This window comes from Ipomoea nil, unplaced genomic scaffold (genome assembly GCF_001879475.1).
Source record: "Ipomoea nil cultivar Tokyo-kokei standard unplaced genomic scaffold, Asagao_1.1 scaffold0782, whole genome shotgun sequence".
Lineage (NCBI taxonomy): Eukaryota > Viridiplantae > Streptophyta > Magnoliopsida > Solanales > Convolvulaceae > Ipomoea > Ipomoea nil.
Window position 1 is genome coordinate 89,866 of NW_017617210.1, and position 72,089 is coordinate 161,954.

The 72,089-nt window shown below is 38.7% G+C and overlaps 5 protein-coding genes across 6 annotated transcripts; all 5 read left to right on the top strand.

Moving 5' to 3' along the window:
• Positions 1 to 16,413: 16,413 nt before the first annotated feature.
• LOC109177003 lies at positions 16,414 to 18,227 on the top strand. Of its 2 annotated transcripts, XM_019326348.1 has the most exons (3): positions 16,414 to 16,755; positions 16,874 to 17,079; positions 17,823 to 18,227. In XM_019326348.1, the coding sequence occupies exons 1-3, from the start codon at positions 16,578 to 16,580 to the stop codon at positions 18,048 to 18,050; spliced, it is 612 nt and encodes a 203-aa protein (XP_019181893.1). In that variant the 5' UTR covers positions 16,414 to 16,577; the 3' UTR covers positions 18,051 to 18,227. The 2 variants fall into 2 exon arrangements, with proteins under 2 accessions (XP_019181893.1, XP_019181892.1); XM_019326347.1 differs by lacking the exon at positions 17,823 to 18,227 and having other exon boundaries at positions 16,427 to 16,755; positions 16,874 to 17,498.
• A 6,339-nt stretch (positions 18,228 to 24,566) lies between these two features.
• On the top strand, positions 24,567 to 26,892 carry LOC109177011. Its single transcript, XM_019326354.1, has 7 exons — positions 24,567 to 24,664; positions 24,737 to 24,869; positions 25,269 to 25,288; positions 26,034 to 26,244; positions 26,392 to 26,457; positions 26,528 to 26,629; positions 26,722 to 26,892. Exons 1-7 carry the CDS (start codon positions 24,567 to 24,569, stop codon positions 26,890 to 26,892), a joined length of 801 nt encoding a protein of 266 aa, XP_019181899.1.
• Positions 26,893 to 29,165: 2,273 nt separating this feature from the next.
• On the top strand, positions 29,166 to 34,080 carry LOC109177012. Its single transcript, XM_019326356.1, has 6 exons — positions 29,166 to 29,229; positions 31,727 to 31,810; positions 31,921 to 32,073; positions 32,180 to 32,621; positions 32,708 to 33,623; positions 33,751 to 34,080. The coding sequence occupies exons 1-6, from the start codon at positions 29,166 to 29,168 to the stop codon at positions 34,078 to 34,080; spliced, it is 1,989 nt and encodes a 662-aa protein (XP_019181901.1).
• Positions 34,081 to 34,231: 151 nt separating this feature from the next.
• LOC109177013 (ATP-dependent DNA helicase pif1-like) lies at positions 34,232 to 36,683 on the top strand. Its single transcript, XM_019326357.1, has 2 exons — positions 34,232 to 34,580; positions 35,332 to 36,683. The coding sequence occupies exons 1-2, from the start codon at positions 34,232 to 34,234 to the stop codon at positions 36,681 to 36,683; spliced, it is 1,701 nt and encodes a 566-aa protein (XP_019181902.1).
• Positions 36,684 to 62,553: 25,870 nt separating this feature from the next.
• On the top strand, positions 62,554 to 63,222 carry LOC109177014. Its single transcript, XM_019326358.1, has one exon. The coding sequence runs from the start codon at positions 62,554 to 62,556 to the stop codon at positions 63,220 to 63,222; it is 669 nt and encodes a 222-aa protein (XP_019181903.1).
• Positions 63,223 to 72,089: the final 8,867 nt, after the last annotated feature.

The window sequence follows — 72,089 nt, forward strand, 5'->3', positions numbered from 1 at the left end:
ACGGTTATGGATGTCAAAGGCACAGCTAAAAATAAAGACACGCCTAGTGCACGTCTCGATATGAAGGACATATGTAATAGGCCCGAACTTGAGTTGGTGGAAAAGAATGGATGTTATCTTATGCCCAAAGCGAGCTACAGTTTGAATCGTACTAATCAATTAGATGTCTATGAGTGGTTACGAACTTTGAAGTTACCTGATGAGTTTTCTTCTAATTTGGCTACATGTGTTGATTCCACATCTTCTAAATTAATAGGGATGAAAAGTCATGATTGTCATATTTTTATACAGTTTCTTGTGCCTATAGCCTTCATGTTTTTACCAAGCTGTCACTAGAAGCCTTTGATTGAGTTAAGTGCATTTTTCAGAAATCTTTGCTCTACATCCCTACGTGTAGACAAAATACATGAAATGGAAAACTCGATTGTTTTAACATTGTGTAAGTTAGAACGGTTTTTCCCTCCAGCACTGTTTGACTGTATGGAACACTTGCCTGTCCATCTTCCCTATGAAGCACGTTTAGGTGGCCCAATACAATATCGTTGGATGTATCCATTTGAGCGCTTCCTCAATCACTTGAAGTCCAAAATGAAAAACAAGAGATATGTTGAAGGTTCAATTGCTGATGCATATATGCTTGAAGAGTCAACACACTTTGCATCATTTTATTTTGACGATGATGTGCAGAGTAGAAGAACAATGATAGGTCGGAACCTAAATGATGGCGGCATTGATCATAACTTGCCAATTACTTTGTCAATATTTAATCAACCAGGTCGGTCGATGGGCAAGAGAAAGACAAGATATTTGAGTGCAGAAAAACATTTCACCGCTCATCAATATGTGTTACTAAATTGTGAGGAGGTTCAATCGATTTTAAGGTATGTTTGCTCCACTTTTTCCTATTTTGGTTTCAAAGGTATATATATAATATTGTTATTGTAGGATGTATGAAAATGGTTTACGACGTTACAATCCTGGTTGTACTGATGAAGATGTAGACGATGAAATTGAAAGCAATTTTGCACAATGGTTTAAAGAATATGTAAGAAGTTAATGTTCTTTGTCATTCTTGATTCCTTATTATCTATATTTTTTGTTATATGACATGTCCTTTATATTTATTACTAGGTATATTTCCCAACGAACAATGTGTGTAACCAATCACTCATTAATTTGGCATCTGGACCGATAATGGAGGTTAGCACATACACTGGGTATGTCGTAATGGTTTCAAGTTCCAAACTGAAGAACTTTGTCGTAGAAAGTCGACTTCTAACTACGGAGTGTCAATCAAAGGAGGAGGGTTAGCACAATCTGAATCAAATTTTTTTTGGCACATTACAAGAAGTTGTTGAGGTTGAGTACCCCAATGTTCCAATTAAAAAGGTTGTTCTCTTCAAGTGTGAGTGGTTTGACCCAACACCCAATATTGGGTCAATATTCAATTCTAAATATGGCATCGCTGAGGTGCACTGCAATAAACGATATAGGAAGTATGATCCTTTTATCATTGCACAAAGTGCATGTCAAGTGTGTTATATCCCATACCCACGAGGTATACGGGAGAAAATGAATTGGTGGGTAGTTTTGAATGTACGACCTAGAGGAGCTATTGACAGTGCCTATAGCTCTAGTTACACATATCAACAAGATAACATATCGTTGCATACATATGGAGTTGATCAAAGTATTCAAGATGACGTTCAAGAGTTAGTGCATGAACCATTACAAATGAATGAAGTGGAATTACCTCAAAGTGAAAATCAATGGGCTGACCAAGGTGTCGTCCAAACTGAAGATTCAGAAGAAGAGGATAGTGAAAAAATTGAAGAAGAGGACAATGATGATTCTGAACAAGATGATAGTGGAGATGTTGATGATAATGACAAATCTGACAATGATGAAGGTGATTTTTAATTTATATTTAAATTTAGATGATTTTTATGTTTATTTTAATTACTGTATTTTAAATCATAATGCTAAAAAAAATAAAAAAATAAAAGGTTTTGTGCGAAAATTTCACTAGGCGCCATTCTCAATTTGGCCCTAAATATTTCGCTGAGTTCTCCCTCCACTCCACTCCTCCCTCCTTCAGTTCTCCCTCCACTCTCCAATCTCCCATTCTAAGATTTTGCCCTAAATTTTTGCTAATCATTCACTCCTTCACTTCTCCCTCATTCACTCCTTCACTCCCATTCTTAGACTTTGCCCCAGATTTTACCCCAATTTCACCTTGCCTTCCTCATTCACTCCTTCACTCCCTCACTCCCATCCCCACATTTCACTTGGCCTTCCTCCTTCACGACACCGACAGCAATGCATGACCCACCAACGGCAACAACTCACCGGCACCATCGTCTTCATTAGCAAACCACTAGCAACATCGTCAATCACGTAAGCCAAGTTTTTGTTTTTTTTTTTTGAGTTATTTTAATTTGTTGACCTAGTTTAGAATTTTAATCAGTTAGGTATATTTATATGTATGTAGAAGATGCTTTAGATGATGCTAACAATTGATTTCTTATTTGTGCCAGCTTGATAAGATTTTTTTTTTTAACCAGATGATGCTTTAGATTGTGTTTAGACTTTTTTTTTTTTTTGAGTTTATTCTCTACTGAGTTCATGGTGAAAAGGAATTGGAAAGAACTTCAGGGCTTAGATGTTTACAGGCACTTCAACATTGCCATGGTCTGTGTGTATTTCTCTATCATTTTAAGCACTCTAACATTATGTTTTAGATAATGTTAATAATTCATTTCTTATTTGTGCCAGGAGTGGAGCACCAAGAGTCCCCGGTGTCATTGGTGTTGAAGGTGCTTTCACAACCATTGCACTTGGAATTTGGTGAAAATCATTGAACTTGAAACCTCGGTCATTTTTTTCTTTTTTAAATTTTCCATGTCCCTTACACTTGATTTTATATTTTTACTCAATCATGGAGTAGACAATTGCCTATAGCCCACTAGAAGTAGGTGAACAGTGAACTGCCAAGAAGTAGGTAATAAATATTTTTTAATCCTCAAATTATATTTCTTTATCAAGAATTTCTTCTGTGCAGAGAAATTTGTGATAATATAAAATCTCAGTTCTGACTTCTCACCATGTGTTATGTGTATTCTTTTAACTTATATAGTTTTCATGAATTTTTATATTGTCCTTAAGTATTGTGCTTTATGTTTAGTGGTGTTATCCCTTTTGCTTTGCTAGTGATATTAGGGAAATGGAATGTCTTACAACATGTTGAGATTAAACACTTCTATTGTTCTGAATTTCTAATATTGTATGACATGGTAGAATACACAGGCACAACAATAAAAACAAATCTCTTTAGTTGTTTTGGAGTCATCTGAGGATGGGAAATCTAAGACCAGAAAAAGGCCAAGAACCAGAAGCCTAAGTGATGTTCTTGAGACTCCATTCTTGACCCCTATTACTTCTCCTCCATACTTCACCCCACCCCTCACTCCCCTCATCAATCCTTTCTAAGCCAGTGGGGATAGTAATCTAATACTTTGTTCTTATTCCATTCCCATGTCTCCATGGCTATGCTGTACACCTGTAATAATCCCTGTACACACATAAATTCATTTCTGTCTGATTCAGTTCTGATTTAGTTCATTTGTTTTTAATTTAGTGGCATTTTTATACTTCTAAATTTACTTCATTTGTTTCAGCTGATTATTGATTATTGGTGGAACTAGTGGTGGTGCTTTTATTGACGTGGTGGGGCAGTTGCAACAGTTATATATTGAATCCTTTATCTTTGAGCAGCTAGCCAGGTACACATGCTCCACCACCTGAAAATTCCCATAACTGAACATTGACCAGTTATATTAAATGTACCTGGTTACATTTATGCTGGGGACACAACCTTTCCCATATATTATAAAACTAGAAATGAATTATAGGTTACATTTATGCTGATTCGATTGAAATGAATTGTATATTACATTTATTTATGCAGAAAATGTCTCAACGTAATCCACGGCAAAAGAATAAAAGGTTGATGTCCCGACCACCAATATCTAATTCTAAACGAAATCAACTACCAAGTTCATCAAATAATGTTGCAAACTCCAGCCCACCATCAAATAATGTTGCAAACTCCAGTCCACCATCAAGTACTTTACCACAATCCAGTCGAAATAGCGATTCAGAGCGTACTATATCAGCATCACCAGATAATGTTCCATCACCTCCAACTTCACCAAGCAATAGGCTCACAATACACCCCATTGGGAACAATTCTTAAGTCATATATCGATAATTGTAATGTGTTTACCTTTATCTCTAACATTTATAATTTGTTACATGTTTGAGCCATGCAAGGCAAATAGGGAAGTTATCGATTGCATTACTAAAATATTCACTGATGCAATAAAGTCATACAGTGCTGCAACTAGACATATGAAAGACATCTGGTTTAATGAGTTCAAGGTAAATGAGTTTGAAACTGCTATTAGTAAATTAGTTTATAATTGCTAAAGGAAACTGCTAATATGTATTAACAGAATACATGCATGCATGTAATTATTATTCCTTTACTAATTACAATTTTTTTTAATTTTATCAAAAAAGAAATTATACAAGTGGAATCCTAAAGATGAGGCAGTTATTCAGAGAATATTTCACCAAAAGGCTGCTAGGAGACTGTCTGACACATTGTATGAGGTTCGTAGCAAGTTGGCAGACGGTGATCCACCACTACAATGGATGCTTGATCCGGTTTTAGCTCAATACCGCATCATGTGGGATAAAGAGGACTTTAAGAAAACTTCCGAGAAGAATAAAAGAAACAGAAATTCGAACTGTGGGGGATTGGGACCATCGCTGCACACTGCGGGTTCAATTTCCATAAATGAGCATAGAAGAAGATTGGTAAGTCATTTGCTATTTAAATACATTTTATAGTTAAACAACAATATTAATATTTGGTTTATTGTTCTTGGATAAAAAGAAAAACTTGGTGAAGACCCCACGCATGCAGTGTTGTTCCAAGAAACACACAAGCGCAAAAAGACTAATGAGTTTGCTTGCAAAAAAGCTAAACTAGTAATGGTAAGATACTATATTTTCTTATTTTTACTTCATGACGTGACAATCATTGAATTACTCTCTACTTTGATGCTTCATTTGTTTGCTTTCACAAAGTTTCATTGCTGGACCTTTCCACTTATTACTACACATTTTTAAACAAATCTGCTTTTTTTTTTTTCTGATCATTTTCTGTTAACTGCCTTGTATGTTGTTTGCATTTCATTTTTAGCCTTCCTTCTATACTGAACTTGACATATCTGCTTATAGGAAAATCTGAGGATGTTCACAAGGCTTAGACTTTGAGGTTTGTTGGTATGGAATTTTTTTTTTTTCTGAAGAATTGACTATTACTGAGTCTGTTTGACTGTTTCTGTAAACAATGCATCTAAGATTTTTTAGCTAAGTATAAGTAGCTACATCTCCCCTAGTTGTACATTGAACACTTATTGATAGTTAAGGCATCCTACTGATATAATAATTTGCAAGTGTTTGTTCGTAGTTTATTAAATACACACTTAGTTTTAAGTTATATAAACTGTGTTCATGTGTTGTACTATGTTATATAAATTGTATTGTAGATACTGCTATATGCTTATATGTGTGGAAGTATGTTTTAGAAAAAAGTTAGGCAAATTCACATGCATTTGAATTTATCTACTGTATCGAAAGACGAAATGTTATAAGCTGTATTGTACATACTATTTATAGTATTCTGGATTGATCTTGGTTATTATTAGGTTTTCTTGGTTTAAGTATACAGTAGTATGTACAATACAATTCAGTTTAATACTGTATTATCAAGCAGTGTTTTCCTTGGTTTAATTAGCTTAATTGAGTGATGGTAGGCAACTTCCTTGTTTGAAAAAATATGGTCCCTTTTATTTGAGTGATTGTAGGCACTAGACAGTGCTGTTAAATGCAAAAATAGATGTCAAATCTGCCAAAGTTCATTTAGTTAAGATGATAGTGGTTTAATCTTATTATCTTTTGATAATACATGTTAGAAATGAGGATGGTTTGCATGGTTGATTAGTAATCTTATTATTCTTTGATTATATCCTTCGAATATGTGAATATAGGAGGTTGCAGCTGAATAAAAAAAAAAAACTCAACCTGAACTTGGAGATTCAAAGTATGGTTAGAGGCAACCGGCGGTCTCCAGAAAGGAGGGAACGTTTTTGGATTCGGATCGCACACCCCACACTACTTTCCTGAGGTTGTGAGGCAAAAGAATTCCAAATCTGGGCAATCATCCTCTCATGTAGCTTGTGAGGAAAAAAATTAAGCAACTACAAGAAGAGAACAAGCAGTTGAAGGACAGATTTGCATTGATGGAAGCTCAAATTGTTGCACTTTGTGGTTCAAATCAGTTGTGTTTCCAATCTACAGATCCAGTCGGTAGCCATGAAAGTAGTGGTGTTGGGCTAGATGATCTTGGAATGAATGATGGCACGCAATCTCCTATGCAAGAACAATAGGTCAAGATTCTAACTTGATTTTTATGCTACTTGTGATGTAGGAAATATTTTGATTTGTATAGTAGCATTTTAGAATTGGAAGCTAGTGTTTTGAAAGAGAATGTTAGAATTGAAACATTATGTGTAACTAAATTTGTTATTTAAATGTATAATATTTGTAATGTTATGAATTTATTACTTGTTTTAAAATTGGCAAAGCAGTGGAAAATTTGTAGAAAAAACAAAAAAAAAATGTATTTTTTTTAAAAAAATATTTACTGGTTGCTCGAAAAACAAATTCTTGGTTCCAGATTTCCGACCTAGGGTGGTTGGAAATTTGGAACACAATCTTGGATCTGGATTTTCCGACCACCACGGTTGTCGGAAATCACGGATCTGTCCAATTCCAAGCTCGTCGTTGTGTTCCGAAGACTCTATATAAGATGGTCGCTACTCCCGACCACTCAACAAGGTAGTCGGAAGTACCGACAAGGCGTTTTCCGAATCCCCCAAATGGTCGGAAGAGACGTTTCCGGCCAGATTTAGTCCATTTCTGACCACTTTCGAGTGGTCGGAATTTTGTTGTTTTCCAGCAGTGTTTGTTATTCACGAATCTATTAGGAGTAGCTACTATAAATATGAGTTGTCCTTTACTTTAGAATTCAAGCATTCAACATTAATCTTGTGAGGTATGAGAGTATTTTGAGAATAGAATACTAAATTCCCCTAGAAAGTAGTACATGTTTAGGTTTCAATAGTTTGGTAGGAAAGATCATTCTATTGTGTAATCTCAGGTTCCAAACAGTGTACTTTAAATATTGAGCTTTTAGGGATTTAGGTAAATTCTCAAATTGAGAAGTGTCTCGCAGATTAGGGTTGTTTGCCCGAACTGTGTTACAGATCGTTTGTGTTACAACGTCAGTTTCAACATCACTGTGTGCTACGCTTTACAAATTTTCAATTGGTATCAAAGCCAAACTGCTTAAGTTACTAGCAGGATCCTAATGGAGTTTCCAAGAGAAGGACTATCAAATACAGAAGGGATACAATGCTATGAGTGCAAAGTGTTTGGACACATCCAGTCAGAATGTCCAACATACTTTAAAAGGAAGAACAAAACATATGTGACAACACTAAGCGATGACTTAGACAGTGAAGAAGATACCAACACTAATTTCGTAGCATTCACCACAAACATGAGAATGACAATGGAAACGAAAATGATATACAAGAACTGCTAGAGTCATATACACAGCTGCATGCTAAATGGGAACAAATCATCAAATTAAATCTTGAACTCATACATGAAAATCAGTTTCTAAAAGATGAAAAAGAGAGTAATGAAAAACGCCTTAAAGATACTCAGAATGAATTAATGGAGTCGAAAGGCAGAGAGGCCAAACTGTTACAAGAGATCAAGGCACTAACTGAGAGGCCTAGATCTCCAAATCCAGCATCCAATGAAAGTCATTCTTCTAAAATTCCTGAAGTGTCGCAACATCACTTCCAACACCGAAGGAGGATCAGATGCTATTACTGTCATAGACTGGGGCATATAAAAGCATACTGCTTCAAAACACAAAATGATCTATATTACAGACTAATCTCACAGTACAAAGCAAGAAAATCTGGGTAAGAAAAGATCAGAATGTTGCCTACACCTCCAAAACTAGCAAAGAACAAAACGTATGGTATTTTGACAGCGGGTGTTCAAGGCATATGACTGGAAATCCATAAAATCTAGAAAACATTTAGTATAAGAATGAAGAACATATTACCTTTGGAGATGGAGGAAAAGGCCAGATCATTGCAAGCGGCATCTTGAATGTCCGTGGGCTGCCTAAGTTGCCAAAAGTCCTCCTAGTACAAAGTCTGAAAATAAATCTAATCAACATAAGTCAGCTTTGTGAAGATGAACTCAAAGTAGAATTCTCTAAAGACAATTGCACTGTGTTTAATCAGAATCACAAGTGTGTCATGATGGGAAAAAGGTCCGCAAACAAATGGTATACATGGGATGGTGACCTATCTGGTTTACAAACAACCAACAAGCAAAAACAATCACGGCACCAACATATGGGACACATAAATTCGCATGACATCAAAGGGGACCAAGAAATATTCCTAGACTATTCAGGTTATTCATCAAACAGTAAGACTTTCAATGAAGACAGTACAATGAAATCCATGAATGTGGTTATTAATGACACAATTTCAAGAATAACCACTAATGATGACAAAAGTCCCAGAGTTTTTGAAACAACTCTTCCAACACCTCTGACTACTGTTATGAAGAATCACAAAACAGAAACAGAACCAGATGAAGAAAAGGATGATGGCTCTGCAACGACCATTATGAGCCCTGTTCTGATTTCATAGGAACCCTACCAAACTATTCAAGACGAACACAAACCACCTCCAACCTGTTTGTGCGAGACAGCCCTGGAGGGCGAAGGTGGTCTGGCGGTGGCAACGGGGCATTTTCCGGCGATGACTATGTCACCAGAAATTGGAGAAATTCCAGTTTAATCAAGGTTATCCCATGAAGATCAGATCGGATATTTTAGAGATCATTTGGAAGAGCTTTCACCGGATTTTGTGCTATTTCCATAAATTAATGATGGCGAAGAGTTAGTATGTTCAAAATTCCGGTCAGGAAATCTAGATGCGATCGTAAGGCAGAAGAGACCGATTGATGGAATCTCAGTGGATTCATGTTTGCATGGCCAGAATACATCTCCGATTAAAAGAATTCTCGACAGATTGTCTCAGCTTTGGCGTCACGCTCCTCCGATGTGCAATTTCCCTTCGGGATGTCGCGATTGAGGAGAAGTGATGAAATCAAAGGTGTTTGTGGTAATAACAGAGGAAGAATAAATCAGAGGAGAAATTGGCTATGATAAGCCGATTTAATTGGGAGGAATTGACCAGCAATGGATGTAATTAAGGCAGAATTTCGATCAAGCCTTCTTCTTGGGAGAAATACAGATTTGATCTTTGAATGCAAATACAATTGAAATACAGAGGGATCATTTTGGTAAAAAAAAAAATAATTAACAAATCATACTCAAAATAGCACTCACCAATAACAGAGATACATGGAATCAGGGGGGAGATGAGTCAAAATCCAAGCTCTTTTATGGAATCAAGGATTTTGCTAAAAATTTGACAAAGGGGAAGAGTGTTGACTCCAATTGTTTTGTCAAAGTTATGTGCAACAAGAATTCCAACTCTATAAAGGAATACCAAGCCTAAGAGGAGTAGTTATTGAAGAATACTAGTTCTAAAGGGAATTGTTATTGAAGTTTCCTAGTTCTAGTTTGATTAGGAATAACTTTGTTATTCACGAATCTATTAGGGGTAGCTACTATAAATATGGGTTGTCCTTTACTGTAGAATTCAAGCATTCAACATTAATCTTGTGAGGTATGAGAGCCTTTGAGAATAGGATACTAAATTCCCCTAGAAAGTAGTACATGTTTAGGTTTCAATAGTTTGGTAGGAAAGATCATTCTATTTTGTAATCTCAGGTTCCAAACAGTGTACTTTAAATATTGAGCTTTTAGTGGATTTATGTAAATTCTCAAATTGAGAAGTGCCTCGCAGATTAGGGTTGTTTGCCCGAACTGCGTTACAGATCGTTTGTGTTACAACGTCAGTTTCAACATCACTGTGTGCTACGCTTTACAAATTTTCATAACATATATATATATATATATATATATATATATATATATATATATATATATATATATATATATATATATATATATATATATATATATATAAAAGATAACCCTAAACCAAACATGATTATATTACATACCTTAATTTTAACCAAATATAGGAATCTAACATTCCTAGCAATCTAACATTACTTAGGGGGCGTTTGGTTCAGGTCATCTTAGATTACCTAGGTAATCTGAGTCTGGTAATGTTATATTACCTTGTTTGGTTCAAGTTATAAGATTACCTGGTAATGTTATATTACCTGAAAGCTGATGTGGCGGTAATATTTCAAGGTAATGTGATTACCCCCATTTTTTTAGGTAATCTTAGTTTACCTTGAATTATTCCAACTTTGTCCTTGTTAACTAATCCTTATATTATAATAATAATAATAATAATAATAATAATAATAATAATAATAATAATAATAATAATGAAATTAATATATGTTTATATAATCAAATATACATGTGTATATTTATATATTTAGTTTTTTTTAATATTTAAGCATTGATATACATTCATACATATAAATAAATACACACACATTATATATATATATATATATATATATATATATATATATATATATATATATATATATATATATATATATATATATATATATATATATATATATAAAAGAGTAAATACCTACAATGGTCCCTCGACTATAGCTAAATTTACAAATTGGATCTCGACTTTCAATTTTAACCAATTAAGTCCTTAACTTTGTAATTTTGACACGATTTGGTCCTCCATTTATTTGACTAGTTGTTGACCGTGATCGACGATCTCCAGAAGAACCTTCAACTCTCGTTGGAGCACGTGGAGGCCTCCAGGATGACGTTGCACCGGTTCGGAAACATGTCGTCTTCTTCGCTCTGGTCCGAACTCAACTACATTGAATCCAAAGGGAGGATGAAGAAAGGCGACCGAATTTGGTAAATTGCTTTCGACAGTGGATTCAAATGTAACATTGCGGTCTGGAAATGTAACCGGAACCTTAAAAACCAAACGATGGACCATGAAATTACATATATATCCTCAAAAATCACAGTCAACAAACGGTCAAATAGACAGAGGACCAAATTGTGTTAAAATTGCAAAGTTAAGGACTTAATTGGTTTAAATTGAAAGTCGATGACCAATTTGTGAATTTAACTATAGTCGAGGGACTATTTTGGTTATTTACTCTATATATAATTGAGGATATTATTGTAAATTGATACATATAACCTAAAATATAACCTTGAATCAAACAAAGTAATATTATAGGAATAAGGTTCAAATTGGCCACTGAACGTAACCTGAAAATGCAATTAGGCCACTGAACGAAAAAAAAAAAGTGCAACTAGGCCATTGAAGACTCAAAAAATGTGCAACTAGACCACTGAACTCTCCAAACGTATGATATTTTACCGGATAGCAGGTTACCATCAATTTTAGCAGGTTACCTGCTTATGTGGCAGCTTAGTTGGCATTTTTAATAATTTTTAAATAATTTTTAATAATTAATTTTAATAATAAATTTTTATAAAAATTAGAAAAAATTAAATAAAAAATAAAATAAAGTCGTTTTTATTTAATTTTTTTTTAATAAAAAGTTATTATTAAAATTTATTAAAAATTAATTAAAATTTATTAAAAATGCCAACTCAGCTGCCACGTAAGCAGATAACCTGTTAAAATTGAGGGTAACCTGCTATCAGGTGAAATTGCACATTTTTGGAGTGTTCAGTGGCCTAATTGTACTTTTTTTCGTTCAGTGGCCTAATTGCATTTTCAGGTTACGTTCAGTGGCCAATTTGAACCTTATTCCAATATTATATTACACCATCCAAACCAAACACACAAGGTAATCTTACATTCCCAACATCTTACATTACCTTCCTGGAGGTAATCCTATTACCTGGGGTAATTCAAGATTCCGTGAACCAAACGCCCCCTTAAGGTAATCTAACATTCCATGAACCAAACGACCCCTTACAAAATAACACTGGAAGATCAAATTTGAAAAAAAAAAATCATTAAATCATTAGGATCAAACTAAAGTAAATTAGTACCACGTACAAATTGAGAGCTGGTGTCCCTAATCAAGAAAAATATTACAAAGTCTTTTATTCATTAAATAATACTGAATTGACTGTTTGCCACGTAAATTAATTAAATAAAACTCCGTACTACATAATAGGAAAATTTTGATGTAAATAAAATATTTAGAACAAACAAATCAATAATATTATTTAATTAAGTTAAGGATAGATTAAAAAAGATAATAATAATAGTATATTACTCCCAATAGAAATTTTAAAAAGATAGGAAGACAAACCGGGCCCACATAGCGAGCAGAAAGGGCAGGTTTGATTAGACTCTACGCCGACCCTTCCCCACACGGCAAAGACGCCCCAAACCCACATTTCACACCCGCCTCTTTCAAGATGCTCCACGATTCCTTCCCGGCCCAGCTATACTGCTATCGCAAATTATGCTATGGAATCGTGTTCACCGAGAATGATGAACACAAGGCAAAACGACGTCGTTTTTAGGTAAAAAAAAAAAAAATCGCGGATGTGGAGTTAACGGCGCGCGTTTGATCAAATTATGAATTTTCTGTTATGAGATTATGAATTTTATGAAAATTCATAATCTCATAACAGAAAATTCATAATCGCATAACAGAAAATTCATAATCTCACAACTGAAAATTCATAATCTCATAACAGAAAATTCATAATCTTATAACAGAAAATTCATAATCTCATGGTTCCAAAGTGAAAGTGTAGGCATGGTTCCAAAGTGAATGTGCAGGCATGGTTCCAAAGTGAATGTGCAGGCATGGATTCATAATTTATGAATGTCCGTGATTTCGGACGGGAATATGTAGGCATGGTTCCAAAGTGAATGTGCAGGCATGAATTCATAATTTATGAATGTCTGAAATTATGAATGTAATGAAAATTCATAATCTCATAACAGAAAATTCATAATCGCATAACAGAAAATTCATAATCTCATAACAGAAAATTCATAATCTCATAACAGAAAATTCATAATCTCATGATTCCAAAGTGAATGTGTATGCATGGTTCCAAAGTGAATGTGCACGCATGAATTCATAATTTATGAATGTCCGTGATTTCGGACGGGAATGTGTAGGCATGGTTCCAAAGTGAATGTGCAGGCATGAATTCATAATTTATGAATGTTCGAAATCTTTGTTCACCTCAAATTAAAGTGAAACCGCAAAATGTGAAAATAAAGAAGAAAAGTCACGCAATTAATTAAGAAAAAAGAAAAAAAAAAAAAGATAACGGTGTACTAACACCGTTGGAACCGTGTTCACCATGAATGGTGAACACGGTTCCATGGCATAACGTCTGTACTGCTATTTACACTTTCAACCCACAGGCGCGTTATTCACAAATTATTCTGCAAACCAACATTCAAAAATATACAATTTATATACTGAATTTTACAATTTACATATTAAATGTTCACAATTTACATTTATTAATATCTTAATAGTCTGGGGCCAAAAATGAAAATTTCTCCAATTAAAATTTTACCTCATATCTCTCATCGTCCACCAAAATCACAGATCATTTTTTCAACTAAGTGACTAAAAATGCTAAAATATAAATCATTAACCTCTATTAAAAATTTAAAAATTACTGTACTGAAAGTGATTTATGTTTTTTTGGCACTAAAATGCTGTGTTGGAAAGTTATTTATGGAAAAAATAGAAATATAACTATAAAAGTTAAAATTTTATTAATAACCTAGTTCAATCAATATCCTTGAAGAGTAACAAAAATATTTTAAAAATTTTATAAATAAAAAGACAAGAATAACTAATTTATTGACAACTTGAAGAATAAAAATGATGAGACACATAATCATATTGACAAGATATTCGATAAACCCAACACTTTTATTACTCTCTAATTTATTTTGCTGCATTGACAGCTAGGGAGTAGGGGCTAGTGACATGATAATTGGGCATGATACTTGACTCAATCCGACATTTTTAGGATAGATTAAGTCTGTGCGAATGCGGATTAAATGTGTGCAAACGCAATTAAGTGTGTGTAAATGTGATTGATCTAGATTGGTCTAGGTGACATTGTGAGATCAAATCTTGTCCATCAATTTAATAAATTTAATGGTCTAGATTGATCTAGATTAAGTATGTACGAATGCGATTAAATGTGTGCGAACCCGATTGATCTAGACCATTAAATAAAATTAGATGGATGCACAAGATTTTTTTTTTTTTTTTTTTTATATTCCTCTTCAAATGCATATGGACATATGGTTGTCTCTTCGAGTGCATAGTTTTTCTTAGAATGCATATTTACTTTATTAGCTTCTCAAAAGAATATAAAATATATATGGCCAAGTTTCAATGTGGCCAGTCCTTAACGTGCAGGCGGTGTGGCCGCACCATTAAGTATGCAAACATGCACTAATAGTGTTATGCAACACACAACGAAAAGATGCACCAAAAAACATACCACTAGGTACGCATCACCACAAAATGCACCATTAAGTATTCATAGACGCACCACAAAGTGTTCAGAAATGCAAAATTAGGTGTGAGGAGGTATGGTGCATTTTGTTTTGTGTGTGATGCGTTTTGTGGTCTATTGGTACATTTCATTGTTGTGCATTTTCTAACATTATTTGTGCGTTTTTACATACCTAATGATGCGTTTGTACCTTCTACACATTAAGATATTGTCGCATTTGAGCTGATATGTATATATATATATATATATATATATATATATATATATATATATATATATATATATATATATATATATATATATATAGGGACGCACTCAGGTGCGAATAAGTGCCCAGGAAGGAAATGCGAACGAATCAGCACGCGACACGTGTCCTGATCTAATAAATTAAAAAAAAAACGCGGTGACATTTTCGTAAATAATTGAACATCTAGGTGCAAGTAAAATCATTTACAAGTGCATCTACTTTCACCTATAAGTGCATGTAATTTTTCCTTGTTAACATTCACTTCCCTCAACCATTCATTCACCTGGGTGTGCTTATAACTATTTGTGCAACTATTTATAACTATGTGTGCAACTACTTATAACTATAGGTGCACCGTGCACCTACTTTCACCTATAAATGCATGTAATTTTGCCTTGTTAACATTCATTGATCTGAGTTCAGCGGGTAGTAATACCCCTGAAAACCACTCGCAAACATTCATACACCTAGGTGCAACTACTTATAACTATGTGTGCAACTACTTAGAACTATAGGTGCAACTAAGTATTGATGCTCAGTGTAAATTTTTACTTGCACCTATAATACATTTTACATGCACTTGTAATACATTTTACTTGCACTTCGATGTTCAATTATTTACGAAAATGCCACCACATTTTTTAAAAAAATCAGTGTTTTTCATCCATTAGATCTGGACACGTGGACGGACAGCATCCATTCCTATTTCGCCTGGACACGTGGACGGACAGCATCCATTCCTATTTCGCGCCTGGGCGAGCCGTTCGCACCCGAGTGCAACTCTATATATATATATATATATATATATATATATATATATATATATATATATATATATATATATATATATATATATATATATATTAATTTACTAATTTATATTTATATTTACATAGGAAAAAGTTTAAATGCGGTGACGCCCTCCCGTATAAGGGAAACAGTGTTAACGAAAAACACCAACAGTATAAGGGAAACACACCACAACGAAATGTAAAAATACACAACACACCAAAAAAAAAATACATTATATACCTTCCTACCACTGAGTACCACTAACGATGTATTTCCGAACATTGTGTGGTGCTTTTAGTCATATTTAATGATGTGTTGTTGGTGATGCGTACCTAATTTGTGTGTGTTTTTTGTAGTGCATTTTCTGACGTTGATGGTGTATATCTTGTTTAACTATTGGTGTATTCTGAAAACCTTCGCACGACTGCACAAGAAGGGATCACCGCACCTGAACTCACGCATATATATATATATATATATATATATATATATATATATATATATATATATATATATATATATATATATTAAAAATAAAAAAGAAAATCGTGAATCAACAGTCCCAAGAAAAAAAAAAAAACGAATATCCGAATAAACCATAAATCCCAATATCCCACCCTAGTTGAATTTTACATTTCCGCAACCGCCTTATTTCCATAATTCTTCTGTTCACATAATCACTCTATAAATAGGCGCCGATCCTCTCTCTGTTTCTCTCGAAGGTGCCTACGAGTCTTCAGCATCTTCGTATACTTTCCATACCTTTCAGGCGTTCAAATCATGACTCAAACATTGAATTCTATCAACAATCGCGACAAACTCAACGACCTCAAGCAGTCAATCAAGTTTCTCTACAGTTATGGAGGCAGAATCATTCCTCGTCGTTCCGACGGCAAGCTTCGCTATATTGGCGGCTTCACTCGCGTGCTTTCGGTTCATCGCTCCATCAATTATGCAGGTTCGTTGAGGATTTTGTGTTTTTTTTTTTTTTTTTTTTTTTTTTTTTTTTTGTGATTTATTATTTTATTATTTTTGTTTTGTGGAATTGGAGTTGAAATTGCGTGCGGTTTGTGTAGAGCTGATGGTGAAGTTTGGGGAATCGTGCGGAGAATCTATGAGCTTGAGGTGTAAGCTTCCGTCTGAGGATTTGGATGTTCTGGTCTCGGTCAGGAGCGATGAGGATCTCGCGAATGTGATTGAAGAGTACGATCGCGTCTCGGCTGCCACGAATCAGGAGATGAAGATCCGAGCCGTGCTTTCCCCGATCAATCCGCTGAAAAAGGTCTCTCCTCCGTCCTCGCCAATGTCCTGTTTCGATTTTCCGGCGACGTCGAGATTGTTTCCGGTTAAAATCTCCGGACACCACTCGCCTCCGCAGTACAAGGCGTCATCGTCGAGTAGATGCTCCTCACCGGTTTTTGGATATCCAGTTGCCGGCGAGGGGCTTCGCCACTGTCATCACTGCAAAGGAGCAAGCCACAGGCCGCAGCACGTCTATACTGTTCCTCACGGAAACCGCAGCCAATAGGATCTCCATTAAACCACACAAAAGGGAAAAACATAAAAATTCAAAAACTTTACCAAAAACAATTTAACTAAGAAATATATACCAGATATTTTGATTGTGAATTGTTCATAATTTGTCCAATTTTTTTTTGCGGTGGATTTTTGAGATCCAGTTCTGATCTCTCAATTCTATTATCCATAATCTTCTGGATTCCTGCTTTCGTCGTTTTCGCATCTCGGGACGTCGACGTTAGGGCTCTGTTTCTCGCCGTCGAATTTTCCGTTATTTCTCGTGTTTGCCGTAACGTACTTCCCAAACGGGATTCCGTTACGATTGATGCCACGTATGACCCGTGTGGCACTCGCGTTTAGGCCCCACCATATTTATGGACCACATTTATTATACATTATTATTATTTTTTGCTTTATTTTTTATTTTTTTATTTTTCTATTTTGTTTATAATATATTATGCATGTATAAAATATTAACTAACTTCAATCTTTTTCGGTTTTGGTTAGGTATTTGCAGGTCATTATTGGTGGGAGGTGATTGGGACCGTAAACAAGTTGGGACATTCTTGTAGAGCGCAATTCTGGGAACAATTAGTGGGACACGTACACCTAATGCCATTATCAATCAAATCAATTAATTTCTTAATTGGATTTTATTCAAAGAGAACGATTAGAAACCAAAAAAAAAAAAAAAAAAAAGGAATTATGAATAAACAATCTCAACTATGGATTTGAAAAAAAAATTGGTAAACCTTTAGAATTTTAAAAGGAGTTATGCTAGTATCTCCTATGAAAATTACTTCATAATACAGTGTTATTTTTAGTATATTTAATTAGTATAATTTTATTTAAAAAAAAAACATACTATATAAGGTTTAGTTTAACATACTTCATTGAAAACATAATTAGAAGTTGGAGAGAAAGTTCTTATTAGAAGTTTTTTCTAAATTTAATTTTTAGATTAGTTAGTATTAGTATATGTAAAATATATATAACGTAACAATAATGTTTTTGTATTATTGTATATTAGTATTTGCGTCTGTGCGATGCACGGAATGGATTTGTTGTAATATATTAAGAATATTTAGATTGATATATAATTATTTAAAATATGATTTGGATCGTTTATATGTTAAAGCAAATAATTGTTCAAATTAATAGCTAATGTGTAGATGTACGCATGCGGTGCTGTAACTTTGAAGATTTTATTTATTATTGTTTAGTATTTTTATAAATTAGGCAAACGTGCTCATTCTTTAACAACTTAGTTATTCATTGTATGGAAAATATATTTTTTGTCTATATATATATATATATATATATATATATATATATATATATATATATATATATATATATATATATATATATATATATATATATATAGTAATTTTATCATTTAAAAGAACATAATACCACCGATTGTATTTAAACATTATTGAAATCTCATTGTTCTCATTGTATACGGCATTGATAGTAGCAAAAAATTTGTTAATCCTCGTCTATAGTTAACATCTTCAGTCCATTACGACGAGTGACTCAGGTGAAAATATATATATTCATAGAATATTAGTCAATTAGTAATCCTTTTATATTTTCAGTCAATTAGTAATATCATATTCATTTTCAGCCAATTATTCTTTTTTATTTTTATTTTCTGTCAATTAGTCAATTAGAATATCATATGTAGTGATATTTTTACCTAATTTTCGTTCTATTTTTAATTGATGATGTATAATATTATTATTAAAATATTTTCATTCTATTTTTAATTTATCTTTACTATAGTTTAAAATATACATTTACTACTGATGATATAGAATATTATTATTAAAATAATTTCGTCCAATTTTTAATTAAAATGCAATGATCTGACCATCTTTTTTTTTTTTTTTTTTTTTTTTCACTTTAGTCAATTATGAATAATTTTTATTTGTAGTCAATCTTTTTATATTTTCAGTCAATTAGTAATATCATATTCATTTTCAGCCAATTATAAGGGAAAATTGTAATTTATGCCCCTCACAAATAGGTCAATTATCAATGTTACCCCTGAATTATTAGTGATGTAAATGTTGCCCCTCAATTTTCAAAACGTGACATATTGCCCCTCCCCTGAATTATTAGTGATGTAAATGTGGTTACCCGTCGTCTTTCTTGTTCGTAGACCACATTTTTTTTCTCAATTTTTCTTTCTTCGATTGTTCTCCTTCCGTAGGCAACAATTTTTCTCCTTCTTCATATTAGGGGAGGGACAATATATGTCACGTTTTGAAAATTGAGGGACAACATTTACACTACTGATAATTCAGGGGTGACATTGATAATTGACATATTTGTAAGGGATAAATTACAATTTCCCCATTATTTTTTCTTTTTTAGTCAATGAGTCAATTAGAAATCAGATGCAGTGATATTTTTACATAATTTTCATTCCATTTTTAATTGATGATGTAGAATATTATTACTGAAATATTTTTGTTCTATTTTTAATTTTCGTTCTATTTTTAATTTACCTTTACTATTGTTTAAAATATGCCTTTACTATTGATGATGTAGAATATTCTTATTGAAATATTTTGTTTTCATTTTAAATTTATCTTTACTTGATGATGTAGAATATTATTATTGAAATATTTTCGTTCTATTTTTAATTTCTGTTCCATTGTTTAAATTTGTGAAATATTTATGATATAATTGTGATTTGATTTATTCTACTGTGTAATATTATAGTGAAAAATTAAAAAGTAATGATCTGACCATTTCCTTTTCCATTTTAGTCAATTATGGATCTCTTTTTTTTTCCAGCCGATTATTAATATATATTTTATCAATTAACCTAATTTCCGTTCTTTTTTCAATTTTTAATTTTCAGTCAATTATTAATATTCATTTCCTTTTTCAATTTACCTAATTTTCGTTCCATTTTTATTTGATAATGTAGAATATTATTGTGAAATATTTCTGTTCCTTTTTAATTTTTGTTTTTTTTTTAATTTACCTTTACTATTTAATATTGTTTGGGCTGGAAATCAGGTAAATATGATATTGTTTTTAATTATAGTATAGATTATAAATTAAGAGGGCTGGTCACCATTATTATTTTTATTATATTACGAATTAAAATTAGGATTTTTATTATACTTGAAAAATAATATTACCAATTATATTATAGAATATAATACCATACATAATATTACCAATTAATAGATTTTAGTTAATTTTCATTTTACATTTTCTTACCAAATAAGCCTTATTAATTATTTGACCAATAAAATATTTAAATAATTGACTACAAAAGTTTGGACAGGAAAAATTAAATATGAGAATTTTGATTATATATATATATATATATATATATATATATATATATATATATATATATATATATATATATATTAACTAAGTTATAATAATATAATAATTAAAGAATTAATTCCATGTACGGTCAAATTTAATGTACAAAAATATTAAGTATTTATTAAAATAATTGCCTAATATACTTATTTTATACTTAAGGTATAATATTATTAGTACAAAATAAATTATAGTTCTCTTTTTCCATGGAAATATTAAGTATTTACTAAAATAACTACCTATATATATATATATATATATATATATATATATAGTGAAAGGTTCCCGTGCGGTGAATGCTTCCCGTGCGGATGTGCGGTGGATTAATGTGCGTGAGATTTGTACTCAATGTACGTGAGTGTTGTGCCTAATGTGCCTGAGATTTGTACTTAATGTGCGTGAATGTGTAAAATGCAGCAGAAAATATTGATGTCAGCTTCTTCCCCATCCCCAGTAGAAATTTGCCCCCTCCCTGATGATGATGATGCGGAGGCGAGCTATGGTGGTTAAAAATTATGGGAATAATACAACAGAAATCCACACTTAGCTGTTGTGCAAATTTTACTGTGCGTGCGTCATTTATATAAACATTCAACTGCACTGAAGGTAGCTGGTAATCCAGAATCCATGGCCAAATTGAAGGAAGAAGTAACAAGAAGCTTCGGCGTTAATGTGCGTGAGTTTCTGTTATGCTTCCTTCTGAGATCGTAATTCTGAAATACGCACGCACATTAAGCACAAATCTCACGCACATTAAACACAATATTCAGGCACATTAAGTACAAAACTCACGCATATTAACATGACGCACATTAAGTACAAATCTCAGGCACATTGAGTACAAATCTCACGCACATTAAGTATAAACCTCACGCACATTAATCCACCGCACATCCGCACGGGAAGCAACAAATGCACCTGATCCCCCCCCCCCCCACTTCTAATTCTATATTTGATAAGCATAAAATTTGTGTATATATAGTTTAGGAAAATATTCATTATTGAAAAGCGAATATAATTTAAAAAGTCAATTATTAATTAGATTGCCTAATATAATTGCCCCACTAATTGATTCCATGCTACTAAAAATCATATATTTAAATATTTTTTTAAGTTAAATACATATTAACTGCCTTAATAAATAAATTAATTATTAGTCACATCTATAGTACTAAAAGTATTACTTTTAGTTTTTATAAATAAGACATAATATTATTCAATCAAAATAACAAAAAATAATTTGTTCACAGTACAAAAGATTTTATAATTGACTTAATAATTAACTATTAATTTTTACTGCCTAATACAAATTGTCAATTATTAAATATTATTTGTGGTAATTATTGTATGTCATGTAATACTAAATTTGTTAGGTAGAATTTTTATAATTAAGATATAATATTATTAAGTCAAAATTATTAAAAATATATAGATCCACATTAAGAAAAATCTTATTAATTTTGGATATTAAAACTATATATTAGGATTAAAATTGAAGTTATAAATAATTAAGTTTTAATAAATTTATTTATTTCCTAAGTTATATATGGTTAATAATGAATATTTTTCTATATTAGATTACGCTTATATATGGTTTACCCGTATTAACCATTACTATATTAGATTAATATATAATTCATTTAATATAATATGTTATTAAATCTAAACATATGATTAATATTTATTCAATATTATTATGAAAGTATTAGGATTATAAATTTTATTATATTTTAAATGACTTAGCATATCAAAGCAAACATGGTAAGTCAATATCATTATTTCACATTAGAAAAGTGATTTGAATCAAGGGAAGTCAGCTAAAGAATAAAATCAAAATAATACTCTATTCAAACTAAGCTACAGTACTTCATAATTTTTTTATCCCCAAAAAAAGTTTAAATGGCAAGAAAAATGTCTTGAAGGGAAAGACAAAGTGCTCTCTTATTACAAAAAATGCACACTTTAAACACGAAGAGATTGAATTGAAACAAAACTCAACACTTAGATATATTGACAACTAAAAAATGCTTTGAATTTCATTTTGGTTTTACTGTATTCTTATCAGGCTTCCCTCTATATCTCTTTACATATACACAGAATCCGTCCCCCCTCCTCAAACTTTATCCACTTGATGAGCAACGAACTCTATTGCTTCCCGATCAATCTTTCTAGATCTATATCTTCTCCACTTGATGAGCAACGAACTCTGTCTTAATTATGGTATTTCATAATTATGGTATTGCATAGGATTCACATATGCAATACCATAAATATGCAATATTATTACTAATTAATATATTAATATATATTAATTAATTTTCATTAAATATTTGGTTACAAATAAGGTTTATTAATTATTTGACCAATAATTAAAACTAAAATATTTAAGTAATTGAGTAAAAAAGTTTGGGCGGGAAAATGATGTAGGAGGATTTTACTTCTCTATATATATTAAAGCAAAATAATAGGAGCAAAAAACTCTCGCCCAACAACAACGGCGTCGTTTTGACAAAGCCGAAATATTTATTGTATTTGCTTCAGAAAACGAAAGGTTTATGCAGTATAATACCTAAAGTTTATAGAAAACCTACATTTTTAAAAATATCTACGTTAGATCACTCTCCAATCCAATGGGATTAGCGAATGTATTTAATTCCATCAATTCCCCATATGTAACATTGAGCCCACGAACCCATACATATTCTCTAGGTATTAATTTCAAAGGAAAAAGAACGAAAGGTCATCAGACCTTATATATACAGCACATATACAGCACAAAGTTATTGCACAGAAAAAAGCTACACCGGCCTCTCTCATTCTTCTTCCCTACAACAAGATGTTTATCCTTGCTAGCCAAATATCTCCAATGAACACCAGGCAGGCTCTTAGGCTACGGGTGGTGAGAGCATATCAGATTCCTGAGAGAAGTGATCCATCGAAGATTAGATCAAAAGAAATCGTTTTTCATGATGAAGAGGTAAGTGTTATTTACAAATATATATTCAAATACATCAAGATTATGCGGTGCAGTTTAGGCTTTAGTCCACAGGTTTTAGTTTTTACAGTTCCTATTTTTGTTATCTATACATATTTATGAGATATATTTAGACAGTTCCTATTTATGTTATTTACACATACACAGGGTTCCTTCCTGCATGCTCATGTACCCAAAGAATATGTGGAAAAGTACCTAAGCTGTTTTACTGAAGGTTCAGTTTACGCTATAAAGAATTTTTGTGTGATCACCAATTTTTACTCATACAAGACCAGCCCACAGAAGTACATGATAAAATTTAACTATCAGACTATGGTAAAGGATTTAAAGAATGCGAAATTTCCTATGAAAATGTATCATCTGAAGTCGTTTAGAGAAATCAAGTCTAATGAAGGCCTTGATGAGAAACACTTCTTTGGTAATCAATTGCTCTCTTTCAATCTAATTTTCTAATTAATTGATATTGTTACTGCTATTTTATACTCTAATGCACTATTTTGTAGATGTGCTTGGTCGAGTTATTGAAATTCACTGCCCACAGGAGAAATTAATTAATGGGAAGAACTCCAGGCTGATTGACTTCACCATTGAACACTGAGTATTTTTTTTATTCGGTTCCTTCTATTTCTATTCTATTTTTAGGTTTTCTGTTCTTCTAATCTCTTATCTAACATTTTGTAGTGGAATACAATTGATGTGTACTTTGTGGGATGAACACGTAAGCAAGATCGAGGCATTCTACAATTCTACTTCACAAGAGCCATTATTGGTGTTGATCCAATTTTGTAGGGCTAGGGTGTGTTTAAAAAGTAAGTAGATTAAAAATGTTAGTTTGTGCCTAACTTATATTACCAATTCCATATTTACCAATAATGGTTTGTTTAATGTGTACTACCATAATGTCTAAAGGTGAGGATGTTAAGATTTGTAGCTCCTATGATGTAACACAACTGCTGTTCAATCAGGAATCTCCACCATTTGAGGAGTTCAGAAAAAGGTTAGTCAATGCTTATTCTTGCACTACCTATTCAATTGTTCCCTAATTCTTACTGTATTTTTAATTTCACAGTATCAGCCATGAACAGACTCCAATGCGCAGTATTATTTCGCAGTCAAGTTTTAAGGAATGTAGCTCCTATTCAGTTTCCCTATCTGGTGATATGGAAATCCGTACTATCAGTGAAATCTGCAGAGACAAGGAGGTAATATATAGTTAAAACCTATTAGTTATTACCTTAGTAGATATACTGTGATCTCTACAACAATAATCTTGTGAGATATCAATGCCAACTGCTTGATTTGTAATCTGCATTTAATAATATGCATGAGATTTAAAACAAATATAATATTTTACACATTTAAAGTTAATAGACTAATACTGTGAAGTCTACCATTGGATGCTTACCTGATTGAGTAGATAAATAGTCTTTAAATATATAGACTAATACTGTGCAGGCCATGCTCTGTAGGCATCTCAAATTTGTACAATGAGATTCAATATAGAACTTAGCAGGCCTATATAACTCATTAAAAGTTAATACAGTAACAAATTAGAGAGACTGTTAGTGGGTGCTTATCTCATTGAGTAAATAACATTGTAGTTACTAGCTGTGAAATTGGTGTGAGTATGATTATGCAACCCATAATCTGTTTATGACCCAAACCTGCACAAACAACTCAGTCTTTGATAGTTATATAAACATAGGATAGAATGTGCCACCTATTACAATCCAAGAGAATAATAATTTGAATGATTACCATTGGATCATTACCTATTTGATTAAATATATATGTACTCACTCTATATAGTTGACCATTGTTATATGTTTGTGCCACCCATGCTCTGTATTCATCTCAAATATGCATAGTGAGTGCCAACTTCACCACTCTTTTAATCTGCATTTAATATTTGGCTTTAGATATAAATATAATAGCACAGAACATAGGAGTCTCTATATAAATCATTCAAAGTTATTAGTCTAACAAATTAGAGAGTCTATTAGGGTGTGCTTATCTCAGTGAGTAAATAGCATGAACACATCCTAGGGACAGTTTTGTGGTTATTATTATGCAACCCATACTCTGTGTTTGACCCAAACCTGCACACACAACTTAATCTTTGTTAGTTATATAATCATAGTATGTGTTCTTTTCTGTTAGCAAAAATAGATCAACTGATACATAGTATGCATCTCAAACCTTCACAATGAACATAATATTTTGTAAATTTATACTCACATAGGTTTGGATTGGGGCTCATAATGTACCTTGCTAATTGTCTATGTGTGTGTGCAATTTGGAGATTTTTGGGTGGCAGCAAGGATTGTGTTTATTGATGACCCTGAGTGGTTCTATGCTTCGTGTAGAACAAAGGGTTGCAACAAAAAGCTGAAACTGAAAGGAAAGTGGCTGTGGTGTAGTACATGTGACAGGAATTGGGGCGATGGAACCTTGAGGTACAGGGTTAAAGTTAGGGTGGTGGACTTGGATGGGAATGCTCCTTTCCTTCTATGGGACAGGGAGTGCCTTGATCTACTTGGTGTTAGCGCAGATGATTTGAAGAATACCCATACTAAGGTACTAAATGGCATTTAATTCTTAACTATTATATTAACTTAGGAATAGTACCTAAGGTAATAAAGTATATATAATTGTTAACTAATATACCAATTGTATAAATTTCCTATGTACACAAAGTTTAAAAAATAAATGAATTACGTGCAGGGCCGAAAGGGGCTACCTAAGGAGCTTGAGACTCTGATTGGATTGAATATGCTATTTCGAATTGCTGTTCGCAAAGAACAGTTCCAAAACTATCTTAATGCTTTCCCTATTATGAGGATCATCACTGATGAAAAAGATTGTAGAAAAGCATGTACTAGAGCTAATTCAAGTTAGGGACAGGGATCTCAGTTCAAAGTTGGAGTTGGAGCTTACAGATGAGGATCTATGGGATCTAGAGGTATAATTGGGGCTACCGAGTATCATATTATACCAATTACTTTATAAATGCAGATTATTTTGTACTTATAGTTTCAACTCTTGATTTTGTAGGAAGATGACCAAGCAAATGAAGCTGAAAGTCCTCTACAAGTTGTTGCACAGAGGCTGAATGCAGAGAACAACATTGAGAATGGAACAGTCAAGAGATCCCCGATTGATGAATTTTCCAGCACACAAAGTTCTAAAAAAAGCAAGGAAGCTGTGGTCAAAATTGAGAAATAAGCAGATGTGTAATGAGTTAAATGACTGGGATGTGCTCTATTGGACTTTTTTTTTTATTTTATTTTTATGAATGCTTTTATGAGGACAAACTTGCGGTGTTCCTAAAACAGTTTGACATAACATTTTGGATACTCATGGTGGATTTAATTAGTTTTAGTTGGTTTTTAAATCATATTATTAGTAAGGAAAATGTGATATCCCTTCTGCAAAATGGATTTTGTTTTTTATTTTTTATTTTTTAAGTACTAAAGAAGACAGTGATTTCACATAAAGGCGAAGAAGATGAACATCACATGATGGAAAAAGACAATGCAGATAGTATATTTTAGCATACAGATATAGTTTCAATTGTAATTTGTTAATGTAAAACATTAGTTGGAAGATTAATGTAAGTTTTTTTTTTTTTTTTTTTTTTTAGCATACAGATTAATTTTTTAGTATACAGTGTTAAGTTAAGTTAAGTTATACAGTACCTCAAGATTAATATAAGCTAAATCTTAGTGATTACATATAATTTTACATGTTCTATTCCTAAAAATGTAAACATTGTAAATATTTTTGATATTTTTTTAATCTAATCCTGAAAGCACTTATCCATCACTTCTATTAAGATTACATCCTATCAATAACTCTACACTGATTACTAAACTATAGATGCAAAGATTACAAAACTTAATTATTTAGTAAAAGAGATATCTCTTCCTGTCTATTGGTTACTGTCAATCACTTCTCCAGTTTGGTAATTACTAAAAGCAAAGCATGTTGGCATCCAATTTTGAGCACCCTAAATAATGTAAACAGGATATTAACATTGTACTTAATACAAGGTAGCAAAAGTATTATGAAACTAACTTATACATTATAAGTGCTTGCAGAATAGAAATTGTTGTTATACATCAAGTTTCAAATGTAAATAATCAGGTATCTTCAGAGTTTACAATGTATTAGGATTCAAACAGAACGACTTAACATATTTGTTACTACTAAAAACTGTTTTAAGTTTGATCAAGTAAGACACACTTCATTCTACTTTAGAATGGAGTCAAAAACACAATTGTGAGTAAAACTGTAATATAACTTAATGATAGAGGTATTTCAATAAGTGTAACATAACAAAAAAAAAATAAAATCAAATCACATGTTGAGCTGCTTAATATTTTCAGTAAACTTGAACTTCTAAATATGAGAAGACTAATACTCTATTAAGTAAAAAGACAATGCGAATTCAGGTGAGTTCAGCAAGCATAGTATAATGCAGATCAAAATATACATCAGAAATATTATATATAGTACATGAGTAGCGAACACACGTGTAATGAAGTATAGTGATGGCTAATTATGGAATTAAAACTTATCTTTGATAATGCAAGTACAACTGAAATTCACAACGTGCATAATTAGATGTCATTAGGACCACAGACATGTTGACAACAATTTGCAATATAAGCTCTCTTCAAAATCCTTTGAACCATCATAGATTCTGTAGCAGCTTGCCTGCAGTTTAGTCAACAATTATTAAATTAAGATACGATTGGCAGGCAAATGATGCTTATAATAATCAAGGGATTAGAAAGTACATGATCAGGGACTTAGTGCTGATTAGGCACTTACCATGTGTTTACACCAACTTTGTATGGGTGAAGCCTCCTCAAATGCCTTAAGAACTATACAGATTGTCATACAGATTCCACAAGATAATTATCTGGATCAAGGGAGTATAAAAACAATATATTTTAGAAACAATGAAATAGCAAGAAATCAATATAACAATATTAGGTTTGATGACCGTGGGACTAACAATGTATATCAAAGTATATTCAACACTATTGTGCGACTTAAAACTTATCTTTGAGTCTTGCTAAGCAACTGTAAGTACCAAACTGGATAACATTGGTACTTACTTAGTTAAAACATGTCACAACATGTTCACAACCACAGCTCTTTTCATATTCAGGCTACCTGTAAAACAACATAGTAGCTTAATCAGGAACCTTATTATATTTCAGACTAATTTGATTAATCAATGTAATTATGAGAAGGAAATAGTAATAATATGCAACTAGCACGTATATTGATATCACTATGCATTAAGTAGCACAACTAAAACTTTTAGTATTCCAACTTGAATTATATTCACCATTTTCCAATGTTGTCTCCCAATCTTGGATGGGAATGCTCTACTACTATATAATCAACATAGAGATATTCTTATTCTCTCTGAAGCACCACCTAAACAAAATTGGAATTTAGCCAATTCATCTCCCGACGAACACATGAAGAAAATTACATCTTCAACCACAATTGGAGCAAAGCGGAAGCAGAACAGCAACAACCAAGGTAATACTATATACTGTTAAAGTAATTATACTATTTTGTGTTAGAGTATATCCCTAAAGACTATCTCAAAGCATATAAACTATGTGTATGTGTTCTTGGCCCAAAAAATTAATGGCACAAATTAAATTCCAGTATATAGATGTTGTGATAAACAAATTTCAGTATACAGTAAGATGATTTCTAAAAATTAGTTCTATAAGCTGCCATTTTAGATAGATATATATACACCATACTTAGATATGAAAACGTAGAAGAGATAGGGTTAGAAATCCTTACCCAACTTGGTATAAATCCTAGAAATCGTGTAGGAGAACACCCATTTCTGCCTTGGTCCACCGTTGAGCATCACACACAGTTATTACCACCAAGCTTCGATCTCTGTCTACCCATGACTTCCGACGAAGTATAGTGTTCATCTTTAGAGGACGATAGACCCGTTGATAACTCCGAATCGGGGTTTTGACTATGGAGTTAACACTCAGATTGAGAGTATTGTGGAGACGTATGCGTCAGTTGATGCTTCACAGAAACATCATCTTCATCGCGAATCCATAGTATAGAGGGGTCGAGACTGACAAATCGAACCCTAACCAGAGTAATCAACTCCATTTGTAGTCAGAGAACCCACAGTGGGATGAGTGAATTGAGCTCAGAATCGAGCCTTCTAAGTGTGTAGGAAAGGGAAGGGCAGCTGTGAACATCACCGTCTCAGGCCAGCTGTGAACATCACCGCAATTCTAATTATTATTATTATTATTATTATTATTATTATTATTATTATTATTATTATTATTATTATTATTATTATTATTATTATTATTATTATTATTATTATTATTATTATTATTATTATTATTATTATTATTATTATTATTATTATTATTACTATTATTACTATTATTATTATTATTACTATGATTATTATTATTATTATTATTATTATTATTATTATTATTATTATTATTATTATTATTATTATTACTATTATTATTATTATTATTATTATTATTATTATTATTATTATTATTATTATTATTATTATTATTATTGATATTAAACTACATGTATTATTATTTAGGGAGTGATATTATGTTGTCATAAAATTGTTTAATTGTGCATCGCATAAATATTATTATTATTTAGTCATAATAACATCACCGCATCGCAGTGCGCATAAATATTATTATTATTATTATTATTATTATTATTATTATTATTATTATTATTATTATTCATTTTATAGTTTAATTGTTTATTGTTTATGTATTACAACTTCATGTACTCAATTGTTTATTATAATTGTTGGTAATTAATATTAATTTTAATTATTATTATATCTTTATTATTTTTTTTTAATCTTATAGTAATATTACTATTGTTATTATTTGATAATAATAATAATCATTATTATTTCTATCATTACACTTTTAAATGTTATTATTAATATTTAGGCAATTATGAAAGTAATATTATTAATGTTCTACTAAAAAATGAGATTAAGCTATGACTAAATTTTAAAGTATTAGTAATACTTTAACATTATATTTGTGATTATACAAAATAATAAACGTCATTATTGACATCCTATTATTGAATAATAAAGTAGATCTCGGTATGAGTAACAAAAATGGGTACACCAAATAATACATGTGTAGTGATAACTTTTTTTTTTTTTTTTTTTTTTTTTTTTTTTTTGTACAGAGAATGAAGATATCACTGTCAATGGTGAAGCGTACATGCCGTCCTTTGAATCTACCAAGAATACAAAAATGGGTACACCGCTAATTGGTGTTTTCCAAAGTTCGCTAAGTACGCCTTTAAGTATTCTTACAAATGGTAAGTGTTTTCATTTGGAACAATTCACTCCCTTAATGAAATTGTTGTTAATATTAGTTGTCACTGCACTTGACAGGTGACACTGCGGTTCGAACGACAATACAGACTACCCCAATGCAAGATTTTAGTAGCAGAATGCCATTAAGCAACATATCAAATAGTAATTAGCTCAACCAATATTGTAAAAATATTTTGAATAAATTCTCTAACAATCAAATGGGATAATTAATATTCTAACGTGTGTTTTGTACGCCTGTTCTATATTAAAGCAAATTTAACTCGAGCTACCAGGGACCGTGATAAATCACCGAGAACCAAGCGCCATAATCATTCGTTTGACTTAAATAGATCACCAGTCTCGCAAGGTAATAAATTTGAAATTGAGTAAATAATCTATACTCATCTGGGTTAACTGCTACTTGATTATAATCTTTGCTACCTTAATTCACAGCTTCTTCTCCGGGACGAACGACAATACAGACTACCTCAACGCAAGATTTTAGTAGCAGAATGCCATTTAGCAACATATCAAATAGTAATAATCTCAACAAGTATATTGTAATAAGATTACTATAAATTTATTGTGTAGTCAAATGGAATACTTAATAGTCTAACAAGTCGTTCTACAATATCTTTTTAATTAAAGCAAATTGCGGTACAGTTAATGGGGACCGCGACAGACCAACTACATCCAACTGTCAGAATCGTTGCTTCGACTTAAATCGAACCCCAGATTTGCAACTAGGTATAAATATATTACGAGGACGAGTTGCTTATTACATAGTCAATATTAAATTATAATGTTTAAGTAAATATTTAATAATCATGTAATATATTTTATAATCGTTTGTGTAGGATTTGAAAGTAATTGTTGTATTACAAATGACAACAACATGCAAATAGACGTGGTAGTGCCGGAGACTGAACCCATCGAGCATTGTCGAAATTTGATATCAGATTTTCAGGAAGTTGTTGAACAATTACATGACAATGTGCCCTCAAAAAATGGTGAGTTCATATTAAATGTTGTCGGACGAATACATACTATCTTTGTACGACAATGGATTATATTATTTTGTTAAATATGAACTAATATAAATGTATTTTTTTTTAGACTATTATTTTGATTGTGGTGATCCAGAGTATGTTTGCGAGCATTGTAATGCATTTTTTTGGTACAATGAACGGTTAAGCAATTCAAGGTCATGTGACAGGCCTAAATACTCCGCATGTTGTGTGAATGGTAAGATAAAGTTGCCATTCATGACAAAGCCTCCTCAAAAGTTGTTTGATCTATTCTTTATATCAAGTGATAAAAACAAATGTTTTTTGAAGAATATAAGGTCCTATAACAACATGTTTTGCTTCACGTCAATGGGTGGAAAAATTGATAGAACTATTAACAACGGAACATTGCCGCCTATATTCCGTATAAATGGTCAAAATTTCCATCGCATTGGAAGTTTATTGCCTTCACTTGGCACTCAACCTAAATTTGCACAATTATACATTCACGATACAGAGAATGAGATAGAAAATCGCTTCAACTCTTTCAGGTATAATATTCTGTGTTAGTAAACTCTTTTGGGCCTCTCATTGGTTAATACTTAAAATCTTATATTATATATTCTTATTTTTTTAGGGCGGAAACCAATGGTTCTACATTGCATCTTGATGTAGTTCATGACATTAAGCAAGACCTAGATGAGCACAATGTTTTGGTTAAGTCATTCCAAATGGCCAAGTCGTTTATGGAATCTAATCCTAAAAGTGAAATTAGAATGAGATTAATAGGGAAGAGGTCTAAAGATGCCAGAACGTATGCGCTACCAACTACTTCCGAGGTTGCTGCTCTCATTGTTGGAGAGTTAGACCCTTGCATGGGTGAACGTGATATTGTGGTCGAGTCTAAATTTGGAATGCTTAAACGAATAAGTGAATTAAACCCAGCGTATCTACCATTGCAATACCCAATTTTATTTCCATATGGAGAGGATGGTTTTAGGGAAGATATACATTTTGCAACACATGGTACTAAACAAAATTTTGCAAGAAAGAGTGTTTCACAAAGAGAGTACTTCGCGTTCCGTATTCACGAAAGATCAAATGAGATCTCAACTATAATGTACGCTAAAAGGTTATTCCAACGATTCTTGGTTGATGCGTATACTATGGTTGAATCTTCGAGGTTGCTATATATTAGGTCAAATCAAAAAGCTTTGAGGTGTGAGGCGTACAAAGGTCTCTCTGATGCGTTGACCCGAGGTGAAGTTCAACCTAGCTCTCAAGGTAAAAGAATAATGTTACCTTCAAGTTTCACGAGAGGAGCAAGATACATGATACAAAACTACCAAGACGCCATGGCAATTTGCAGATTTATAGGTTATCCAAATCTGTTTATTACTTTTACATGTAATCCTAAATGGCCGGAGATTCAACGCTTTTTGGAGAAAAGAAATTTGAAAGCTGAAGATCGTCCGGACATTGTTTGCCGAGTTTTCAAGATGAAGCTAGACTGCTTAATAAAAGAAATAAAAAATGGGAAACTGTTTGGTCCGGTAAGGGCAGGTGCGCTCTGCATTTTCTTATAACTGCCTTTTTTCATAAAATACTTATTAATACGAATCTTAGAACTCACATCATTTAATTGTTTTTGCAACAGTAATATACACAATTGAGTTTCAGAAACGGGGTCTTCCACATGCTCACATATTACTGTTCCTACAAGGGACGAGCTGCTTTGCCAATCTTGCTTTTATGGACACGATCATTTCGGCCGAGATCCCAGACAAGCTGATGGACATTGAGTATTACAAAGCTGTCGAAGAATTCATGTTGCACGGCCCGTGTGGTGTTGCTAGGAATAATTCACCGTGCATGGTAAATGACAAGTGCTCGAAGCATTTTCCAAAAAGATATATTGATGCATCCCATTTTGACCAGGATGGTTACCCGTTGTACCGAAGAATGGATGATAAGAGGACAATAAAAATATGGAATAGAGTTGGACAATAGGTATGTTGTACCACATAATCGATACTTGCTCTTGAAATACAAAGCCCACATTAATGTAGAGTGGTGTAACCAATTTAGGTCAATCAAGTACCTATTCAAGTATGTCAACAAGGGTAACGACCGTGTAACGGCTGAGTTTTATAAGACTACGATGGATGAAGCTGGTAATGAGATGGTGGATGAAATAAACATGTACTATGATTGCAGGTACATCTCTGCATGCGAGGCAGCTTGGAGGTTGTTTAGTTTTGAAGTCCAGTACAGAACTCCACCGGTTGAGCGACTAAGCTTTCACTTGCCTGACTGCCAATCAGTTGTGTTCCAAGACGATGATACGATTGATCATGTCATGAATAGAGAGACCGTTGGGCAAAGTATGTTTAATGCATGGTTTGTAGCCAACCAGAAGTTTAAAGAAGCGAGCTTATTAACTTACATTGAGATGCCTACCAAATTTGTGTGGAAAAAGGACATCCGTGAATGGCATCCAAGAAAGAAGGGTTTCTCAATTGGTCGGATATTGTATGTACCACCAGCTTCAGGAGAAATTTATTATTTAAGGTGTCTATTGAACATAGTCAATGGTCCAAAAGGTTTCCAAGATATTATGACAGTTAATGGTGTTGAGTACTTGACCTTTAGAGATGGATGTTATGCTCATGGATTGTTAGACGATGATAAAGAATACATTGATGCTATAAATGAAGCAAGCTACTGGTCAACTGCATATTCATTAAGGAAGCTATTTGTTGTCTTACTAATATCCTCATCAATTATTAGGCCCGAAAATGTTTAGAATCAAGTGTGGCAACATTTGTCTGAAGATGCTCAACACTATCAAAGAAGAATATTAAAACAACCAGGTAATGTACATTTTTTATGATACAATAATAAATTTCTTAGGTTATATTTAAAACTTTCTGACCGTTGGCATCGTAACAGATTTGATCTTAACAGAGGAAGAGAAAAAGAACTTTGCATTGTTGGAATTGGAAAACCTATTGGGGCAACAAAATAAGTCTTTAAAAGACTATCCTCCGATGCCAATACCAAGTACAGATAATTCAAGGTTGTTTCAGAATCGGTTGGTTTTTGAAGAGTTATGTTACAATCGCGAGCAGTTGAAAGAAGATGCTGAAGTGCTGTGTGCCAAACTAACTGAGGAATAGAGTCTCATCTATGATACGGTTATACAAGACATTGTAGACGGTAAAGGTGGCTTATTTTTTGTTTATGGTTACGGTGGAACAGGAAAGACTTTCTTGTGGAGAGCGTTGTCAGCTACAATCCGATGCAAATGTCAGATCGTTTTAAATGTGGCATCAAGTGGCATAGCTTCTTTGTTGTTACCAGGTGGCCGAACTGCTCACTCAAGATTTGCAATACCTATTGCAATAAACGAAGACTTAACCTGTAACATTAAGCAAGGTAGCGACCTGGCTGAATTGTTGATAAAGACGAGTTTGATAATATGGGATGAAGCTCCTATGATGCACAAACATTGCTTTGAAGCCTTAGATCGAACTATGTGGGATTTGTTGCATTTTGTAGACCCGTGTAGTGAAATGAAGACGTTTGGTGGTAAAACAATTGTTTTGGGTGGAGATTTCCGCCAAATTCTCCCAGTAGTTCCAAAACGTACAAGGCAAGATATTGTTTCTTCAGCCATAAATTCATCATATCTATGGGATAGTTGCAAAGTTTTAAGGTTGACTAAAAACCTCAGACTAAGTTCGGTACCCAACGGTGGAAACCGGCAGGCATTACAAGAATTTGCCGATTGGATTGCTAATGTCGGTGATGGAAAACTGGGTGGGCGGAATGATGGTTTCGCAGAGGTTGAAATTCCAAAACACATGTTACTGTCATCCAGAGGGGACGATATTAAAACAATTGTGCACAGTACATTTCCTATGTTTGCAAATGGAAACGCCAACCCCGAGCATCTGCTAGCTCGTGCTATATTAGCTCCAACGCTCGACATGGTCAACGCCGTCAATGACTATATGACTGAGTTGCATAATGCCGAAAGCAGGTCGTACTATAGTTCAAACGCAGTATGCAAAGCCGATGGCGACAACGGCATACTTGGAGATGTACACACACCGGAATTTCTAAACAGCATTAGGGTTTCAGGTCTACCAAATCATACACTGACTTTGAAAATCGGTTCACCGGTAATGTTAATGAGAAATATTGACCATTCTCTTAGTTTGTGCAATGGAACTCGGTTGATAATTACAAAGCTAGCAGACCATGTTATTGAAGGCGAGATTCTGACCGGACCTAACAAAGGTACAAAAGTGATGATCCCCCGAATGTCAATGTCACCCTCCGATCCAAGATTGCCGTTCAAGTTTCAACGAAGGCAATTCCTATTAATGCTTTCATATGCAATGACCATAAACAAAAGTCAAGGACAAACGTTGAGTCATGTTGGTTTAATACTAAAGAAATCGATTTTTGTACACGGTCAGTTGTACGTAGCTGCATCTCGGGTTAACAATCCAGACGGTCTCAAAATATTGATAGTCAAAGACCCAAGTTCAACTACTACATCAACCACTAATGTTGTATATCATGAAGTTTTCAATAATTTGTAATTTTGTAAAGTTCTCTTTTCTTAGTACCATCACCTTGCAACTATTTGTAATATACCATTTTCATATTGTTTTTGTTGAATTCCCACACATATTTCATTTATATGTTATAAATTATAACCGCATTATTTCACACAATTTATAATATAACATACACACAATTAATAATTTTTAATTTACATACCGTGCAGCGCACGGGTCAAATACTAGTTTATATATATATATAGATATAGATTACCATAATAATTACACACAAGAATGAAAGAAAAATTATGAGAATAATTACCTCTAATAAAAATTAGGAAATTATATTAAAAAATAATTTATATAATAAGGTAAGTATAATTAATTTTGTGCCAATAATATTATATATTAAATATAAAAATATATATGTATATAAATTACCATATTAATTACAGCGAAAAAGGCACAAATATATACGGAATAAATCTTATTGCTATAGAATTAACATTGTTTATGGTAAAAGGCACAAACATAGTACGGAACAAATTAGGTAGAATTTTATGGTAAAAAGGCACAAATAAAATTAGTACCGAAAAAGGCACAAATATATATTGAACAAATTACTATGTTAATAATTACGAAAGAAATCTTATTGCTATAAAATTGTCACAAATATATACGGAAGAAATCTTATTATCACAAATAGTAATTTTATTGCCTAATAGAATTTGTCAATTATTAAACATTGATTATGGTAATTATTGTATGACATTTAATACTAAAATTATTAGGTTGAATTTTTATAATTAAGGTATAATATTATTAAATCAAATTTATTAAAAATAATGTGTCCACAATATAAAATAAATTATACTTGTCTTAATAATTATTTATTAATATAAATATACAATTATAAATTTGTATAAGAAAAACACAGAAACTTCTGGTTAAAAAAAAAAAATCTCTCCCATTTCTTTTTTCTCTTTCCTCAACATCACATTCCCAATCTCTCTGAAAAAAGGCAAAGTAGGATGAGAAAAGTCCTTCATCTAAACCGTCCTCACCCCTCAATTCGATTTAGCTTTTGTTTGATTGCTGTTTTGCCCAGCGAACCACATAAACCCGTAACGCTACTTGTTGAAGTAGAGCCTCTTTAAGTATCTTCAAGCTCATACCAGACGATATAAAATGCAAAACATATTGAAGTACGGGGGAATATAGTTAGAAAAAGCTAGAAAATTCATACGAAAAGAAAGTAGAGAGATAAGTCTAAGATTCTTTGATTGATGAGACAACGAAACTGCAAGGCAGCTCTAGTATTTGTTTCTCAGAATTGAAATGATGGTTTAGTACTTTGATTAACAGATCATAACATCTCTTAATTAATGTTTGTAAATGGGAGATTTCTCAGGTTCGGGTGGACGAACCATAAGGGGGCCTAAGTGGTCTTATAACAAAAACAAACCTTATCAAGATGGTCACAATAGCAAGCACTCAAAGGATCGGGAGCTTCACAATCCTTATTTGTCTTGCATGGCAAATCATTATTATTCTTTGCTTCACCACCACTCCAAATACCTGCAATCATTATATCAACTCACAATATTAGTGTTTTCACACATCTAATAAGCATATATGTTTTCTCTTATATTTTTAATGTAGACTCTTAGAATATATCATTGTGAAGTTGAAGATCTGATTTTACCAGAGAAATTAATTTAATATAGGTATATAATATACCCATAGTAAAATATTTTATGGGTGAAAGCTATAAAAGATGAATGGACTTACATGAAGCAACCACCAACAAAAGGAAGAGACTTGAAAAGAGTTTGGAAGCAATGAAGAAGATGATATTGGTCTAAAGAGATTGATAGTGATGATAATATATATATATATATATATATATATATATATATATATATATATATATATATATATATATATATTGGTTAATATTTTGACTGAATTTGTAAAAAGGATATACTTTTGGTAACAACTTAATTGGAGGAATTAATTATTATTATTATTATTATTATTATTATTATTATTATTATTATTATTATTTATTAATTAATTAATTAATTAAATTTGGATATTATATAAATGTCCTTAAGTTTTGGGGGGAAAATTTGTGAAGGAGGATTTTACTTTTATAGATATATATATATAGATATAGATATAGATATGTCAACAAGTACATTTTATTGTATTTTTGAAGAAAAAAATAAGTATTTAAGTAGAATTTTTAGTTTATATATAATTTTAGAAAAAAAAAGTTTTACTTAAATAATTATGGGAAACTAAAATATTGGGATATTTGTGTAAAATTGAGTTAATGAGTAACACAACAATTGAAAATTTTATATCAAATGTGACAAAAATAATATTTAATAAATTAAATGTGAAAAAATGACTTAATAACCTTGGAGCTAAAAATCAAAATAATTCAATATTTTTTTATCTACACAAAGAGAATGGAGGTAGTAATTGATAGTAGCGGTCATCATCGAGGGACAAGTCATTATTATTGATTCAGGGCCTTAAAGGTTTTCAAAAATATTTTAAAGTTTTAAATTTATATAAAAGAAGAATTAAAATAGATGAAAGGTCTCTAATAATAAGGCCTTCTTTTTTTTTTTTCAAAAAGTAATATCTACTATACTAATAAGAGCCCAAGAGAGTTAGGCCTATAATGGGTAGAAAAAATGGCGGTCACAGATTTTAATCAAATGAATGACTCAGATTGATTAAAAGATTGATCAGATTTAAATTTTACACTAAAATTTTCTAAAATACCCACACACCGTTACTAATTCCGTTAAAATTTTAAGAATTGCCGTTAGTTCACCGTTAACTTACTCATTGATTTCAATAAAAAAAGGTCTTAGGTTCGAACCTCATCCCAATCAAAGTTGGCATAATTAGTACTCTATTTTACTCTTATTAAATTATATAAATAATAATTTAGTAGTTACAACAAAAAATAATAAATATGCATTTCTTTAATTTAGAATTATGTGTCCACAATGTCTTTATTCGAAAAAAAAAAAAATTATTCATTATCAATAAATTAAATAAGAAAAATAATTTTATTAGTTATATTGTCTTTATTTTTCTTCAATAGAAAAATTCTTTATATTCAAATTTATTAATTGATTATATTCGCTACATTATCCTTACAATGTCTTTATTCAGTGAAAAAAAATTATTAATTATCAAGAAATTAATTAAAAGAAATATTTTCATTAGTTATATTGTCTTTATTTTTCTCAAATGTAAAAATTTTTACATTCAAATTCATCAATTGATTATATTTACTACATTATCTATTATCTTTTTTGTGCACTATTTTTCTAATTAAATATCACAGTTATAATACAAAATAATGCTATATATTTATTTACCAAGTATTCTATTAATACCATGAAAAAATTAAAAAAAATATAATTAATAAAGCCAACCATATTAACTACTTGAGAGATTTTGTGACAAAGAGAGTATTCAAATCATACAACAAATTGAAGTGAGAACTACCTCGCTATGTCCTTGTTTGACAATCAGCAGTTAGCGGTTAGCTTAGCGGATTTGACCAGCGAATTTATTTAATTATTAACATTGGGTAGAAAAAATGACCGCCAAATTATTAAATCAAATGAATGGTTCATATTGTTCAGGTTTTAATTTTTTTCTTTTAAGATTTTATAATTTATCCTTAATTATATGATTATCCATTTAACTTTTCCGTTAATCCACCGTTAGTCTAATTCTAATATTAAAGTCTAATATAGAATTATAATTACACCATTAATCTAATTCTAATATTAAAGTCTTAATAGAACTTAACCACAAATCCTAATGTCGGAATCTCCTCAAACAATATTAGTATATATTTAATATTTTATGCCCTAATTTTTATTTGTTCTCCCTTATGTCCCGTATTTGATTTCAACCATACCTATACAATTATTTTATTGACAATTATAATCAATCTTGACTATATTATCTTGCATTTGTAAACTTGGAATTACCTATTTAACCCGCACGGGCGTAGCTCAATGGTTTAGTGGGTAGTATTTGGGAGAAGAGACCAAGGTTTGAACCTCGGCGGCGGCAGTGCGAGAATTATGTCCAAAGTGGGCAGATTCCTTGTGCGTATCAGCATTTGGCCCTGTCTGCTGAACCATTGAGTCACCTTGATTTACAATTCCCACAATGCTCTGTCGGGTCAGAGTGTGGGGGCCCTTGGGGTTAGGGCCTCAACCTTTGGGAGAAGAATTACCTATTTAAATACGCAAATTCAACCTTCAATTATCTATGCATGAACAATTTCAATATAATCCTACCTTAATATACTTTAAATACTTATTTAAAAAAAAAACATTGGGCATTATCCCAATCGCGCAATGCGCGTAAAAAACTAGTTACTTTATAAATGTGATATATATAGTCAATAGTTAATATATATTTTGTTCATTGAATTTGACCAAAATAATTGTTGCATTTACCACACAATTTAACATCTTTTTTATTAAACAAAAAATTAATACAATTGTAAAATATTGTTTGTAACATAATTTTAGGAACATTAATTCTTTTTTATTATATACATATATATATTTTTTAATGAAATGTTATTTTTAATTTTCTATTATGACTTTATGCTTTGTGAAGCAAACTTTCCGTGAGAGTAACACAAAAGAACTAGTACAAAATCATCATCATTATTCTGTGAATCATATTATATATTAAGGGTGTATTTAGTTGATGGGTTTTGCTCATAGGAATGAGTATGAAAGTGATTGTTGTTGTTTGATTGATAGGTTTTTAGAACACTACTATAGGTTTCTAATACCTCATCAATCGAAAAACTCATATCCAAATAAAATAAGGGTTTCATTCCCCTATTCATTCTCAAGCACTACTATTAGTAATCATTCTCATTTCATCCTACTACCGAACATGTTAAATATTTTCACCAAAATCTATTACCATTACCAAATATTTGATACTCATTCCGATTTCGATTCCCATGTACGAACCAAACACACCCTAAGTAAATTTACGTTTAGTATACAAATAATGTAATTTTAGTGTATTAAAAATGTACATTATATTTTTTAAAAATTACATTATTCGAGTATTGAAATTACATTATTTTGTATAATGTATATTCACTACACGAATAATGCACTTTTAGTATATTAAAAAATGTACTTTTATTATGGTTTACATAGCACTTTATCACAATAATTTGCCAAAAAAAAAAAGCAAAACATTAATGGGACATGGTAGATACAGCTTGAAAGTTGGAGATTACCTGGAAGGCGGATAGCTGGTCTTTTTAATGTTCCAAACACCCTTCCAAACTCCTTGCATTTCAATTCTTTCCACACAAAATTTTTGGAGTAAATATTATTCCTAATTAACATTTTTCTTTCCTTGAATTCACAATTATACAATTACAAATTAAATTGTCAAATACTCATAAATAAATAAGGTCTAAAATATAGATTGACTTCTACCGAATTTAGTCATAGACTATCGTTTTTTTTTTTTTTTTTGGTAGAAACCACAATGTGGTCCGGGTCTTTCTCTGTCCGTTTAACGGTTCAGGTCCACCCGGTTCGCTCCGAGAGGCACAGAAGCTGGCCCAAAGGGAATCGTCACTTATGGGAATTGAACCCGGGTTATCCCAAAATTCTCCCCCACAAAGAGAGCTCATTTTCCACTTGAGCTACCCTCTTGGGTTATAGACTATTGTTTTTGTCATTTAATATTTTTAGACTATTATTTTTTGGACACTTTTAGTCATTTTCATTACTTTTCTTATTTTTAGTAAGGACATTTTTCTCTCTTCATATTTTTCTTTTATTATTTTTTCGGTTTAACCGGTTTAATTGATGTATAACTTTAGGTAATCTCTGATTTTTAGTAATCATATTTTTCAACCGATTTTTAGTAAAGTCCTAAACCAATTAAACTACTTGAAACTGGAAAAATAACAAAAGAAAAATATAAAAAGACAAGAATTACCTTACTAAAAATATAAAAAGTCATGAGAATGACTAAAAGTGTCCAAAAAAAAAAATAATCTAGGGATGTTAAATGACAAAAACGATAGTCAAAGACTAAATTTGAAATTGTCACCAAAGACAAGGGACCTCTGGTGGAATTAACTTTATAATTATTGTTTGATGACAGATCAATTTTCTAACCTCATTATTGAAGAATTTCACACCTTATTCGTCAAAGAGTGATGCTATATTCCTTTTATGATTTCAGCTCCTAATATCTACTATACTAATAAGATCTACTATATATCTACTATACTAATAAGAGCCCAAGGGAGTTAGGCCTGTAATAGGTAGAAAAAATGGCGGTCAAATTTTTTAATCAAATGAATGGCTCAGATTGATCAGTTTTTAATTTTTCCTTAAGATTTCCTAATTTATCCTTAATGAATATGATTATCCGTTAAATATTATCTTTTCTATTAATTTCTGTTAGTTCACCGTTAACTTATTCATTGATTTCAACAAGAAAGATCTTAGGTTCGAACTCCATCCCAATCAAAGTTGGCATAGTTAGTACTCTATTTTATTCTTATTAAATTAAATAATAATTTAGTAGCTACAACAAAAAATAAATACATATGCATTTCTTTAATTTAGAATTATGTTATGTGTCTACAATATCTTTATTCAAAAAAAAATTATTCATTATCAATAAATTAAATAAGAAAAATAATTTATTATTTATATTGTCTTTATTTTTCTCCAATATAAAAATTCTTTACATTCAAATTCATCAATTGATTATATTCTCTACATTGTCATTACAATGTCTTTATTAAAAAAAAAAGTTATTCATTATCAATAAATTAATTAAGAAAAATAATTTTATTAGTTATATTGTCTTTATATTTCTCCAATGTAAAAATTCTTTACATTCAAATTCATCAATTGATTATATTCACTATATTGTCTATTATATTTTTTTGTGCACTATCTTTTAATTAAATATCAAAGGTATAATACAAAATAATGCTATATATTTATTTACCAAGTATTTTATTAATACCATAAAAAAATTAAAAAAAAAATTAATAAAGCTAATCATATTAACTACTTGAGGAATTTGTTGACAAAGAGAGTATTCAAATCACACAACAAATTGAAGTGAGAACTACCTCACAATGTTCTTGTTTGACAATCAGCAATTAGTGAATTATATTAACGGATTTGACCAGCAAATTATATCAACGGTTGGTAAAAAGATATTTGAAAAAAATTAACTGTTTAGATTAACATGTAAAATGACCTAAGGGTATACATATAATAATAATAATAATAATAATAATAATAATAATAATAATAATAATAATAATAATAATAATAAGGGAAAATGACACTTTTTCTCCCTGAGTTATATACTTATAGTGCTTTTCCCCCCTCAATTATTCAAGTGGCTGTTTTTCCCCCTAAAATGTTAAATGGACATATTTACCCTTAAAATAAATATTTTATTTATTTTTCTTCTCCAACAAATTATGACCATAATTTGGTTCAAACCAAATAAACACTATAGCAACCAAACCGAAATATTCCAATTACAATTTAGAATCAAAACTCGATATTTAGAGTTTATTAAAATCCCGAAACGGACGGTTCATGTTCTGAACTGAAGAAATAAAATACATTTATTGTTGAATTTAGACTATTTTTAAAATAAAAATAAAAATTTTAAAATAAAAATGGTTCAAAATCGCGAATCGGGTCCGGAACCGCCAGTTCAGGGTCAGGATCCAATTTTTTTGATTCATAATTTTAATAAATTGAAATCCAAATATTGGATTCTAGATCTGAATCATAACTGGAAACTTTTAATTTGATTGCTATAGTGTCTGATTCAGTTCGAACCGAATCGTGGTCATCCCTACGTATACGCAATAATTTCAATTATTTTATTGACAATTAAAATCAATCTTGACTATATTATCTTGCATTTGTAAACTTAGAATTACTTATTTAAATACACAAATTCGACATTCAATTATCTATGCATGAACAATTCCAATATAATATTGCCTTTGATATACTTTTAAATACTTATTTAAATAAACATTGGGCATTATCCCAATCGCGCAATGCGCGTAAAAAACTAGTATACTAATAAGAGCCCAAGAGAGTTAGGCCTATAATGGGTAGAAAAAATGGCGGTCACAGATTTTAATCAAATGAATGACTCAGATTGATTAAAAGATTGATAAGATTTAAATTTTACACTAAAATTTCCTAAAATACCCACACACCGTTACTAATTCCGTTAAAATTTTAAGAATCGCCGTTAGTTCACCGTTAACTTAGTCATTGATTTCAATAAAAAAAAAAGGTCTTAGGTTCGAATCTCATCCCAATCAAATTAAAGTTGGCATAATTAGTACTCTATTTTAATCTTATTAAATTATATAAATAATAATTTAGTAGTTACAACAAAAAATAATAAATATGCATTTCTTTAATTTAGAATTATGTGTCCACAATGTCTTTATTCGAAAAAAAAAAATTATTCATTATCAATAAATTAAATAAGAAAAATAATTTTATTAGTTATATTGTCTTTATTTTTCTTCAATAGAAAAATTCTTTATATTCAAATTTATTAATTGATTATATTCGCTACATTATCCTTACAATGTCTTAATTCAGTGAAAAAAAATTATTCATTATCAATAAATTAATTAAGAGAAATATTTTCATTAGTTATATTGTCTTTATTTTTCTCAAATGTAAAAATTTTTACATTCAAATTCATCAATTGATTATATTCACTACATTGTCTATTATTTTTTTTTTTGCACTATTTTTCTAAATAAATATCAAAGTTATAATACAAAATAATGCTATATATTTATTTACCAAGTATTTTATTAATACCATGAAAAAATTAAAAAAATATATAATTAATAAAGCCAACCATATTAACTACTTGAGAGATTTTGTGACAAAAAGAGTATTCAAATCACACAACTAATTGAAGTGAGAACTACCTTGCAATGTCCTTGTTTGACAATCAGCAGTTAGCGCGCAGATTATATTAGCGGATTTGACCAACGAATTTATTTAATTATTAACATTGTGTAGAAAAAATGACCGCCAAATTATTAAATCAAATGAATGGTTCAAATTGTTCAGGTTTTATTTTTTTTTTTTAAATTTTTCTAATTTATCTTTAATTATATGATTATCCATTTAACTTTTTCGTTAAATACCGTTAATTCACCGTTAGTCTAATTATAATATTAACGTCTAATATAGAATTATAATTACACCATTAATCTAATTCTAATATTAAAGTCTTAATAGAACTTAACCACAAATCCTAATGTCGAAATCTCCTCAAACAATATTAGTATATATTTAATATTTTATGCCCTAATTTTTATTTGTTCTCCCTTATGTCCCGTATTTGGTTTCAACCATACCTATACAATTATTTTATTGACAATTATAATCAATCTTGACTATATTATCTTGCATTTGTAAACTTAGAATTACCTATTTAACCCGCACGGGCTTAGCTCAATGGTTTAGTGGGCAGTATTTGGGAGAAGAGACCAAGGTTTGAACCTCAGCGGCGGCAGTGCGGGAATTATGTCCAAAGTGGGCAGATTCCTTGTTCGCACCGACATTTGGTCCTGTTTGCTGAACCATTGAGTCACCGTGATTTATAACTTCCTACAATGCTCTGTCAGGTCAGAGTGTGGGGGACCCTTGGGGTAGGGGACTCAACCTTTGGGAGAAGAATTACCTATTTAAATACACAAATTCAACCTTCAATTATCTATGCATGAACAATTTCAATATAATCTTGCATTAATATACTTTAAAGTACTTATTTAAAAAAAAAACATTGGGCATTATCCCAATCGCGCAATACGCGTAAAAAACTAGTTCATTATATATGGTTGGCTCTATTTGTATTTCGTTAATAAATAATTTGTTTTTTTTTTTGTTTTTTTTTTTCTTTTTTTAATGTGGGATGAAGCATTATAGATCTTGCACCAAAGTGGCTTGTTGTCCACTGGTATTGGATTGCTCCCCTATGTGAGAGGTTTAGGTTTCAAGCCTCAATGTAGGTGTAGATTGTATGAATAGCAAAAATTACAACACATATACATGTTATATATTTATTGATTTTTTAAAATATGATTTAGCTATATAATTTGTGTTCATAGGCACACAATTTTACAACACCAGACATATAAATTAATAACATAAAACACAGTTACTAATTTATTTAGATACAAAATTCATATTCTTAAGGTATAGAATTTCATAACATAAGATACAAAATTTCACAATATAAGACATATATAGTTATATACACATATACCAGGGTCCACAATGCATTGTGAACCCTGGTCGATGTTATACGGATTGGTGGGTTGAATCAAGTCAATCAACCAATTCACATGTAGCCAATTAATATAAAAAGTTTTATTTCCACATCAGATGATGAATATTGAGAGGTAAATTATGAATGAAAAAATAGCATTGGTAGGGAATATCCCGACCGACATAGCTTTACCACGACCGGTGTGCCTTTGTCTTTTTCTTCTTGTCTTTGCTGGTAACAGGTCGGGTTTCTTGTGAAGAACCCGGTCGGGATCCGACCGGGATTTGCCCGAGCGGCAGTGTCGACCACCGAGCGGTAGCCCTTTAGCGAGAGAGCTGACGAGGGACACGTGGCGGCTCCACGCGTTGACAGGCAGGGCACCCGGGACGATGACACGTGGTTGCTACGTGGGAAGCATGCCGAACGGCCGGATTTATGTCTCCGGCTCCGCGGCTATAAATACCCGCGATAGCTACAGTGTGGGGGACTTTTGGACGATCGATAGGTTGTTGTTAGAGAATCCCGACCGCAGTCAGTCGGTACTCAGAGCAACCAAGTAGATTCTACTTAGAGCCTTCACAGTGATCAATAAGAGTTATTTACTTGCTTTAATTGGTCTCGTATTTATTTAATTACCGCTTACATGGAAATTAACACTATCATTTTGGCGCCGTCTGTGGGGACCCGTGCAACAAAGCTATCGTCTTGACGAGCACCTGGTCTCTCATCAATCATGTATCCGTGGGCACAAAACCTCTTCGCCGACGATCAAAGCGGATGCAGCGAGCTCATCCGACCACCAGGCGACTCAGCAGCAAGGTCAGACTATGGACCTCAACCTCAATCTCTCGCCACCCCATCCATCCAATACATACCCGGCCGCCCAACAGCCGGTGAACTACATCCAACCGGGATACCCAACACCCGGTCAACAATACCAGCAGCAGCCGATGATATATCCCGGCCAGTATCCATACCCGGTCCCACCTCAACCGTATGGGTATTGGCCAGGCCAACCGATGTATTACACGCCCCCGGTTGGCTATCCACCTTACACGCCTGCGTACACGGCTCCAGCCGCCGCCCCTCCAGTTTACCCGGCCGCACAAGCAGAGCCGCAGCATCAGCCCGCTTCCCGGGCTCGACGCTCGGATCGTTCGCGGTTGGGGTCGGGGGGTGCTGATGCGATGGAGGCACCACGGCAGGCCCAGCAAGCACCGGAGGTTCCAGCCCGAGCGGAGGACCCCGAAGAAGTTACCCGAGCGGTAGCTTTTGATCGTCTTCGACCGGCGATGCGACAACGTTTGGGGCCCCAAGACCCAAACCGGCAGCCGGAAGATGTACAGATGCAGGAAGCCAGCCATGAGGCTTCATCCGGGCATAGCGGGTCGAGATCTCACCGTCGACGACGCGCTCGGGACGCAGCCCAAGCTGCCCAGGCGGCCGAGCTCAACGAGACCTGAGGATTGCTCTATAACCTCCAGCGGAGTTTGCGCAATTCAGGAACGCGCACCCTGCAATACCCCCGGTCGACCAATCGTCCTTGCTCAGGACGCCTTTCACTACCGAGGTAATGGCTCAGCCCTACCCGCTTGATTTGAAGGTCTCCGGGGAGAAAAGCTATGATGGCCGTACGGACCCTATGTGTAGGGCTTTCTACTCCATGCTCACCGGTCGGGCAGCAGAGTGGTTCCGAACTTTGCAGCCGGGCTCAATTGCTGATTTTAACTCCCTGGCAATCAAGTTTGTGAGGAAATTCATCACCTCCAAGGTGGTGAGGAAGTCCTACATGTACTTGGAGAAGGCCAAGCAGCTTGAAGGGGAAAGCTTGACCGATTTCCTCGTCAAATGGAAAGCAGCGGTCGGGGAGGCCGAGCCCATGGATTATGCGACCGCCACCCACATGCTCCACATTTCCCTCCAGGCGGGTTATTTGTACCAAGACTTCATTCTACACCCCCTGGCCACGTATGAGGAGGCCCTTTGAAGGGTCACAGATTATGCCAACGTCGGCGAGGCGAATGCCGTAAAGCGCTCGCAGGAGGTCGGGTTTTCGTCCCGTAAACCGGCCGGCCGGGCGGAACACCGATCGGGTGATGACCATCCCCGATCTCGCACCAGGCCTGGTGAGTTTAAGGCCCTGACCGATCCGCAGTGGAGGCCATGCTGTACGCTCAGTCCTGCAATCTCATTAAACTCCCCCATCCCGATCAAGACGGCCTTGACAAGAGTAAGCATTGTGCTTACCATCGATGTGCCGGGCATGACACTCAAGAGTGTACCCACTTGCGCCAACTCTTGGAGGACCTGCTCAATCTTGGAAAGTTGGACAAGTGTGTGGGGAAGAGAGAAGACACCAAGAAGAATATCGATCGGAGAGATCACTAGCGCTCCCATCACCGTTCCGATCGTTCTGATCGTGAGGGACGCTCCGATCGGTCAGGTCAGGACCGAAGAGACGATCGTCGTGATGACCGACGGGACCTTGACCCCCTGTCTAGCAGCCGACTGGCGGGGAAGCCGACCATCCACATTATTTTTGGTGGATTGGACGATGCTTCGCGATCGAGGGGTAATTGCCCGGTCGCCATTGTAAATTCCTGGGACACCGGGAAGAGGTAGAAGATGGAGCCCATAAACTTCACCCTCGAAGATCAACCCAGCAGCGGTGACCACGGCATGGAGGCGCTCGTGGTCACGATTGATGTCAAAGGGACGGATGTCCAGAGGGTTATGGTGGACACTGGTAGCAGTGTGAACGTCCTTTATTTGGACGTGTTTGAAAAGCTTGGACTTGACAGGAAGGAGCTGACTCCGGTCGGTGTACCACTGTCGGGATTTACAGGGGCGCTCATTTACACTGAAGGGAAAATAATGCTCCCAGTCGAGATCGGCACATCTCCAAAGTCGATAAAGACGGAGCTGGAATTCGTTGTGGTCAACCTCCATTGTGTCCACAACATTATTTTGGGCCGACCCGCAATAATGAAGATTGGTGGGATAATTTCAATGCCTCACCTGTGTATGAAATTCCCCACCCCCAATGGGGTCGGTGTGGTCCACGGCGACGTCCAATCCGCCCGAAAGTGTTACACCCGAGCGGTCAACAGACGTGACTCCGGTCCGTCTTCCCGGGTGAACACCATTGCCAAGGAGGAGGCAAAAGATCGGAAGGAACAACCTGAGCCTTCCGAGGAAATAGAGGAAGTTCTCCTGTCCGAGGACCGACCGGACAGGAAGATTAAGATAGGCCTGGCCCTTACCCCCGAGCTCCGAGCGGAAATATTGGCCATACTTTGGGAGTATGCCGACATCTTTGCATGGGGGCCCGAAGACATGCCCGGGATCGACCGATCGGTAATCTGTCACAAGTTGGCCGTCGATCCCGCAGCGAAGCCGGTCGTGCAGAAGACCCGGCATCTTTCGTCCGATCGCCGTGAATTTGTCAGAGAAGAGGTCAAAAAGATGGCGGCGATCGAGCACATCCGGCCGGTAATCTATCCCGAGTGGGTGGCCAATATTGTTCTTGTCCCTAAGCCCCCAGCTTGGATAATGTGCATTGACTTCACCGACCTCAACAAGGCCTGTCCGCTTGACCTGTATCCTCTACCGAGTATCCATCAGATGGTCGACGAGACGGCCGGGGCCGAGTTGATGAGCTTCATGGATGCATTTAAAGGGTATCATCAAATAATGATGCACCATGAAGATGAGAGCAAAACAGCCTTCGTGACCCCGAATGGGCTGTATTGCTACCGAATGATGCCGTTCGGCCTCTGCAACGCGGGAGCGACCTATCAGAGGATGGTCAATATGCTCTTCGTCGATCTTCTAGGCCGAACGATGGAAACTTACATTGATGACATGCTGGTTAAGAGTCGGGACCGATCCGACCACACTCGGGACCTCCGGGAGTGCTTCCAGATCATGAGGAAGTACCAGTTGCGGCTGAACCCGACCAAGTGCACATTTGTGGTTCAGACCGGGAAGTTCCTCGACTACATGAAGACCAAGAGGGGAATCGAGCCCAACCCGGCCAAAGTGAAAGCGATTCTGGACATGCAACCACCTTTTACCGTTCGGGAAGTCCAGCAATTGACCGGTCGGTTGGCAGCTCTCAGCCGGTTTCTCTCTAAGTTAGCCGAGCGCGCTTTACCTTTCTTCAAGATATTGCGTAAAGTCAATGGGTTCGTCTGGGACGAAGAATGCCGAGCGGCTTTCGATGAGCTAAAGGAGTACCTCATGTCACCCATTGTGCTCTTGAAGCCCGAGCTCGGAGAAGAGCTAGACGTGTACCTCGCCGTCTCAGATCGTGCAGTAAGCGCAGTATTGTGCCGAACCGATCCGAAAGGAGTCCAGCGACCGGTGTACTATGTAAGCCACGCGCTACATGGTCCCGAGCTCTGGTACACCCGGCTAGAGAAGGTCGTCTACGCCTTGTATATCGCGGCGAAGAAGCTGGCTCTCTACTTCCAAGGTCGAGCGATTCGCGTTTTGACCAATCAGTCGATCGGGCCAGTCCTCCGAACTGCTTCATCATCCGGTCGCCTACTCAAGTGGGCGTTAATGCTGACCCAATACGCGATCGAATACCGACCAAGACCAGCCATCAAAGGTCAAGCCCTTGCAGATTTCTTGGTCGAGTGCACCGCCTGGGATACCCGACCTCCCGAGGTCGCGGATCCCGAGGCTGAGTGGTGGTCGCTGGCTACTGACGGGTCAAGTAGCAAGAAAGGGGCAGGAGGAGGAGTGGTGGTCACGAGCCCGAAAGGATTCAAAGTCTATTTCGCCCTCATGTATCAGTTCCATCCGACCAACAATGAAGCCGAGTACGAAGCCTTTGTTAATGGCTTACAATGTGCTCGGGACTTGGGGGCTGAATACATTCGAGCTCAAACGGACTCCGCACTCGTGGTCGGGCAAGTTCTCAGGGATTATGAAGTGAACGGAGAACGTCTACAACTATACCGAGACCTGGCCATGGAGAAGCTTACCCAGTTCCGGGGGTACACCGTCCGACACATACCCCGATTGGATAATGCCGATGCGGACATCTTGTCCAAGTTAGCCCAAGACACCCCGGAACACATGTCGAAGATAGCTCGGATTCTGGTGATCCCAAGACACAGCATCCATCGCTTGCCGGTCAATCCAATCCAACCGGTAGAAGATAATTGGATCACCGATCTGAAGGACTTCCTCGAGCACGGTTGACTTCCAGACGATCCCCAGCGTGCTCGGAAGGCCAAGCTTAGAGCCCCGAGGTTTCAAGTCTTGGACGGTCGTCTTTACAGGCGATCGTATGGAGGCCCTCTTATGCGTTGCTTGACCGCATTTGAGGCCGATTTGGTAACGAAGGAATTGCATTCGGGTATTTGTTCTTCACATCAAGGAGGCCGATCGTTAGCTCGTCGTATCATGCTTATCGGGTATTATTGGCCGTCTCTCCAGCTAGACTGTGAAAAGTTGGCTCGGGAATGTGAGACGTGTCAATTGTTTGCCCGGATGCCTGGACGACCGGCAACCTTCTATCAACTGGTCATGACTGCGATTCCCTTCGCTAGGTGGAGGGTAGACATCTTGGGACCCTTCCCTCAGCTCTCCGGTCGGAGAAAGTTTGTAATTGTTGCCATTGATTACTTCTCCAAGTGGATAGAAGCCGAGCTGTTAGCCACGATCACCTCTCAGCAATGTGCTCGGTTCCTTTGGCGCAATGTGATTTCCCGCTTTGGCGTGCCTGTGCATCTCATCAGCGACAACGGCCGCCAATTTGTAAGCCAGTATTTCTAAAATTTCTTGGCCACGATCGGGACGACCCACATCTGGTCGTCGGTGGCTTACCCGCAGGGGAATGGACAAGTAGAAAGTGCCAATCGGCCGATTTTGGAAGGTCTAAAAAAGAAGCTACACTCGGCTGGTCGTAGTTGGGCCGATGAGTTGCCATATGTACTGTGGACTTATCGGACGACCCCGAGAGAGGCAACTTTGGAGACCCCTTTCGCCCTGGTTTATGGAGCAGAAGCCCGACTCCCGATCGAGGCTTGGATCCCGACCGACCGAGAATGGACTTACAACGCGGAGGAGAACGAATACGCGATGGTCGTGGATCTCGATGGGGTCGAGGAGAAAAGAGAGCTAGCCGCTCGGCGTATGGCCGAGTATCAGAAGAGAGTCAAGAGTTCAAAGGACGTCCGGGTCAACCCTCGTTATTTTCAGGTGGGAGATTACGTTCTACGACAAAGGGAGGCCAGTCAACCTTTGGAAGGCGGGAAACTAGCTCAGAATTGGGAAGGGCCATACATCATCAGTGCTGTCATACGGACGGGAACGTACCGACTGGAGACAACAACTGGTCGGGTAATCGAGGGGACTTGGAATTCCGAGCACCTCGTCATGTTTAGGCATTAGCCTATTTTTTGTAATCTTTAGACGAAGTGGGGGCTCGACTTGCAAGTTAGTCCCGATCGTCATGTATATTTAAATTTATTGTTGTAAATATTTGTTTAACCGCCTGTGAGCGGGAGGGTTTAATGTATATATGATCGGTGATTACTTGACCGTTTGCGCACGGCGGCCCGGTCGGTTATTTTCTTTACCTTCATTGCACGCAGGACGAGTCAATCGACCGTTCAAATGCACTCCTCTTCGGCGGACAATTGGGTCACGCCACCGATCGGGAAAGCCAGAGCTCCCAGCATAATTCCTCGATCCGTCCAACTTCTTTCCACTATCGCACCCACTCGTGCCTCGAGGGCACAATAGTGTGGGGGTTGGGATGAAGGAAGTGTTGTAGGCCCGTCGCTGGGGAACACCCCGGCCGTGGAGGCTTACCTATTTTCAAAATTTCGACGAGGCCAAGAGATCGGGTAAACTTGATCGGGCAGGCCAGTTTGACGTCGAAACTTTGGATGCACGACCGGGCCATAAGGCCACAAGGTCGGGTGTCGAACAAGTCGAGTAATGCATGACCGGGCCAAAAGGCCATGAGGTCGAGCGTTAAGGGTTCGGCGCGTGTTCGATCGAAAATAAAAATGCGAATAAAAAAAAACGAACGTCACCAGTTGGACAAAAAATGGATTTCATTTAATTAGGAAAGTGCCCGGTACAAACTCGGGACCGGGCTCCCGATCAACGTCTACAAAAAAAAGAGAAGTAAAACTACTTCTGCTTCGTCGCTTCCTTGGCCTCCCCTTTCTTGGAAGCGTCCGCCTCGCTCGGGGCAGCCGCCGCAGGCCCGCTCGGGTCGGCCGCCTTGTCCTTTGGGGCGAACGGAGAGGGACCGGTGTCGACGAGGTCTGGAGGAAGTGCAGACAGAACCAACTGAAGGTCGTCTCCCTCAAGGGCCTGCTCCATTCGTTTCTGGGCCCTCTCGAGCATTTTTCTTTGCTCGGCTTTGAAGGCCCACCGACCAAACGATAGTATTAGGTCTTCCCCGATCTTCGTCCTCCGGGCTGCCGTGAGGAACACCGAGCCCATTTCGTTGTCCTTAAAAACGGACTGGGCCAACTCGTTCGGGTTCTCCAATCGGGCCTTCAGCTCCGCAGCCTCCCCAATCGCCTATTGCGCGACCTTCTCGGCCAGGACTCGATCTTCCTCGCTCTTCTTAAGGTCCTTCTGGACCTTCTCCAGCTCGGCCTGGATGTCCTTGACCTCTTGAAGGCGTCGGGCAGCGGTCTTCTTGTGTCGGTCGGCCTCGTCGGCCAGCATGGCCCGACCTTGAAGGAGCTGGGCCGCTCGGGAAATCTGCAAAACAAGTTATGTTAGCGCGACTGATGACACTTGTGCGTGAAAAGAAATAAGAAGAGGGATTATTTACCTCGGCCAAGTCGAGGCTGATCTTCTCGGCCACCTGGGTCGGGGTTAGCTTGCTCAAATCCTCTCGAGCTGGCCCGACGTTACTAATCCGAGCGAGGACGGATGAACGGCCCTTGTTAGCCCCGGCCGAGGGGCTCGGGCTGCGTTGCTCTCTGCGGCGTTTGATGCCGCCAACCTCGGTCACGCCCTTCTCGGGCACCTTCTCCTCCCCGGGCGACCTCTACCCGGGTGACCAAAACGTAGGTCGGCTCGACCACAAAGCCCTCGGCCGTAGTGATTGTCGAGGTCCCGATCGGTCGGGCTAGTGGGACCTCCTTCTGCCCGGTCGGCTTGGCCTTTGGCTTCTTTTTGCCAAGCGAGATCTTGGCGGGCGGGGGAAGAGGAGCGTCATCGTCTCCAAATTCTGCCATTTCTGCAAAATGAAAAAAGTAAAGGCAGTTAGTTCGGGAAAGTAACACACGTTCGGGATGTTAAGGGTCGGGAAGAGGCTTAGTGTTAGACCTTCACCCTTCCGTTTGCCCCGAGCGGGCATCTTTACAATTGTTACACCCGCCGGCTCGGGTTTATATTTCTCGGTCAGATCGTAGACCGGATCGGGCAGCTGGGCCGCTTCATAGCACTCGGGCGTTTTGAAGATCCGGTACTCGTAAATCTCGCCCGAGATCTTGGTAACGGCGTCGTTAAGGGCCTGAGTCTCGGTTGGGATGACTTGCTTTCGAAAGCGTTGACTCCAGACCCTCTCGACCGGGAGGATCCACGGATCGTATTTTACTGAGAGGATCCGGTTCTTCCACCCCCGGTTGTTCCCGGGCAGCCCCTCAATCGAGCACATATCTGCTCGGGACTGGGTCATCAAGAATCCGCCCCCATACGCGGCTGCCAGCACCTTCACCTGGTAGACAAAATTGAATAGCTCCATGGTGCAGGCCAAGTTGTGCCGACTGCAAATATGGGGGAAGCACGCGATCATCCGATGCGTGTTCGGGCAGATCTGTCCGGGCATGACCTGGTAGTAGCCCAGGAACGCGGTGAGAAGGCTCGAGAAGGGGAAAGTGATCGGGGCTATCAGGGAGTCGTAGTGCATCCCGAGCCACTTTCCCCGGTGCCGCTCGATGATGTTCCCGAGCTGGCGGCTGGTGTCGAACTCGACCCGATTGGCAAGTGTTGCAGCGATTTTGCTCGCTTCTCCTTTTGTCAGCAAGCTCATCTGGTTTTCGACGCTCTCGCTGTTGAGGAACTCGAACCTGTCCCCGTCTGGCGTCGCAGGCCCGGCCGGATCCTCCTCGACCGCCTCCGCGTCGTCTGGCCGGTTGCCCCCTTCGGTCTCAACCTGAGGGTAATCCCCTATTACCCTCGTAGGTGTTTCCCTAACGCCTTCGACCGGGGAATTCCGTCCGCTCGTGGACGTTCTCCCGCTCTCCTCGCTCGAGCTCCCCGACCCACTGGAGCTCGACCCCGACGTCCCAGACGAGCTCGATGACTTTTTTGGCTCGGGGACCCGCTCGGGGATTTGTTGTGGTCGTTGCTCGACCTCCGGAGAATAGGACATGATCTCCACCTCCTCGCTAATTTGCTCGACCTCGTCGTCGTAGTCTGCGACCGAGACGTTCTGGCTGTCTGAATCTGACATCTTTTCTACCTAAAGGTCGGTCTGGGTTAGTACGGGGCTCGGACGGTGGGTCGGAGTTAGTCCTATCCTACTGCCACGCAAAGCTTAAAATACAAAACAATGCAAGGAAGTAGAAAGCTTAACGACCAGGGAGACTTTGGTGGAGCTTGAAGATGGTTTGCTCGATTGATCTGCTGATGTTCACTCGGGACTCTCTGAGGGTGCCGGTTGATTCAGAAGATTGAGGAAAGTTCAAATGAGGGCCAAGGGCCTATTTATAGGAGAGCATTTGTGCGGGAAACCAATCCACTTGCGCGATGTGACCCGCACTGATTCCGAGGCGACCGTTGCAGTCACAGAGGCCGGCAGTCGCCAACACGTAGCGAGAAGGGGAATGACAGCTGGCCGGTCGGTTTGGTAGCCGACGGTTGGGCTTCTTCATCCCGTCCCATTTTTTTCCGGACGGTCAAAAAGGCCCGGGCTGGGGGGCTCTTGGTAGGGAATATCCCGACCGACATAGCTTTACCACGACCGGTGTGCCTTTTTTCTTTTTCTTCTTGTCTTTGCAGGTAACAGGTCGGGTTTCTTGTGAAGAGCCCGGTCGGGATCCGACCGGGATTTGCCCGAGCGGCAGTGTCGACCATCGAGCGGTAGCCCTTTAGCGAGAGAGCTGACGAGGGACACGTGGCGGCTCCACGCGTTGACAGGCAGGGCACCCGGAACGACGACACGTGGTTGCTACGTGGGAAGCATGCCGAACAGCCGGATTTATGTCTCCGGCTCCGCGGCTATAAATACCCGCGATAGCTACAGTGTGGGGGGCTTTTGGACGATCGATAGGTTGTTGTTAGAGAATCCCGACCGCAGTCAGTCGGTACTCAGAGCAACCAAGTAGATTGTACTTAGGGCCTTCACATTGATCAATAAAAGTTATATACTTGCTTTAATTGGTCTTGTATTTATTTAATTACCGCTTACATGCAAGTAACACTATCAAGCATTATTCATTCTTTCAAAAGGCTGAACCTCAAGCCTAAGGACCCCCCACGCTCCGACCCGACAGAGCATTTGGGAGGATGTAAATGATGGTAACTCAACTGAACATGAACCACAGAGGCTAGACATTTGCTCACTGCGCACAAGGAACACCCCTCACTTTGAGAGGTTGCTCCTACACTGCCGCTGGTGAGACTCGATCCCTGGTTATTCTTCCAAAAAAATAGCATTATTCATTGATAAATCATTCTCTGGCACCCCTATTATAGTCTTCGTGACTTCATCAAGTCACTACATTTTTATTTCAAAGTTAATATAATATTATATTCTTTTACTACATTGTCTCTTTCTAAGCTTGAAAAAAAGTAAGACATTTTGGTCCTATCAATTAATATAAAAATAGAAGAAAAAAAAGTAATATGTGATTAAAAAAAAGTTCTATAATTTCTTGGGAAAAGGTATAAATATGCCATTGAACTATTTGAGGATAGCAATTAAGCCACTTAACTCAAATAAGCTACAAATTCATCCATGAACTCGGTAAAAAAGAGTAATTAGTATTTTTAGTAGGTTAACAACATGTTTGTGTAGATTAGGACGCCGTGTGTATTTATATATATTTTATCTTATTATCTTATTTGTACTACATGTAAGCTCTAATTTTCTCTCTCCTATATTTTATTCTCCGGTCCTTCATTCACGTCTGCAACATATTGCGCTATGTTTTATTTTTATTTTGTTTTTCTACGTATAATATGTATGTATTTTTGCAAAAGATTTTCAGTGTATAAACTTCTATCAAGAGAAACTAGTGCAAAACGAAAAACAATTTAGAAAAATATCCTCGAGGATGAAATGCTTGTTGATGGAGAAGCGTGCACCTTGCCTCAACTAGAGGTAATCAAATTAACAATTTAGTCATTCATCTAACTTCATGTTCGTTTGTAATATGCGTACATCATTGAACCTGAAAATTGATTAGCTCCTCGAGGTCACAGCTAGAGCAGTTCAACCGAGTAGCTAAAATTTAAACAAAAACAAAACATAACGCCATATGTTGCAAACGCGAATGAAGAACATGAGAAGAAAATAGAGAAGAGAGGAAATTAAGGCTTTAAATTTTGACTTCAAAGGGTCAAATGCTTATATGTAGTCAAATAGGATAATAAAAAAAAAAAAAAAAAAATATATATATATATATATATATATATATATATATATATATATATATATATATATATATATATATATATATATATATATATATATATATATATATATATATATATATATATACATGACATTCTAATCCGCGCAAACCTGTTATTAACCTGCTAAAAATGCTAATTGTTTTTTTTTTTTCCGAGTTCATGAATGAATTTGGAGTTTATTCGAATTCGGTGTCTTAATTCCTATCTTCCAAATAATTCAATAGCCTATTTGTACATTTTGCCTAATTTGTTTTTTGGAAAAAAAGTAGTAAATACATTGTAGAAACTCACTATTATTTTAAAGTTATGCATACCATGCGGGGAAAACAAGGAACAACTCGTCTTATGGATTTAAAGTTCGACCTGGAAAAGGCGTACGACCGTCTTTCGTGGGATTTTATTCAAGACACTCTCGAGAAAGCGGGTTTTAGGGAGGATTGGACTAAGGCCATGATGACATGCATACACACGGCTAAACTGTCCATAGCGTGGAATGGTGAGCGGCTTGAATCCTTTAGTCCATGAAGGGGCATACGACAGGGAGACACGATGTCCCCCACCATCTTCGTCCTATGCATGGAACGTCTCAGTCAACTCATCACCTCGGAAGTTGGTAACAACAATTGGAAGGGTATTAAATTTAATGCTAATGGTCCTATTCTTTCTCACCTCTGTTTTGCAGATGACATGATCCCATGTAAATCTCAAGTCCACTTCTCGTGAAACACAGACCCGGCCCTGGGGGAAGACATAGTAAACAGACTTGGCATTTCAGTTACCGAGGATCTAGGGAGATACCTAGGAGTCCCTTCCCTCCACGGCCTAGCTACTTGCAACACGTTCTCCAACTTGCTGGACTTCTCTCATCTCGCCTAGAGGGTTGGAAGGCTAAATCCTCTAACTACAGCTGGGCAGCTTGTACTGGCTAAATCTGTACTCAATGCCATCCCCGTTTATACCATGCAAACGGGATACCTTCCTAAAAGCGTATGCATGGAATTGAAAAAGAGAACCAGAAAATTCATCTGGGGGTCGACTAGCGTGGGGGTAATAAAATTTGGCTCATGAACTGGCATATGGTGACGTCCGATAAAGACTCGGGTGGTCTTGGGCTCCGACGACTACATGAACTAAACACTGCGTATATGATCAAATTAGGTTGGAGATTCAAAACGGAACGTAACTGCCTTTGGGCCCGGATCCTTGATGCGAAATACATAAGGAACAGGAATCTTAATATAGCGAATCTGGGAAGGAAGAAGATATCCAATGTTTGGAAAAGGGTGACCGCTGCTTGGGGCCAGTTGGAAAAGGGACTTACTCGAGTGGTACGTAACGGGAAAACAACACGATTCTGGATGGATAGCTGGTTAACACCGATGCCACTTTACGACCAGCTACTTCATCCCATGAGCCTTCCTGACATGTACGCAAATGTTGTGGACTACTGGGATAGCCATCGAGGGTGGAAGTGGGAAAAACTCGATCATGTTTTGCTGCGAGAGACAAAAGATCGGCTAGTAAGCGTCCTGTTGGCGGAGGAGAACGTGAACGACAAGATATGATGGGGGCTGAATGAAAACGACCGTTTCTCGATAAAGTCGGCGTATGAGATGGTTGTGCAAGCAAAACCACACCTGCCGAATACTGAATGGAAACTTATATGGAAATTGCGCGTTCCGGGGAAAATATGTTTCTTCCTCTGGCTAGTAAAACATGGAAGAATTCTCACAAATGCAGAACGTGTTAGAAGGAATATAGCGACTGATGTGGCTTGTTTTCGTTGTGCAGGACAGGCAGAGAACCTCAACCACATATTCAGACGTTGCCCGGTAGCAAAGGAGATATGAAAATCATCACTTCCCTGGCAAACTGCGAAAAGTCTTTGTGGCCTGAACTGGAAAGGATGGTTCTCTGCGAACCTAGGTGGCGACGAGGGATGGCCCAAACGCTTTGCCATTCGGCTTTGGTAGCTGTGGAGATAGAGAAATGACGAGGTGTTCCGGCAGGTGACGACATCTTCAAACCAAAGAAGAGCTTGGCTAACAACTTACGATACAGAAGTCAAGACGGCTTACACGAAACACAGGACATCGAGCAGGCACACTACACAGCCTCCTATGTCCGCGGTAGCATGGGAAAAACCCCCACCAGGCTGGTGGAAGATCAACGTCGACGGATGTCGCAAGAGTATGTAGTGATGTGAGGGTTTCACGTGTATCATCGGACGGTGCAAGATCGAGGAGGCAGAGGCCAGGGCATGCAATTTTACAAGGTATCAGGTTCGCAAAAAACTTTGGTGTGGATAAGCTATTAGTCGAAGGTGACCCTATATCCGCTGTGGAGAGCATGAGGGATGGGGATGCGGATCGAAACATTGTATTAATGAGGTTGTGGGGCTGGAACAGGTAGAGTACAAACATACGTACGGAGAACAAAATAAGGTGGCAGACGGGGTTTGAGAGGACCAGTCGGCATTTTGTGGAGCACCGCTCGGGCTTTTGTCTTTGGAACAGACGGTAGTGTTTTGCTGACGCACTTGCATCGATGTCCCTCTCAAACCAGATCGGCATGCACGTGTTGATAGAGGCACCTTTGGACCTTCAGGATGTTGTACACCGAGACCGCATCGGAGCCAAGTACCCTCCTAAAGATCCCCGGGAAAGAATTAGGAGTGATGGGGTGAGGACCCCGGCCCAAAAAGAAGGGCCCAAGAGAGATGGAGCCCAAGATAGGAGGTAAGAGTTAGTAAAAGAAGAAGCCCGATGGTGGCCTGGGCCGAATCTAGGAGTCGGCCCAGGCCCAAGACTCGACTCAGGAGCCGGTAAGAAGCATTCAAATCGGTCTAAAAGCCGTTGAGGGAACACTCAATGTGGCATTCAAGAGGACTCTGTCAAAAGGGCCGTTAGGAGGCCAAAGAGCCGTTGGTCGACTCGGTAACAGCGACCGAACGGTCTGATAGTGTAATTAGCCTTGAAAGCAATGTTTAATGTATTTCAATTCGGATGGAAGGGAGCCTACTATATAAAGGTCCCTCCACACTTGTAAAGCCAGGCGAGTCCATGCCCAGAGAATAAGACAGACACATTTCCTAGTTATTCGACTACTCCCTTACGATCACTTTTGCGAAAGGTGAATCCACCAACCACAGGTTGTGTTGGACCTCCTTGGGCCCGAAAACCCAAAAACCAACACTGGCGCCGTCTGTGGGGATTGAAACAAAGAGCTACATGACTGTTTGAGCAAGGCGAGTCCCGGAGTCGACCGAAGAAGCGTCACAAGCATGTCGGAAGGACGAGACCAAATGAACAACCGAAACGATGGAGTGGAGGCAGATTTAAGAGATCAGCTGAACCAACGAAATGCTCAAAGTCAGGAAAATGAAACGGCACCAGTGAACCGGCAGCCACCCATGATACCCCTCACCCCGGAACAACTCCACGCAATCGGGCGAGCCTTCGCCGACGCAAGTCGAGGAGTGAGTGAGCAGTCAGTTTCTCGACCGATGCCTCACCATCAACAACCGTCCCAGAGGCCGAAAGACTGACAGGAAAATCGACGGGCAGAGAGCCAGCCAGTACGATAAGTCCATTCAAGGCTGGGTCGGAATGCTGGGCGGCAGCCTGCACGAGAACAACTTGGAGAAAGGGAGCCCAGCCGGGCACCAGCAGGGCCCCGAGATCGGGAAACCGGTCGGGGAAGAGCTCACACCAGGAGAACTAAGACTCGGACACGACGGACCGAGCGCGTAACGTGCAACGATGACCGACCAGCTGAATCCGAGGTCGGCGAAAGTACGGAATCCACAAGAAACCACACTCGCAATGAAGGCGACGTGGCCCAATTGGCCCGAGAGTTACGAGATCTGAATGAACAAATGGGGGGAAAGACCAAATCCCTCGGGCAGACGTTGCTCACCGCTTTGCCATTGTCTTCCGAGATCATGTCCTACAAAGTACCTGGCGACTTCAAATTTCCGGAACAAGCCACCTTCGACGGATCCAGAGACCCACGCGAGCATCTGCTTAGCTATCAGGCCAAAATGCAGGTCCTGGGAGTGCAAGACTCGGTGATGTGTCGCGCCTTCTTGCCCACGCTGAAAGGCTCGGCACAAAGGTGGTTAGTGGCGCTGCCTTCTAAGTCGATTCACAGTTTCGAGGAGTTAGCCGACCGCTTCATGAGCCATTACGCGGCCAACATCAAGCCACAGAAGGATCTGACTCACCTGGGAGACGTCCACCAAGAGGAAGGCGAGTCACTGAAAGCCTACTTGGTTCGATGGCAAGAGGAGATTCAGTCTATCGAGGAGGTCGAAGATCTTACCGCACTCACTTTCTTCACCGAATCTTTGCGATCCGGGCAGTTGTACCGGGATCTGCGAGATAACCGCGCTGCTACCTACGCGGAAGCCATACACATGTCCAATAAAAGGGCTAACACGGAGCAGGCCATGAAGCATAAGCGGCAACGCGAAGTCGGAGGATCAGCCGGCGGAAAGAGGACCCGCGCGGAAATCAAGGAAAGGCGCGCGGAAGGGGCTCGGTGAACCGAGGCTAGACGTCCCTATGACAAGCCTATGGTCCATCCTTACAGAGCGGTTCCTCAGCACCCGGTGCACGAGGTTCAAGCGGTCGCTCCGCCTCCGCCCCCGCCGACCGACGAGCATGTGGTGAGTGAAGAGACAGGTAAGAACTCCAAGTACTGCCGCTATCATAAATCTTACACTCATAGCACGGAAGAGTGCTTTTACTTGAAAAAGGTCATGGAAGGAATCATCCAGCAAGGGACCCCGCCTCTAATCAGTGGAGGCGTAGGTCAGTAGCACGAGAGGACGACAATCCCACGGTCGCCGCCGAAAGCAGCCGCGGCAAGCGATCGGCCACTGAGGAAGACGAGGCCCAGTGGCGCCAGAAGCCCGTTATTAACATGATAGTCGGCGGACCAGAGGGCGGCGACTCGGCGAATACCAGGAAGGCCTGGGCTCGACAACTGTACGTCGGGACAGTATATGGGCGCGAAGAAAGCCCGAAGAAAGCGTGCCGAGAGCCGATCACATTCACTGACAAAGATTTTCCCACGGGAGAGACACCGCATCGAGATGCGTTGGTCATAGCAATGGACGTAAACGGAGTGGTCGTTCGGCGAATCCTGGTCGACACCGGAAGTAGTGCCAACGTGCTATACCTCGAGACTTTCACAAAGATGGGATTGACTCGAGAACAGCTGAATCCGGTCAAGACACCGCTCACCGGTTTCACGGGAGACTCGGTGGAAGCAGAGGGGTCCATCACCCTGCCGGTGGAAGTCGGCAGCTATCCCGACGTGCAGCAGCTCAGCATGAAATTCATCGTGGTAAATTTAGTTTGCTCACACAACGCTATACTCAGCCGACCAGGCCTGGAGGATTTGGGAGCACTGATCTCCATCGAGCATCTTTGCTTGAAATTCCGCACGCCAAACGGGATAGGAACGGTGCGTTGCGATAGAAGAGTCGCCCGCGACTGCTACCTGTAAGCCTGTAGGGGGATGGGCAAACGTGGAATGCAAGTCCACGAAATCACGGAAAAACCCCCAAAGAAAGCAATGATACCCCGCCCGGAACCAGCCGTGGAATTGGAAGAAATCGAAATCGACCCTGAACGGCCGGACAGGCGGGTTAGAATTGGTGTCGGTCTCCCCGAGGAGACTCGGGAGGAAATTATCCAAGTTCTCCGAAAGCATCGGCTGGTCTTTGCCTGGGGGCCAGAGGATATGCCAGGTGTCGACAGGTCCATCATCGCCCACCGACTCGCCGTGGATCCGGACCATCGGCCGGTCGTACAGAAAAAGCGGTATCTCGCCAATGACCGAAGGGAATTCGTAAAGAAAGAGGTGGGTACGCTGCTAGCCGCAGGCCACATCCGAGAGGTTAAATACCCGGAGTGGTTGGCGAACGTAGTCCTCGTACCGAAACCCCCAGCATGGCGGATGTGCGTGGATTACACTGATCTTAACAAAGCCTGCCCAAAGGACCCATTCCCCTTGCCATGGATTGACCAGCTGGTCGACGAGACAGCAGGGTCGGCTCTGCTGAGCTTTATGGACGCCTTTAGGGGATATCATCAGATTTTCATGCACCCGGCCGACGAGGAAAAAACCGCGTTCCTTACACCAGACGGGGTGTATTGTTACCGAGTTATGCCCTTCGGACTCAAGAAAGCGGGGGCCACCTATACTCGGATGGTAGCTCGGCTATTCCAAGACTTACTGGGCAAATCCATGGCGGCCTATGTAGACGACATGTTGGTCAAAAGCAAGGAAGAGGCCAAACACGCGGAGGATCTGGCCGACTGCTTCCAAGTGATGCTAAGTTATAATCTTCGGCTGAACCCGAAGAAATGTGCCTTCGCGGTGCAAGGCGGAAAATTCTTAGGATACATGGTGACTAAACGAGGCATCGAGCCCAACCCGGAAAAGGTCCAGGCCATCATCAATATGCAGCCTCCCAGCACCGTCAAAGATTTGCAACGATTGACTGGTCGACTGGCTGCCCTCAGTCGCTTCTTAAGTAAGGCGGCGGACAAGACTATACCATTCTTCGAGGCCATGAAGAGGAAAGAAGGCTTTGCTTGGACGACCGAGTGTCAGCAATCGTTCGAGGAACTAAAACAGTATCTTTCCACACCTCCAGTATTGTCCACCCCACGGGAGGGTGAGCCTTTTGTTTTTGTACTTAGCCGCCTCCCCCAAGGCGGTGAGCTTGGTACTGGTTCGGGAAGAAGAGCGTACCCAGCACCCGGTATATTACCTAAGCCGCTCCCTGAAGGCCGCCGAAACACGGTACACAGCCTCGGAGAAGATCGTCTATTCACTGGTGATCACCGTGCACAAGTTAGCGCCCTATTTCCAAGCCCATACTGTCCGGGTACTGACCGACCAGCCGCTGGGGAGTGTACTGCGAAACCCCGCGTCGTCAGGACGACTGGTAAAATGGGCCGTGGAATTAACCCAGTACAGGATCGAGTATCAACCGTGACCGTCCATAAAAGGGCAAGCCCTAGCCGATTTCCTGGTCGAGTGCACGGCAGGGGAAGAAGAGAAAGAGCACACCACGGAAGACCGTTCAGGTGAGTGGTGGGAGATGCACGCGGATGGAGCGGCGAGTCGACAACACTGTGGAGGCGAAATCATGCTAGTCACTCCAGAGGGGTTCTGACTCTACTACGCCCTGAGTTATTTGTTCCCAACGTCTAATAACGAAGCCGAGTATGAGGCTGTGTTGGGCGGCCTTCGACTCGCCAAGGCATTGGGAGTAGAACGACTGCGGATCAAAATTGACTCCCGGTTAGTGGTGGGACAGATTTCCGGCACCTGCGAAGCTAAGAACGCCCGGATGACCCAGTATAAGGAGAAGGCGATAGAAATGCTGAAGGAGTTCGGAACATATGAAATAGAGCATATCTCCCGGGTGGACAACATCGAGGCCGATATATTATCGAAAATCGCCTTAGAAGGAATACCGGATCACCTCGCCAAGATTTGCCAAAAGGAAGAATTAAGTCGTCCGAGTATAGAGGAGACACCATTGGAGGTCCAACAAGTAAATGTCGAGGAATGGGATCGAGAGAAAAACCCCGAGATGTTTTGGATAGAAGACATCCAGCGGTTTAAGGAAACAGGCGAATTGCCAGAGGATCCAGGAATCGCTGCAAGGATTTGATGAAAAGCCCCTTCATTCCAGATCATTGACGGACAGATGTACAAGCGGTCGTTCGGGGGGGCCCCTCTTGAAATGCCTACTCCGGCCCGAAGCCGAGAGGATAATGGATGAGGCACACCGAGGGATTTGCGCCACCCATCAGGGGGCCCACACGCTTGCCCGAAAGCTAGTCGTCCAGGGGTATTATTGGCCGACCATGATGAGAGATTGCGTGGAATGGATATCTAAGTGTAACATTTGCCAAGCCTTCGCCCGGAAGGACACTCGTCCGGCCACCTTCTACACGCCAGTCACCACAGCCATCCCTTTTGCTAAATGGAGAATCGATTTGTTAGGACCACTACCAGTCGCCCCGGGAAGCTTGAAGTTTTGTGTAGTGGCCATCGATTACTACACAAAGTGGGTCGAGGCCGAGCCACTAGCCACCATCACCGAGTACCAGTGTCGGCACTTCCTGTGGAAGAAGGTGATTTGCCGCTTCGGCCTGCCCGAACACGTGGTTAGTGATAACGGCAGGCAGTTTGACTACCAAGCTTTCGCCGACTTCTGTCGCCGGCATAGTATACGACACACCAAGGTATCCGTCGCGTACCCCCAGGCCAACGGGCAAGTCGAGAATGTGAACCGGACGATAGTGGACGGGATTCGGAAGAAGTTGGAAGACATCGGGGGAAATTGGGCGGATGAGCTCGACCGGGTCCTCTGGGCTTACCGAACTACGCAAAGACAGGCGACTGGAGAGAGCCCCTTTTCCCTAGCGTATGGCTTTGAAGCCAAGGTTCCAATGGAGGTCGTGGAGCCCACCTACCGAGTTCGCAGCTATTCCGACGAAGAGAACAAAGAAAGCCTTAGAGTTGAAAAGAACTTCCTAGAAGAGAGAAGGGAGGTGGCGTGTGCCCGGATGGTCGAATACCAACAAGCTGTAAAGAGGTATCGCGACCGGAAGATTCGCCCACGAGCCTTCCAGGTCGGCGACCTCGTGTTGCGGGACCGACAGGCAAGTCAGCCCACGGAAGGGGGCAAATTTGCAATTAAGTGGGAAAGACCCTATCGCATTACATCAGTGGTGCATGCCGGTACTTACAAGCTCGAGACCCTGGAAGGAAAACCCATAGACCGACTCTGGAATGTCGTCCATTTAAAGAAATTCTACCAATAAAGAGGTTAGGCGTGTACTCGAGTTTTCGAAATCTAATAAAAGGACACCTTCTATCCTCGATCGTTGTCCTCCACTCGGCGAGAAAAGATAGGAAACAAGGGCCCAGATCCTTAGCCGTTTCCGAGAAAAAGCCAAAAGGAGTCGCCTCGACTGAGGGACTCGGCGAGTATAGAAAGAAACAACGGGGCACCGACCCTAAACCGTTTCTAAGAAAAGAAAAAGCCTAAGGAGTCGCCTCGACTGAGGGACTCGGCGAGAAAAGAGAGGAAACAAGGACCCAGATCCTTAGCCGTTTCCGAGAAAAAACCAAAAGGAGTCGCCTCGACTGAGGGACTCGGCGAGTATATAAAGAAACAACGGGGCACTGACCCTAAACCGTTTCTAAGAAAAGAAAAAGCCTAAGGAGTCGCCTCGACTGAGGGACTCGGCGAGAAAAGATAGGAAACAAGGACCCAGATCCTTAGCCGTTTCCGAGAAAAAGCCAAAAGGAGTCGCCTCGACTGAGGGACTCGGCGAGTATATAAAAAAACAACTGGGCACTGACCCTAAACCGTTTCTAAGAAAAGGAAAAGCCTAAGGAGTCGCCCCGACTGAGGGACTCAGCGAGAAAAGATAGGACACAAGGACCCAGATCCTTAGTCGTTTCCGAGACAAAGCCAAAGGGAGTCGCCTCAACTGAGGGACTCAGCGAATATATTGAGAAACAATGGGGCACTGACCCTAAGTCGTTTCTAAGGGAAAAGAAAAGTTTAAAGAGTCGCCTCGACTGAGGGACTCGGCGAAAACGGATGGAAAACAAGATCCTTGATCACGGAAATCCAACAAAGCGGAAGAGCTCAAGGCCTTAAGTTACTTCTTGGGAACCCAAAAGCAGAAAAGAAATAGAGGTAGTCGAAAGGAGCAAAAGAAGATTTCATTAATAAAAAGGCCCAAGAAGGGGGGCCAGCCCCATACAAAAGAAGGCTACCGAATGGAAAACCCGAAACTACGGGGGAGGGGGTGTCGACATCAACTTCCTCGACTCGAGCTTCCGCTGATGGTCCAGCTGGAAGGACGAGTGAGGAGTCTTCCGCCTGAGTAGGCGGCTCTGCAAGCTCTGAAGGCTCCACCACAGGGAGAGCTGCCGGATCTGCGGGCTCCGCCACAGGGAGAGCTGCCGGATCTGCAGTCGATGCGGGCTCGGCAGTCGCCGGCAGGAGATCCAGCACTGGCTTGAGGCCCCAGCTCTCGGGAGTGAAGGCGGAATCTCAGGCCAGCAAGGCGGCATAGGTCTCCATCTGAGCCTCGCGGAAACCTAGGCGATAGTCGCACTCACCCAAGTCAAGGAGATAGTCATCTCCTTCCGGCGTCGCCAGCCACTCCTTGGCGATCTCCTTCTGCCGAGCCGCCACCGCCGCCTTCACGTCCGCCTCGAAGGCTACCGACTTCTTGTAATCCTCCACCGAAGTCGCAGCGATGGTCGCGAACTTGTCCCGCTCCTCCTCCCACTGACGAGTGACCCTCAGCAGCTCGGAGGTATGCACCTCCACCGACTTCGCATGCTTAGCCTGCTCTTCCAGGCGAGCCTCCTCTGTTTGGCGCAGACGAGTGGAAAGAGACTGGAGTCCCGTCTTGTAACCCCTCAGTCGCCTTCTCATCTCTATCTGGAAGGTGGTGTTCTGCAAGAACAGAGGAGGTCAGATAAAGAAGAAGAATATGACAAAAAGGACGACAAGTCAGAAACACTTACGCGGTACGATTGGCGAAGCAAGGCCTCGAGGATGTACTCGTCCGGCATTGCGCTGGTCATCTCCACGTCCTTAGGCAGAAGAACGTGGTCGGCCCAGGAACGGACGGAAGAGCTGCCTTGCCAGATTTGGGCATCCTCATCCAGCTCGATGCCCAACCGGATCCTCTTTGGAGCCGGCGCATCCGATTGCTCGACGGGCCGCTTAGAGCTTGGGCTCTAGGACGGAGGAGGAGGCGGCACTCAGGAAGGCGAGGCGACGGGTGATGGCGTCAGGTCCACCACGGTACGTGGTGGTAGAGGAGTCAACCTCGAGGCCGGAGAAGCGAAAGACGAAGAGGCAGCGGCGGCGCCCGAGGTGCATTGAGACAGCCGGCGCCTCGTCTTCTCAGCTCTGTCAGCCATCTCTGGTGTAGGAGTCTTGGCTTCGTCGGAGCTGGTAGAGTCGGAGTCGTAAGGACCTACAAAGGAAGAGATTAGTGTTAGCAATCGGGCAAAGAAAGAAAAAGAAAAGAAGGACATAAGAGAACTACCTAAGGTGGCCGCGCCGTCTGGCAGCAAGCCTCGTTTTGTCATGGCTCGGACCCGAGACCAGTACTTGACAGAGTACAGCCCAAAGCTCCTCAAGAACTCGCCACCCTGGATCGCATCGTGGGTGAAGACGGCGCGCCGAGAGCAAGGCTTGAACAGAGCGGCCGGCCACAGGGTCGGAAAAGCGAAAGAAGAGAAAGAAGGACGAACGAAAAAATAATAGGCCTTCCAGTCCTTTATGGAATCGGAAAGACCCTCGAAGAGTTGTCGCCCAGGACGGGCGACAACCTGGACGAAGTCCGGCGAATGTGAGCCGACCTTATTCACGGTGAACAAATACCAGAAAAGGTCTAGATCCGGCTCACAAAGCCACCAATGGCAGAGGTTGATAAAATAGGTGAGGAGGCGGTGAGAGTTGGGTACCAACTGGCCCGGAACGAGGTTATAATGACGGAGGAAAAGGGAGAGAAATAGACACGGAGGCACCCGGAAGACAAAAGCAACCGAGTGCAAGTGAATACCCACACAGCCCTCCGGCGGGTCATAAATATGCCGGCTTTCTGGGGCAAAGACGAGGGCAGAAGGCCCAAGAAGGTAGCGGGCCATTTCTAGGTCCGCCGCCGACATTTGCGACGGGCGCCCCTCCGGCCGGATGATGGAGTCGAACTTGCCTCGCGACCGTCCGGCACCATCAAGAAGAACCGTCACCATCGTGAGGGGCGCCGGACTCAGAGGAGCCACTGCCCCCGAAGAAGAGGGGGTCGGTTGGGAAGAAGACGCCGGTGAGAGACCAGGCGGAATCTCCATACGGCGAGGACTGGAAGTAAAAGAAGAAGACATAGAAGTCGACACAGGGTTCCCCGTCGAGCGACGAGAAGAAGAAGAAGAGTCAGCGGAGGAAGACATTACCAACCTGAAAAATGCTAGACGGAGGAAGAAGGCAAAGGCTTGCGTTGAGTTCTTTTTTCAGAGAAATTTGGAGAAAGTGAAAGAAGAGGGAAGAAGACGGGTATTTAAAGGGAGCGAGAATCCCAAAGGGCGGCCACGTGTCACCCTCTCGTTGGGGAAGAGAAGGGTGACAAGAGGTGAAAGGACGCCGCATTTAATGCCTGGGAAAACGGAACGACGGTTCAGGCCTAGGGACAGCCTGCAAACGGCGCGTCTACCCTAGGCTAGAACCGGGTTGCAGTGACCCGGCCTGCTAGCCGGAGGCCCATTGTAGGCCTTGGCCTCTGGGCCCACCGGGTGTGGGTACGAAGCTTCCAGAAGGGGCCCAGGAAAACCCGGCCCATCTTAGCTTGGTTGGCACAGGCAACGTTCGCAAAAAGATCTAAGCCTGGGAGTCGGACGATTAGGCTGGGCGACTCCTAAACGTGAGAGGCCTCGATAGGGGAAAACCAAGAGTCGGCCAATGAATATGCGGGTATAAGAAAAAACACTACGAGTAGACAAAAGGACAAACAGTTTATTCGAAAAACATCAAAGGGGCCTAAGACCCGGCCAAATACAGAGTTCAAAAGGGGCCTAAGACTCGGCCAAATACGAGACGCAAAGGAAAAGACGGATCATGGCTTGGCTCCCTCCTCCGACGGCTGAGCAGGTGGAGGACCCTCCAAGAAGTACTGAGGGCGGAAAGGTGGAAGACTCGGCTCAGGCTCCGGCACCTCATCCAGATACACGGCTGGCTTCCTGTCGTCAATCATTTGCAAAGGCCTCTCCAAGGCACTCGGAGACATAGCTACGCTGAAAAGAGGAGGAACCTCCCACACTTCCTCCTCCTCTGGGCCCGGATCGTCCACCACTGGTTCCACCTTGTCACCAGCCGGCCCCACGGGGGCCAGATCCAGCATATCTGGGGACACCACGATAGGATCAGAGCTTGAGTCGCCCACCAGATGTCCACCGTTGGCCAGCCTTTTCTGCCTTAGCTCTTCCAGGCGAGCATGCTCCTTGTTGCGAATGGAGAAGCGATGATCGCCGACTCTGTAACTCATGATCAGAGGTCTGTGGACAGAAGTGGTATGAATCACCAGCATAGGGGGCCTTTAAATAGCCTCAGGGGGGCGAGTATCTAGGCGGAAATCACGGAGCTGATAGTAAACTGCCGTGATCAGGCCGGATTGGACGGGAGACAGGGATCTGTGTCAAGGGGTAGTTCCATCAAATCCGCTCGAAAAGAGTGAGATTCGCACGATTGAACTGAAAAGGGCAGATTCACCCAGGATACGGGGAATATTTGCAGGCGTCAAACTGAAAAGGGCCTGACAACGTGGCCGACTCTCGGACCCATCAGTCGGG

Bases quoted from the DNA above. Each gene is read 5' to 3' on its own strand.
- LOC109177013 (XM_019326357.1), top strand. From the start codon at position 34,232: ATGGATGAAGCTGGTAATGAGATGGTGGATGAAATAAACATGTACTAT. The intron at 34,581-35,331 runs GTTTCTCAATTG...ACGGTGGAACAG, and splicing joins ATGGCATCCAAGAAAGAAGG to GAAAGACTTTCTTGTGGAGA.
- LOC109177014 (XM_019326358.1), top strand. From the start codon at position 62,554: ATGGGGGGAAAGACCAAATCCCTCGGGCAGACGTTGCTCACCGCTTTG.
- LOC109177011 (XM_019326354.1), top strand. From the start codon at position 24,567: ATGTCTAAAGGTGAGGATGTTAAGATTTGTAGCTCCTATGATGTAACA. The intron at 24,870-25,268 runs GTAATATATAGT...ATAACATTGTAG, and splicing joins AAATCTGCAGAGACAAGGAG to TTACTAGCTGTGAAATTGGT. The intron at 26,458-26,527 runs GTTCGCAAAGAA...CTGATGAAAAAG, and splicing joins ATATGCTATTTCGAATTGCT to ATTGTAGAAAAGCATGTACT.
- LOC109177012 (XM_019326356.1), top strand. From the start codon at position 29,166: ATGAAGAAAATTACATCTTCAACCACAATTGGAGCAAAGCGGAAGCAG. The intron at 31,811-31,920 runs GTATAAATATAT...TCGTTTGTGTAG, and splicing joins AACCCCAGATTTGCAACTAG to GATTTGAAAGTAATTGTTGT. The intron at 33,624-33,750 runs GTAAGGGCAGGT...ATTGAGTTTCAG, and splicing joins ATGGGAAACTGTTTGGTCCG to AAACGGGGTCTTCCACATGC.
- LOC109177003 (XM_019326347.1), top strand. From the start codon at position 16,578: ATGACTCAAACATTGAATTCTATCAACAATCGCGACAAACTCAACGAC. The intron at 16,756-16,873 runs GTTCGTTGAGGA...CGGTTTGTGTAG, and splicing joins TCGCTCCATCAATTATGCAG to AGCTGATGGTGAAGTTTGGG.